The 72089-nt window shown below is 29.0% G+C and overlaps 2 protein-coding genes, 1 long non-coding RNA gene and 1 other non-coding gene across 4 annotated transcripts in view; 2 read left to right on the top strand and 2 right to left on the bottom strand.

Annotated features, from left to right (window-relative positions):
• Positions 1 to 1682, bottom strand: part of LOC124846825 (oxalate--CoA ligase) — a 3482-nt gene extending 1800 nt beyond the window's left edge. The window contains exons 1-2 of the mRNA XM_047324188.2: positions 1380 to 1682; positions 152 to 1214 (exon numbers count right to left, since the gene is read on the bottom strand). Coding sequence (XP_047180144.2) covers positions 152 to 1214; positions 1380 to 1583 — 1267 coding nt within the window. The 5' untranslated portion in view covers positions 1584 to 1682. The remainder of the gene's footprint in view (positions 1 to 151; positions 1215 to 1379) is intronic.
• Positions 1683 to 37264: 35582 nt separating this feature from the next.
• Positions 37265 to 37336, top strand: TRNAT-UGU (transfer RNA threonine (anticodon UGU)). Its single transcript has one exon. It is a non-coding gene; the product is annotated as a tRNA-Thr (tRNA).
• A 5419-nt stretch (positions 37337 to 42755) lies between these two features.
• LOC148199659 (uncharacterized) lies at positions 42756 to 44261 on the top strand. Its single transcript, XM_088113907.1, has 3 exons — positions 42756 to 42921; positions 43433 to 43759; positions 43847 to 44261. The coding sequence occupies exons 1-3, from the start codon at positions 42846 to 42848 to the stop codon at positions 44029 to 44031; spliced, it is 588 nt and encodes a 195-aa protein (XP_087970033.1). The 5' UTR covers positions 42756 to 42845; the 3' UTR covers positions 44032 to 44261.
• Positions 44262 to 61031: 16770 nt separating this feature from the next.
• LOC148199658 (uncharacterized) lies at positions 61032 to 61906 on the bottom strand. Its single transcript, XR_015786390.1, has 2 exons — positions 61565 to 61906; positions 61032 to 61433 (listed from the first exon to the last, which is right to left on the bottom strand). It is a non-coding gene; the product is annotated as an uncharacterized LOC148199658 (long non-coding RNA).
• Between the last annotated feature and the right edge of the window lie 10183 nt (positions 61907 to 72089).

Here is a 72089-nt window from a genome sequence, read left to right as displayed (position 1 = left end):
TGCACCGAATTTTGAAAAAGCATGGTTCCCTCAATGCAGAATATTCGCAATACCTTCCAAAGAAATTTGCAGAAAATAGTATATTCGAAGGCAAAATAATATTTTGATAATTTATGAACAAAAAGATTTTGAATAATAAATATTAACATACCTCCACGGTTGATGAGTTCCTTGATGCGACCAACGAGGTGCAAATAACCATCAGAATCCAAGTAGCCAACATCACCGGTATGGAACCAACCAAATTCAAACGCCGCCGTATTGGCATCCACGTTATTTTTATACCCTTTCGTAACATTGGGGCCACGAATGCAAACTTCTCCGCTAACTTCAGCCTCTTGAACCCGACCCGTTTGGTCCAAAATAACCATTTCTTGTCCCACGGGCTTTCCAACCGACCCGGCCTTGTGCGGCCCATCTTGCGGCAAAGGGTTCGAAGCCATGAGATGCGACGCTTCCGTCATCGCATAAGCTTCCAACACCGGCGCACCGAAAGCCTCCTCGAGTTTACCCAAAATAGCCGGTGCCAGAGACGCGCTGCAGCTTCGTATGAACCGGAGCCGCGGGTAAACCGGTTCGGGGTTGTTCGCGTGGCGGTCCAGTATAATCTGGTGTATGGTGGGGACCGCAGTGTACCACGTGGCATTGTACTTCACCATGTCTTTCCAGAACGCAGAGGCGGAGAACCTTCCCGCCGCCGGCAGCGCCACCGCCGCACCGGCCGCGAGGGAACTAAGCAACCCCGCAATCAAACCGTGCACGTGAAAAAGCGGAAGCACAATCACCGTCGAGTCAGACTCGGTGAGTCGGTACACCGATTTAATGTTCTGTACCGAAGAGAGCAAGTTGTGCTGAGTGAGCGGCACTCCCTTGGGTCGGCTTGTGGTGCCGGAGGTGTGAAGGAAAAGCGCCACGTCATCAGGATCGTTAATCACTGACTGAACCGAATCGACCGAGTTAACCGAGTCGGATTGACTCAGCGAGAGACTCAGCTCGGGTTCGTTATTCTCGGCTTGGGTTACCGAAGCCGTGGCGTGAGCTATGTTGAGTTTTGAAGCTGCGGCTTGAGCTGCGTTGTTTCCTTCTGAAGATGTTAGGAGAAGCTTGGACTCGGAGTCGGATAAATAAAACTCGAACTCTTCGGCTGTGTAAGCCGAGTTTAACGGCGCGGCTGTGGCCCGAATTCGAATAACGGCAAGAAACATGATGACAAACTGAAACGTTAAAGAAAACAATGGTTCGCAATTAACGAAAAAACGATCGACATTGTTTCATTGTTCAAATATTGCGAGAAGGAAAATTTAATCAGATGATATTGTTTGTTACGTAATGTAATATAATTGACAACGGTGTAAGAGTTTACAGATTAGGGAACGGACCTCGACGGTATTGGGGAAGGTGAGGGCGACGACATCGCCGGGCTTGATTCCGGCGGTGAGCAACCGTTGGGCGGCGGATTCCACCAGTTGTTGGAGGCGGGAGTGGGTGAGGTCAAATTTGGCAGCGACGGAGAGCGCTCGGCGGGAGGGGTACTTGGCGGCGACATGGCGGAGGAAGAAGGCAAGTGTGGATGCGGTTTCCATTGTGCTTTTTGCTTAGAAAAATTATGGTTGTGTGGTGTTTGTGAATGGATTGTGAAATTGGGAATTGTGGAAAGTATTTATAGGGATTGAGAAACACGGGTGGCGGTAGTATCTGGGAAAAAGAAAAGTAGAAAAGATGTTTGTGAGACTTTGGTCAAGTCTCTCTGCGTCACAACCAGCCACCTTCTACAGTTCATATCATTAATTTCAATTTTCATTTTAATCTCTATGATAAAATCTAATCAAAAGATTTAAATTAGTAATTCGTAATATATTTTCTTTAAAGATGATTAAGTAATTCTTGATACATCAGAATTTACATAATCGTATATCAAAGTAATTATTGTTAAAATAATAAAGTAATTAATAATACAATTTCCTTTTATAGGGAAACTTACATGCAGTTCATGGATACAGTGGTGATGTTCTCTTATCAAATTATAAGTTTTTTTACCTTTGATATTTTTGTACTTGTGTTAGTTAGTGTTTCATTTTTATTCTTAAATTGTAGTCTTTCCTTTCTTGTTATTGGCTATTGAGGAGTGAGAATATGAAGTAATTTGTCAGAGGAATCATGATTCATGGGTCACGAAAAGAGACAACGAACTACATAGTTTCTTGCAAGTTGTTTAGTTGTATTCGCATCTATTTATTATCTTTTCCCATTTTTATTTTTATCTTGAAAATTATATATAGTATCTATGCACGGGTATGAATATTAAAGTTGTAAAATTAACTTTTTTTAAGATAAAATTGAACCGAATTATTTTTATAGATATGTTTTATTTGTGTTTTCAACCCCTTATACAGATAGCTAGATCAAGCTACCATTGCTCTGCATTAAAGATTTTCCATCCATCTGAAAGGTTACTAGTCAGATTGCGGTGAAAGTTAGTCGTAAAATTTCGGTAAAAACACCCCTGAATACGTAAATTTATAAATCAACTTATTTCATAAATTAATAATGTAATTTAAAAATTAAAAATAACCATCAAATTTAGCATTTATAATAAAAGAGATTATAATAGAATAAAAATGTAAAAGTGTATTACGTCTTCTCTGTGTATGGTCTTTGAAATGTATGATCAGAGAGAGATTGTCCGATCATTATCTCATGGGATTTGTTTTTCTTATTAATTAAAGGTTTAATATATTATTAAATGACTATTTATAGGAATTTGGTTCAAAGTAATTTTACCTTTTAAAAAAGTTCAGTATAACTTCATATTTCGTTAAAAAATGTTCAACCTGATCTTTTCCGCTCAATTCGTTAAAAACATAACTGTGCAAATGTCACCGTGGCATCTCATAAGCATGTGACACAAATTAATAGGTGGACTTAAATGATTTTTTAATTTAAAAAAAGAATCTCTGCCACATCATCATCACCATCTCCAGCCAAACCCTAATTTCTCTCCAAGAAACCTTAGCCGCCGCACCATCCCGTGTCATCACCGCCATCCTCTCCGGCAGTCGTCCTCTCCAACGCATCACACGCCACCACCAAAGCTATGCGACAAGAACAGGAGAAATCCTAGGTCTCCATGATTTGCTTGCAAGTATAATTGTGGTTGTAGGTGGAGGCAAGGAGCGGTGCGATTAGTGGTGGAGAAGAGTGGCGAACAGGTGGCGATTGGCTGGTGGTTAGTGGTGGACGATTCTGTGATGGAGATTGGACGGCAGTGCTGTTGGCGCGACGACGATTTGGCTGGTGCGAGGGGTGAAAATGGTGAAGATTGGTGATCGTGGCATAGCAAGGGATGGCGTTGGGTGGTGGCGCGAGAACGAAGGTGAGATGTGAAGGTGATGGAGGTGCAACATAAGGGAGAAGACGCTTTGGTGGTGGCGCGTGATGTGTTGGAGAGTACAGTTGTCGACGGGGATGGCAATGACAGCGCTGGATGGTGAGGCGACTAGGGTTTCTTGGAGAGAAATTAAGGTTTATCTGGATATGGTGATGATGACGTGGCATTTACACCGTTATGTTTTTAACGGGTGAGTGAAAAGGACCAGATTGAACATTTTTTAACAAAATATGGGATCTTACTGAACTTTTTTAAAAGATATGATTACTTTGAACCAAATCTCTAAAAATATGGACTAAATAATATATTAAACCTTTATTAAAAGAGGACGTAAACCTTAATTAGAGTATCCAAGTGCTACTTCTCATTTTAAATTTTTTAGGTTACAGAAAATTACTAGTAAATTTCATATTTTTTGAAAATTTCTATTTTCTCTGTTCTAATGTTTGAAATTAAAGATTTTAGTAATTATAATATGTTCCCACTCTGTTTCAAGGTCGTGCGGCACGGGATCCATCCGGTGTTGATAACGTTAGTAATTGGTCTTGGTTCAAGAGGAGATTGTATAGATTAATTTATCTCCTCCACCAATTTATTTTTTATTTTGTAAAATTTCATTCACCACATTATTCATCCAAAATCAAAAAATTGATATATAATTGAGAAATGTTTCAAACTGGTCCAGGTAAATCTTTACATTAACTAGTTGGATTCTATATAATCTTTCTTATGAGTTGGTTTTCAATTAGTTGCTCTTAGAAGTTTTTTTTTATAAACTGTTTCGATGGTACTTACAAAAGGTATTACAATATTAAAGGTAGTAGGTGATTAAGTGAAAAAGTATTAACTACCATTACCATGATACATGTGTAGTATATGTACATAAAAGTTATATTGTAAACTTTTATTTATAATAGTTATATTGTAAACTTTTATTTATAATAGTTATTATGGACTTTTATCTTTTAACTAACCTAACATATCTTAATTAGTAGTGAAAAGTTTATTTGTGATAATTATTCATTTAATATGACATTCATTTTGTAATCGATAGGTCTTATCATTCGGTCAAAGTGGTTGACCAAGGATGGTCGACCATAGATAATATGGCTAGAGTTTAACTAAAAGATAATCGATCAAATGGTAGTCAACCAAAGGTGATTGATCCAGAATGATCAACTCAAAATAATCAACTAAAAACGGCCAATCAAGAGTGATCGACCCAAATAAATCGGTCAAAATTGATCGATCCAAATAAATCGGCCAAATTATCAACCTAGAAGGGTCGACCAATAATAATCTATACATAAAAAAATAAAATGAAAAAAACTATAATTATCAATTATATATTTATATATATATATATATATATATATATATATATATATATATATATATATATATATATATATATATATATATATATATATATATATATATATATATATATACCTTTTAATTCTTATAATATGAATCCATATTTACATGAATTCTCTTACAACATAAGTTATTTACATAAATAACTAATTTTCTTTATCTGAGTAAAAGTACAACAATACAATATTTCGTCTAAACACCCCTAATCATAATAAAATAAAAATATCTTTATAAGAAAAACTTATATCAATTATATGTCTAATTGAATAAAAATTCATTAATAACTTTTAATATTTAAATAAATGAGTGAAGGTTAAATTTTTTAAAGAAAAGTAAAGTAACGAGAAAGTTTTTCCTTTTAGAGATACCATAGGTTTTAAAAAATAATCCTTATTTAATTAATTTCTATTTATACTAAAACTTTTAAATAAAAAAAGGCAAATGTTTAATATAAAAGCTATATCTCTCTTAAAAGATGTTCAAATCTTACAAAAACATGTCAAAACACAATAAATTCATGAAAAGAAAATTAAATATAGTGAAAGGTGAATTCATATATTCAAAAATAAAATAATTCCTCTTACCATAGTTATTTAAATATTTTTATACAAGTTTGAATAATAAACTTATTTAATTAATCAATTAAATCAGTTATAAAAGTCAAATTAAAATATCATTAAATTTAATTTATATTCAAAATTTAATGATTTTTTATTTGATTTCTAAAATTTAAAACACAATTTATAATGACAAAAAATGCAAATTTGAAACTAAAAGAAGAACAAACAAGGAAAAGGGAAGAACATTAAATTGATGCAAAAGCCAATTACACCTATTATATGATGTTGATTCCATAAATTCATTCTTAATAATTAATTATATATTCATGAGAAAAAAATCCAAATGAAAGAAAAGGAGGAAGAGACCATTTCATAGTTGGAAGGAAAGAGATGAAGGGACAATTTTTGAAATTGCAAAAGTAAACAAATATTTTCTGTCTACATGTTATAGAACATTTAAGTTATCTATAAGCGCTGAAATTTAAAATAAACATAGGCTTAGATGGGTTTTGATTAGTTATATAAATCCAATTTAAAAAAATGTATGGAATTTTTTACTTAAATTCAGTGAATTTGTTTCACCTTCTAAAAGTTATAGAAAATAACATATCTTAAACAATTAGAATTCAATGTATCTATAAAATCATCCAAAAAAATATCTAAAACAATTATGACCAAATCATTAACCAATTGTCAAATTAGCTAAAATTATAAAATTAAAATAATATATACATTGAATCTAATTCATTATTATTAAACTAAAAAAACAACCATGTGAAAAGTCTTTTCAATATACTATAAAACTATATATAAATATATGCCAAAATATGCATCATCACTCTAGCAAATGAGTCCTTAAATAGTTTATTGTTTCCTTCGTAAACATTAAAAAAAATGTTTTATAATTTCCCTCGAATAACTCTTTCATGTCAGTAAAAAAACAAAGAAACAATAATAATAATAATAAAAGTTAAAGTAGCAACACAGGTTAATTTAATCTTGTACAAACCAATATTGTAATGAAAATTAAAAATAGTAGATAAACTAATAATAATACCCGCTAAATGACACTTACAGAGTCACAAACATTTTCTCTACAATATGTAGCCAATATCCAAACAAAAATCTCAAATTCATAAAATCACCATCAAACTATTTTCCAACACAAATGACTTCAAATCTCTAACATTACCACCTATCACCACCACACTCACTCTTTTCAAAACATCTCACTTTTAATACAAAACTTCAAACAAAAAAAAATACAAAACAAACTACTTAACAAAAAAAAAAATCAAAGCATAATTTCCTCTCTTTTTCTCTCTTCATGTTTGGAAAAAAATAATAATTTTTCTTTAAGTATATTTTATATAGGCCATATTCCAAATAAAAAAAGAAGTAAATAAGATTTTAAATTTAAAAGTGATTTTATAAAGATATTTTAAGAATGACAATTTTTTTTTTAAATATAGAACAATAAAATATTCAAAAAACTACTTTATACTAATTTAAATTATTTAAATTCATCTTTTCTTATATCAAAATCCACTTTAATGATATCCATGGAGAGTATAACATTTATGTTCGATCAAATTTGTTATACGAGTTATTTAAATAAAAATTCTAGTAGTTTATTTTTGATTATTTGGAGAGCCAACATTTATAGAGTGAAATTCAATTCATTAAAACTTAAGATTGTTTATTGTTGAGTGAATAAATTCTCGTTAAGCGAGTTGTTTTAATAAAAATCCTTAATGGTATAGACGATGGGTAATACTTTGATTATTGGGTGAGTAAACTTCTCGTTGGATAAGTTGATGAGTTTAACCAAATAAATATAATGGTACTTTAACAAATTAAAACATGTTTCTCAAATTTTGTTAAACATGTTTTTAAATGATTCTAAATGATAAAATTATGTATTTTTCACTTTATTTTTATTTTTTATCAATATTATTATAATAGAATGAAAGACAATTTTTTAATTTATTCGTACATGAATTGACATTTAATGTATATGATATTATGTTATGGTTTGTCGTATAACATATATGGTGTGTTAGAAACAATTATTTTCAAAAAAAGAATACTATGTTTAGATATAAATGATGTAATGAATTAGATTTAGAAACAAAGAATTTTGACTCTATAGATACTGAACTCACTTAGAAAAAAATATCATGAGAGTCAAATAAAGCTCATATAATCTAGTTTATAGTATTAAAAAGAATTTTATGACAGGTCAAATAAATTTACTTTATTATATTGGAATGTGTTTGTGTTATATAATTTTGTTGTCATAATAATTTAGTAAAAGTACTATGATAAATGTAAATCTTTAAATTTAATTCAATGCATATATCTTAGTAAAATAAAGTCAAATATGTGTAGTGTTTGATGTAATTATAATTAAATACTTGACTTTGATGTTTAATCGATTAATATTGGAGATTTTTTCTGTAAGAGTATACGAATAAGTTCTCAATAGAAAAAGAAGTATAATATGTGTGTACGATTTTAAGATATAGATGTATGAAAGTTTTTTTTTTTTTAAAAGAAAAACTTTAGTTTACCTTGTTTTATTTGATTTTATGCTTTTTTTTTTTATCCACTGTACTATGTTATACGGCACAAACGATGTTGTAAAAGAAAAATTCTAGTAAAGTATGAAATAAGGATAGAAAAAAGGGATTAGAAATTTTGTTTACTATTTCTTTTCAAAACTTGTATATATACAAATTTTAATTTCTTATAAGGAGGAAAGTTTTAATTTAAAAAATTTAAAAGAACAAAAAATGAGATGTAAGTAGGTAATGTAAACGTTTAAATGAGATGTTACAACATCTCAATATTTCATAAATTAAACCCTTTAACAATTTTCATGAGTAAAGTTTAAAATGGATTGAGAATATTATATGGGAAAATACTTAGTGATGGATTGATCATGGCTAACAATTAGAAGTTAAAATGGAATTTTGGTTCTTAGAACATTATTGAAGAGGGCAGAAAGATTGGTAGGGTTAAAGGGCAACGATAGGTTTATGTTTTCTTTCTCTTACATTATAGAGAAAGAAACTGGGGTAGGCATTATCTCACTGTTGTGTCAGCTTTCAATTTTGAACTATACAAAAACCTTACTGGGGAAGGTGCTATCTCACATTATCACATACCCATAATCTTCACATGATTTTTTGTCTTATAAATCTCATCACATTTGAGATGCATGAATGATATTAAATGTAATAAAAATATTAAATATCATAAGAAAATATATATCTATCACTTACGCTAGTGTTTTAAAAATTGTCTCCATTATGCATAACATTAAAGCAGCAATGATTAACTTCTCCGTAATTAATTAAAAAAAAAAATCTACGCACTCGAGAAAGTGATCCCTTTATTATCTCCTTATGAAAGTAACCATGATTTATGTAATGATCTTCGTGTGAAAATTGTGAGTTATTTAATGTCTTATAACTTTACTACAATTTTATCATTAAAAAGGGATATTCTTTTTAATGATATAAAACTTTTAAGTATAAGGAAGAATAGTGGTAGATTCGATATAATTTTATTTCAAAACTTACATTCATCTTAATTTATTATCATTAAATACACACAATGAGATGTTTAAGCTAAGAGTGATAATATTTAAAAATTATCTTATCTAAGAGATATGAAACTCTAAGATAATTCTTATGTTCATATATAGTTCTTTTAAGGAAATATTATTCTGTTTTATCTATTATTTTTAGAATAATTGTTTTTTCAGTAATATTTTTATTTTTATTTTTATTACGTGTTGATGTCTTTTTTTAGAAAGAACAGAACAAAATATAGTAGCTAATATCTTTAAATGTTTATCTATATTTCTTTTTCATTTTAAAAAATAAAAACTTACAAAAAAAATATGACGCGGTTAATTTTACGCCACGTTTTTAAAGGTGAATTTTAATGTTTCTACCTGCAAGAATAAAAGCAAATAGATTAGATAGGAAACATAGAAAACTGCTCCCCTAGTATATTTTTACTTAAGCTAAAATATTTTGGTTCAAGCTAAAATGTTTTCACTCAATTAAACATACATAACTTGTTTATTACACCCTCCTCTCATCATTACAAATTTAAATTAGTAATAAATTGTAAATTTTTACTAACTTTTCTTATCTAAAAGTAACTTTCCACAACACTAACATTTCACGGATAAAAAAACATTGCTACACATAATAGAGACTTAAAGTAAAGTATCCAAGTAAGATAAAAATTCAATATATAGTAAATAATTGAGACTTAAAGTAAAGTATTCAAATAAGATAAAATTTAATATATAATAGAATAAGCTGAGAGAAATTTATAATATATACAAAACATATATAATAAATACGTCATTATTTTATAATATAGGAAAGCCGTCAAGAGAAATTTTAAGGATTACAGTCATCCTTAGAATAGCATGGAATTGAAAACTAGAGTATTAGAGTTTCTCCCTAGAATTTACAGAGAATTTAAAACTTTAAATGCACAAATGTTCTTCAAAGCTAGCAAATAAAAGCTAGCGAATCTAAGCTGCAGCATTGTCGTCCCCATCAAGTACTGTTTCCAAAGTATCCTCCTTGCCATCTGCTCCCACCCAAGTAGGTGATCATCGCACATACCCAAACACAAACAAGTAGGGGTGAGCTAGACATAAAAAGCATGTTATTCAACCTCACACGACATGCAAAAAAATCACTCAAACATGGTAAGATGACATCACACGACTCGTTGCTTTATAGACGGACTCGTCCGGACTAGAATGATAGTCGAGCTATGGCGGGTCTTGCACTCGTGGTGGCTTATGAAACTTGGGCTACCCACCCTACCACACTCAAGAGGTTAGTCCGTTATCACTGACCTTGGATCATACTGGAAGCACCCAAGACTAGGACCTCTTGCTACTCCTCACCACATGGTTCAATCCTCTCTACATGAGAAGAAAGACCATTGGAGTTTCAGGATGACACCCAAGACTGAGCTCCTACTTTCATTCTAAACACTACTAGGGCACCACCATGTATCCTCTCCTTGAGGATCATGGAATTACGTCCATGAACCATACTGTCACTTTGAAACTTAACCTAAGACATAAATAACCGAATACAATCATATTATCACAGTGAATCCAACATATCTCATACATTCACATACTTCCCACATAAATCACATCATTATAGTTCACAACCATGTTCAGATGTATAATTCAAATGCAATAAAATCCAATCATTTTAGAAATCATACAAACTGAATATATCACAAAATAAATTAACAGTGCATAATCTGTTCAATAGGATTTAAGTTAAAAACTTGTCGAGTAGACTTCCAGGAAAGAGAGGTGTGTCCAACTTAAGTACCAAGTCTTTCCTTAGCCAAAGTGTTCCTCAACTAGTTTTTAACAAATTTCTTATTTACAGATTCAAAACAACAACATATAATATTTACACCGTATTTCAACATATACAGTAAGCATTAACAATATTCACACAGAATTTCAAGATATGAATAGTAATAAAACAATACTAAATCATAATATAAAAGCATAGAAAGGTTAGCTCCCCTACCTTTATTCCAGACTTCTCTTGCTCCGAATTTGTTTTCCCGAAAACTCTTCAGAACCTCTACTCTTCTTGCAACTAAAAATTTCTCCCTAACTCTTTCTTCTCTATTTCTCAAGCTCTCACTTGATTCCTCTTCTCTTGGTGCAGAATACCCTTCCCTCCCATGGCTATTTATAGGTAAAAAAATTTTACTATTCATTAATTTTTTAATATTATTTATTATTTTAATATTATTTAAAAATAATATTTTAATCATCCACTTGATTAAATCTGATCCTATTTTCTTCCATGCTAAGGAATTCTTATCCCAATTTCTTCCATGCTAAGGAATTCGTATCCTTTTTTTTTTACTATTCACTATTCTATTCAATTTTCTTAAAAAAATCCTAAATAAGTTATCAAAAATTTGAACCTCTCCTTCTAGAATTACTATAATTTTATATCCAAAATTTACATTTTTCTATCCATTAAAATTATTATTACTTAATACAATGTTAAAATTTACTATTATAAATATTTTTCATGAGTCTTACAATGACTAAAACTTAAAACAAAAAGATGAAATATTATATAAAGTAAATAGAAACTTTTAAATAAATAGAACTTATACTGTTTTGAAATCTAATTGGTCCAAAACACATTTTAGCTCTTCTTTTACTCTATGGTATAATCAGAATCTAAAATAGATGGCGATACAAGAAAAATTTGATAGAAATTGGATGAGGAAGGATGACTTGGTGAAAGAGAGGCATGAGAAGAAGATAAGCACGAGGGATGCAATTTTTTATATGTTTTCAATCTAATCTCTTTGCTTTTATTATTTTAATATACTTTACAGTACATATAATCAAATTTAGTTTTTAATATATCACATATTTGTACTAGTTTCGGTTATCGTATTTTTTTAAGTAACTCCTATGATCTTTTATTAATATCATGGCATATATTTTAACATGATTTTTACTATTTATAATTTTGTCCCATTAGGATCATCAATTTATATTTACCTTTTTTAGATACAATATGTTTTAACTTTCCATCTTTTTACAAAATTCACTTTCAATTTTTTTTATATTTTTTTGAATTGATTTTACTTTTTTTTTTAATAATTTAGTTTCTCTTTAACTTTTGTATATACCTCTTTTAGTCTTTTCCTTTAAATATAATGATAATTATTGACTAATATCTTTTTTTATCATCAATAGATATTTTATAATTATAACATAATATGTAAGACCCATGAAAAATATTTATGGGTAGAAAATATAAAAGGTGGAAAGTTAAATAAGAAATTTTGGTAGCTTAATTGGTAGAAAATTTTGGTGATGGGTTCAAACTCTTTTCTACCATATTATTGTAAAATAAAAAACGAAAAAGTATATTAAAATTTAAAATATTGATAATGGAGAAAACATTCAGATTTGAAGACATTATTAAGGAATCCATTATGAATCCATTATGTAAGTGATGATTAAGAAATTAATATAATAGAATAATAATAAATAATATTAAAAAAATTGATGAATAGTAAAATTTTTGGACTATAAATAGCCATGAGGGGATGCTATTTTGCACAAAGAGAGGAAGAATCAAGTGAGAAACCTTGAGAAATAGAGAAGAAAAAGTTAGGAAGAAAGTTTTAGTTGCAAGAAGAGTAAAGGCTCTAGAGGGTTTTCGGAGAAAACGAATTCGGAGCAAGAGAAGTCTGGAATAGAGGTAAGGGAGCTAACCTTTCTAAGCTTTTATATTGTGATTTAGTATTGTTTTATTACTATTCATGTCTTGAAATTTTGTTTGAATATTGTTAATGATTACTGTATATCTATCTATATTGAATTTCGGTGTTAATATTATACGTTGTTGTTTTGAATCTGTAAATAAGAAATTTGTTAAAAACTAGTTGAGGAACACTTTGGCTAAGGAAAGACTTGGTACTTAAGTTGTACATTGTGACACACCTCTCTTTCCTGGAAGTCTACTCGATATGTTTTTAACTTAAATCTTGTTGTACAAATTGAGTATTGTTAAACTATTGTGCAATATATCTCGTTGGAATGAAAATGTCTGATTAATTCATGTTATTGTGATAGATACAGAATTATGAATTATAATTGTGATGGTAGGACAGAGGGATCTTAAAAATCGGAGTTGGTACATCCCTGATCATAGAGCCGCCCTGGTCCAATCCAGTAAGTTGTGACTAGTCATATGTACTGGCGTTTATGGTGAGTTTGATTCGTCAAACATTTGATTATTCTCCGGTGACCATTTATGGTGATATTTTAGTATTGTTAATTTATTTTGTGATATATTCAGTTTGTATGATTTCTGTGATGATTGTAATTTATTATATTGGATTTGAATTTATGTATCTGAACATGATATGAGTATTATGAGGAGATTTCGTAATGGTATAATATGAGTTGAGGAATGTGAGCATAGTATGAGTCTCGCGGAGAGATTCTGTAATGCCATGGTATGTGTGTATATGTTGATGTTGAGGGTCATGAAGTTGGAGGTTATCCTTATACTCTAATAATCATTCAGTCTCAAGTTGAGAAGGATGAATTATGTGGTGAGAGGGGCAGGAGGTCCTGGTCTATGTGCCGGTTTTGGACATAGTGAGGGGACTAACCTTGTGGATGGTATGGAGGGTAGGATGTCCTGGTCTATGTGCCGGTTTTGGACATAGTGAGGGGACTAACCTTGTGGATGGTATGGAGGGTAGGATGTCCTGGTCTATGTGCCGGTTTTGGACATAGTGTTGAGGACTAAGAATGGACATCGTCGGGATAAGTGTCTATTGGGTATTGTGGAATGAGTGTTTATTGGGTATTGTGGAATGAGTGTATATTGAGTGTATCAAAGTAATGGTTGAGTATCTATGATGCGATTGTTGTATGATGGTATAAGTGTGGCTGACATAATTATTATATGAGGTTTGTTGAGTGCATCAAAATAAATATGCATGTTTTATAAATGATTGGTTGCATGTTAGTTCACCCTACTTGTTTGTGTTTGTGTTTGGGTATGTGCGATGATTGTATAATTCGTTATACAGGAGCAGATGAAGGAATGTCGTCTGACTCACTGCCAATGAAGAGAAGGATAGAGGAATAAAGTAGAAGAATTCAAGTTATAATTATGATTTGTTGAAAATCTGAGTTTAAAACATGTATATACACATATCAACTATGAATTTTTAAGTGTGAGATTACGGAACGTTATCGTAAATGTAATGTTACAATATATAAATTATGACTTTTCTAGTGTGAGATTATGGGATGTTACATAATACTCCATCCCATTTACATGATATGTGTACAACCCTATAGATATAATGATAATTCAAAAAGTCCTTAGTAGTCCATTGCAAGATTGTATTTCTATTCTATAAAATAAACTTTTATATCATCTTAGGATTGACCCTTATACTAGTTGTCCACATTTTATCCAAAGAAACTACATTTAAGGAGTGACTACAAAAATAACCTCATACTTTTTATTATGCAAACCTCTGTCTAGAGATTTTCTTTCAAACATATTCATTTGTATCTTCAACAAAATATGCAAATAAGTTACAAGTATAGTACTATTTTCAAGTTGAGGTCAACCACCTCCGTATCCTAGTTCTGAAGTCATGTTCATGTTTAGCTCACCACCCCTTCGAATGGGGTGTTTAAAGGACATTGTTCTTTTTTTCGCATGAGGTGTTTAAAGGACATTGCTCTTTTTTCCTATATCACAAGTCAAAGCAATTTTGCAACTATCTCTACACTATATTCTGTTCGGTCAACGAATTGATTTGATGGTTAATTTGGTAGTTAGTTAAGTTATATTTTTACCATAATAACTAAGCAGTCAAGATGATATTTTTACCAAAATGATTGAACAATCAAGGTGAAACAGAAAACCATTTTGATTAAACTCTTAAACAAGATTAGTGGAATTTGGACCGTAATTAGACCAACAATAATAAAAGTTCATTACAAAAACTATAAATAAAAGTCTAAGATAAGGTGACATGTTAGACATTAATTACACATTTATTATCCCTACATTCAAACCAACCTGATTTTATTGGAGAATCTTTGACAAGCACCCTCAATCGGTATTCATGAATAAGAAATAACTTAGAGCAAGGAGCAATGTACAACTGACCCTTAGAAAGAGTTTGACCGACCCCACTTATCAAAACAATTACTATTACAAAATTATCTAAATAATACATAATCATGATTCAGTGTAAGCATTTTATTCTAAACAATGTCCTCGTTCTTTTCCACAACCCATGAAATTTGTATAAGTAGCATTACTCCCATTACACTACATTCATTCTTTACCCAATGTTTATCATTTGTTATATGTTTTCCAACTATATCTTTATCCTATTTTAGATGTTATGCAAATTGTTGGGTTAAGACATCAATTCGAGTAAAAAAAGGTTACTCCTAGATAAATCTCTCACAGGTAACAGTTACCTACAAATTTTACCAATGACATATTACCTATATATCTTATGTACAAATAAGATTAACAGGTAATTATCTATGGATCAGATAGTAGGTGGTTATTATAATATCTCAATTTTCATAATGTTCAATTATTGTAGGATATATCACATTTTTAATATTACACAACAGTTAACTCGAGGAAAACATATAAATTGTTATTACAATTATTCATAAATAACTCATAATAGTAAGCTATAGTATGTACACCATTCTACACTACAAAAATATATACTACACTAAACCAAAAGCGTAATATAGAATTTGCAAAACAAAAGGAAATACGAAACGTCCTACTCTAAGCTTCAACTCCGTTACCAGCTGGCTCATGCCTACCAAAGACATCCCCTAAGTTCACATCATTAAGGTGATCATTGCAAAAGAGAAAACAAGCACACACACGAACAAACACATACAAAATGGTAAGCTAAAGTACCAAAAGAATATACATACATTTTAAAACATTAACATCGCATTCATAATATAAATCAAGCAATACAGAAATAATTCCATCAACCTTAAACTCCAATCGTCCAGATATTGTATTGATGTTAGACTCATGGGAGACCTGCTCCGTGTGTAGTTAAACAACTTGTCCAAACCATAATATCATGCCATTAAACTTCCACACACCAAGGTTAATCCGTCAAACATCTATAGTCAATGAATGACCATCAGACTAAAGACCTTTTGCTACTCTCCACGACATAACTATCCATCTCTATTTGAGATTGAGAGTTCTTAAGAGTGTCATAATCATCCCCAATCCCAGAGCCCTTACTTCAATACATTACATAACATATCAACCATAAGGATTTACCCATGAAATCCTTTTCACATCATACTTAATTCACACTTTCCATTTCATTTGAATACCATCAGACATATAACACATACTAAAATCCATACCAACCTCATGCATAAACCATCATAACATGCAATATTTAACACTAAACAAACATTACAGCATCAAACATACCTCTCCTCCATAAGAATAAAAGAAACGAATCAAAAAAACCTAACCCATTAACAGGGGGCTCAACACAACTACCTTGGCGCTTAACTCGAGTGCTACTAGAAAAGTGGTGCTCAGTGCCAGCGAGAGCAATTACTCTCGGGTTTAGCACCGCTTAGCATCAAAAGTGGCACTCAATGTTCTGGAACCCGTGAGCTCTTAGGTTTGATGGTGTTGAGCGTCACACAAGACTGCTCAACGCGATATTAGAAAACAACAACTTGTTGTTCTAATCCATATAAACCTTGCACCCATCCAAATGATCAAAATGACATCCTAGACAATGGAAATGATTCAAAAATAGATTTATAACTTAAATTAAATACCAATTTGGTGACTTGGTCAGGAATAAAGGTTCAACCAAACAACCTACAACCCACAACTCATGAATCATAATTCTAATGCTTTAAACCAGATTTTCCAATGCACTAACTAGCCAACTAAGTCCTAAATGGTCTCAAAGTAAACACCAAACAACAACTTTTCTCATAAGACCCTTCCTCCAAAATTTCACTTGTTAAAACCCCTTTTTCTTGGCTAAAACTGATCCCTACACCGTCCTATTGACAAACCAAAACTCGAAAAGCTCATATACTAGATTCTATACAATTCACATTATATTTTATTGAACTAAAAAGATACACAAGTCTTAAATAGCCTAAAAACCAACCCCGAACATTAGGTTTCACTCCAAAACCACTCCTCAAGAAAGTCGCCTATTAAAACCCCAAATTAGACCCAAGACTAGCCAAAACTTTAACCTTCCACTACTTAAAGGTTAAACAACAATTCTTAACCAATTACAACTTCAATTACAACAGCTCAAGTGATCAAAACAAGTAATAACAAACATTCATCGCAATCATCTTCCAATATCAAATACCACACATATAGGTATAGTCCAAGCAATTACACCACAACATAACAAAATCTCCATAAGCTAAATCTCTTTAAATCAAACTCTAGCATACTAATTCAGATTATCAAAGCATTAACATAATAGAAAAGAGGTATTTAACTTCCCTTACTGGTTAAACAAACGAACTATCCTAAAAAGAACATAAAATTGCTTCCTCAGCTTCAAAAGCTCTATCTGTACGTATAAACCACGAAATCATGATCAGGGTACGCGGTTAGAACCATTGATTAGTAGAGAACCTAAGGGAAAACTTAGATGACACATGTAGTGGAAAACAACTCACATGCATTGGAAAACGTTAAAACTAGAGAAAAAGAGTAGAAACTAACTTATTTTTTTTACAAGAACTGTTTAGTTAGGTAGTAATCACTTTGACACCCTTATGATCTTCCAACATATGACCCAACAGGTAGAACACCTAAAGAGAAAAAAGAGCTCTAGAGGAAATGATTTTAAGAAAAATGGTGTGACATGAAATAATGAAACTCATTATAAAATTTCTATTTATAATTTGAAATTTTAACATTAAAATATTCGAATCTCAATACTTATACTACACTACCAATTCGAAAAAGATAATTTTATGAGTTCTTAAGTTTATCTTCGAGCAGATAATCTTATATGGATTCATAAGTAATATTGTTCTACATTCATATGTAAGTAAAATTTTACACTTTTATAATTTTGTAATTTAATGGTATAACTTTATAATTTGATAATTCTTTTTAGTTTTTTAGTTTTATAATTTTATGATTATACTTTTATTATTTTATCATTTGATGATTTTATAATTTTATCATTTTGTAGTTTATTAATTTTTATATTTTTATATATTTGTAATTATGTAATTTTATGAATTTGTAATTTTATAAACATGTTTTTTTAGTAGTCTTGAACAACAACAGAAAATAATCTTGAGAACAATCCACTTGCACAACTAGCATTAACCATATTTCCTCTCAATATTGGCTATAGGAAACCCTTCACCGATTCAAGCTGCAGACAAATTAAGTAGAAATTGTTATTATCTGTTAAAACACATCACAAACAAATTAACCAGAAGGCATGATTAACCGTTAAAGCACATCAAAATAAAGCATAAATGAGAACATTATAGTGAAATCCAATCACTTGTAAGGTAATACATACCTTCTAATCTTCCAATATCAAACTAACCAACAACACTTCCAGTAGTAGTAACAGCAGCCAATCCCCTTCTCATAAGGCTTGCCAATTCACCCAAACAATATCAATGGAAAATTTGAAAAGGAATTTTAAAATCTATTAAAAAGAAAAAAAAATTGTTTCAGTCCATTTACGGTTTTTTTAGTGGAAAGAAAAATTATATAAGATAATGATACGGTGACATATTTTTATATTCATTTAATATATAATATAAAGTAAAATATTATAAAAGAATAAATTTTTATATATTTATTTTTAAAAAAATAAATAAAAAATAAAAAATAAAAAAATTAAATTAAATAAATATAAAAAATTTATGTACTGTATTATTTTTCTTATATAGTATTTGCCTTACCTGCATAAAGGACCATACATTCTCATCGAGAGTTGACAACAACAGCACAAATTCTTAAATTGGTCAGCTACAACTCTACTCATATTTTTGTGCATCATGGGTTTTGGGTTACTTGTTTTTATAGTGGAATACAAAGTTCTCCCATGTTTAAATATGTGATAAAAGGAACTATATAAACAGTTTTATACAAGGTATGGAAATATTCTTCAACTTTATTATAATTATGGGCTTCAAATCCATACAGAAAATAATAATAGATTATTGAATATAATAATGTAAAATTCTTGATACAATGATGTAAGGTTATTTAAATAATTGTTTAAAAGAAATCTTATTGAAATTTAAAAAATAAAAATTATTCAACTGTATTCTTAAATATTTATAAATACCTGCGAGAATACAAAAGTTTGTGTCAATATGTTTAAATAGATAAAGTTTTGTTTGAAGACTGAGTAAAAGTAATTTAAGTTTTAATACAATATAATTTGAATTCATTTTAACCATTCTACCCGAAAACCATATTAAATAAATATTTAATGAAGTAAAATTTGTATAAAAAGAAATATGATTGAAAACCTAAAACCAGTAAAATGAACTAAAATTAGTTAATAAATCATGAAGAGATTAAAAATGAATTATGTTAAAAAATAATAAACTGAAAGTAAAATTTACTAATATATATACATGAGTCTCACTTTTAATTCAAAATTCACATTACAAGCCAAGTAATCTTAAATATAACTGACACTTCATCACCTAAAGACTAAATTCATTATAAAAAATTTAGAAACTAGGAAAAATATTTATTTAAGAAAGAAAATAAAAATTTGAAAGTTGAGCGATTAAAACCATAATTTATTTATATATTTATATTAACTAAAAATAGTTGTAAAATATCAAATTACTTGTTTCAATTATTATTTGCAAATTGCAACACAATATTATTGCAACACAATATTGGAGCAACAATCAATTGTTTTAAAGATGATAACAATGTGGAAGGGATTTGTTAGTATCGAATACATTATGGAGTTTCTCTTTGGATACTAAATGCATTTAACTTTTATATTATTTTTTAGGTGCAACTATTCTTTATCTTTTTGGAAATATCGAATTAGAACACTAAAATTGAACAAACAAGATCTAGTTTCTTTACAATTAATAATGGACTTAGAAAGCTAAAACTATTTATAATTGATTATAACTCTAAGGAAATACAAGTTATTATATCTTTGAATTATTATTATTACTTTAATTGTTTTTCATGTTGATACTTTTATAAATAATGATTCATATATTTGGCTGGTTTATTTTAGGTTTAATAGCCAATTTAGTCCCCACTTTGGTTGAAAAATCTCAATTTAGTCCCTCGTTATAAAAGTGTTTTACATTAGTCCTAACTTTTAAAATAGTGGGTCAGATTAGTCCCTTTCGTTAAATATAAGTTAACGAAATTAATGGATGATGATGTGACACAGCTTAAAGCTGATGTGTTAGATTAGTCCCTCGTTAGCTTTAAGTTGTGTCACATCATCATCCATTAATTTTGTTAACTTATATTTAACAGAAAGGACCAATCTGACCCACTATTTTAAAAGTTAGGACTAATTCAAAACACTTTTATAACGAGGGACTAAATTGAGAATTTTCAACCAAAATGAGGACTAAATTGGCTATTAAACCTTTATTTTACGTTAATTATAAAACTCATTATTTAATGGTTTATTATATATGTATAATTTCTCATCAATAATTAAAAGTTTTAGTTTTAAAAGGCGACCATTTACATTTACTTAATCTAATAAAATCCCATATAAATAAAAGTCAAATCTGAAACTCTTATGCAGTTAAACTTTATATATTAGTCTTTCGTAATTTCAGCACGCCACGTATGTAATACCTTTTGCGTGTTTTACTTTTGTTTTTCCTTCTCTCTGACGAAGTGACATCTGTATTCTTTGCCACCTTTTTTAAAACAATAAAAATAGTAAAAACATAAAGAAAATAAAGTTGTTTCCACAAGCAACACAAATTACGCTTAATTTCACCTTTTAAAATTGTGAGGCTAGGAATGAGAAATTGTTTACAAAATAAAACTAATTAAAAAATCTACAAATTCATCTCCAATTTAATTACAACAATAAACCTATTTATTATGTAGGAACATCAATCATACCACACGATAAGTAAATTTTTGTGTAGAGTTCCCAAATTTTGTATATTTAATAAATTTAATTTAATAATATAAAAACAAATTTATATTTATTTAAGTTAGGATTTATTAGATTAATATTAATATAATATATATTTATTATTTATTTAAGTTATGGTTATAGAATATATATATATATATATATATATATATATATATATATATATATATATATAAAAGTATTGGTGAAGTAGAAAGTGAACTATAAATTATTTTTAATCTAAAATTTTAACTTTAAAGATAAAGAAAATGTTAGCAATTTGTGTGAGATTTATCCTGATCTGGATTCACTAAGCATTTGTTAAGGAAATAAGAGGTATCATCTTTTTTCTAAAAGTCTGAGATATCGTGTTAACTGATTGCACAACCTTTAGACGTCTCTTTCTGGTCAAAGATGAAGATTAACTTCCAGTGAATCCTTCAAATTAGTATTGATTTTTTTCCCTTAAAGAGGTATAACATCAAAACATTTCTCCTCATGTTGAGCTTGTTCTTCTTTTTTCTTTCCTTTTCTCTATCCCTCTGACCTTATCTTTTGTCATCGTATCTTCGATAATTGGCTCGTGACCTTCTTATCGTCAAGTTTCATAAACACTTTAAGGTAACCAGCTTGGATAAACTCTTCAACCTTGTCTTTGAGCGTAGTGCAATCGTCTGTTATATGGTTATAGTTGTAATGGTACTTGTAGTATTTCTCATATTGACGTTTGATGGAGTTTAAGATTTTTTGGGTGGCAATATGGGATCCGCCTGTAGTGCTTCTTCCAGCATACGAGACTTGAGAGTATTTAGGGGTGTGTAACATAAGAATCGGATAGGCTTGGGTTCTCTTTGGCGGAATCTACTTCTCTAAGAGACATCCTTATCAGTTTCTTTCTTTTCTACCAACATGGTCTCGACTTAAATCTTGTTTTCTATATTCTCTCATCTCTTCCAACTGGATAAACTTGGCAGCTTGTTGCCTCAACTCTTCTATACTCACAGACAATGTCATGCACAAACTGTCAACAAAGGGTTTTGACCTTAGTGTTGTTGTCATGTAGTGCAACACTACTTTAGGGTTTAGGTTCCTAATCTTCAAGGCAACCTAACTGAACTTGTTAGTGAAGGTTCACAGAGATTCTCGTTTCTCTTTCCTAACATTGAGGAGTGCTAAGGAGGTGAGATGATGGTGTTGATTGGTGGCGAATTGTGTCATGAATTATAATGTCAGGGTACCAAAGTAGTCAATGGAGTAGGGGGGATAGGAGGGTGAATCATTACAAAGTGGGTCTTTTCAAGGTCGTAGGAAAGGCCTTGCACATGACAATATCATTAGTCAAGTAGAGACTAACTTAGGTGACATATATGACAACATGCTCATTGGGGTCAGTGTTGGTTGTAGTAGTCCAAGGTAAGGGCTTTCAACTTCTTAAGGAGCAGGGTATCCATAATGCCATCTATAGGGTGCTGACGAGCTTCTCCTACCACCAAAGAGGCATTAGTTACTCCTCCAGTCTTGGTATTATAGCCTCTTTTCCCTTTGTTTTCATTGGTTGTTCGCATGTATAGTGAAATCTTATGAATCGAGACAACATTCTTGTTAACCCCCTTCTCCTTTACCTTATCCAAGCTTCAACCCTTCTCTTTAGTCGAGCATTCTTTTATCTTAGGTCATCCATCTCATTCGCGCTCTTCTTTTTAGACTCGGCGAACTTCTGCTGAATTTTCACTTGGGCTCTATGATGGGTAATATGTTGGTCGAGGAGGGTCTTACTTATTTTACTGTAGCCATCTTGCTTGTCATTAACACTAGAAACTCTTCTCTTACAGAATATAAGCGGTCTCCTCGGTCAATGCCAATTGTTCTTACAAAGCCAACTATATCCTACAAAGAATCCTACCTCCAAGCACTTTCAGCTTTACGCACTAGGAAGTCGTCCTCTTTAAGGGGTACACATCCTCTCAAAGTAGTACATGTCCTCTCCAATTCAAGCAGGGATTATGCTTGTAGAAGAAATTTCAACGCTAAGTTAATCAAGTGAATAAGAAGGCAATTAATGCGATAATGATGGAACATAATTAATGTACCTAACAAAATGTGTTACTTATACTAATATTCATAAGCCCTTACCTAGATGAATATGGGTCACGCAGCCTAATTACTTGTTAGTCTTGGATTGTCGTAATTAATTGTGGATCTCCTAAATTAAGTTGTAGATTATTGTGACTAAAAGTAAAACACGATCTTTACCTTAGTCGAGTAAGTGCAAGTCAAGTACACGTTGACTCAATAGTTTAACATGTACTTGACCATAATAAAATCATATATTGTCATTATCTAAGAAGTATTTGAACATATATAATCCAACTTATATAATAAAATATGAAAATGTATTGATATTAATTATATTAAAAAATTTGAATTATAAAAGAAATTTAGTGATGGAAATAATATGAATTATTTGTTTTAACATATTAATCCAGTTACTCACTTTAACACTTTATAATTGTACGTTATATGCTATACAAGACAAATTAATTGGAAAGGTAAAGAGAACAAACAAAATGGAAAACAATGTAGTTCTATTATAAAAAAAAACAAAGAATACCAGGATTATCCGTAAACCTTTAAATATGGAAATAAGATGAATGGATGAAACACCCAATCTTTTAGGGTTACATCCCTTTATATCTCCTATCCAATTTCACAAACCTACCCACACTATCACCGTAATAAGATTTGTAAGAAAGTTGTTTATTCTTAAATCTCATATTTTTTCACGATCATTTTTCTGTTGATTTTGAAATAGAATTTTTGAAAAAAACTCTGAAAATTTAATTTTTTTTGAAATAAATGAAACTTACAATTTTTAACAATAATTATAGGTAGCATGAGGATATACTTGTAAATAACGCCCACGAACAAGCAAACAATTCGACTGATAGCATTAAAGAGATATTGTCTTGTCATTTTCTTTCTAGTTTCCATGATTGCAAGCCACAGTATCTACATTTATTTACACTCTAAAAATTTGGAAAATCAACCATCAAATTAGAAAACCAAACACGTTTTGACCCTACCTCTCACATTATCAAGTCTAATAAAACCAACCTCCAATTATTGTCTAATTATATTTATTTAAAATATAATGATACTTTTATATATCAAATTACATGTATACAAATATTGCCTTAAATATTTCAACTCTACCACTTGTTCATGAAATCACTTGTAATACTAAGTAAATTACTCCACCGTTTTTTTATTAATAGCTAAATATGAACTCATTATGTATGATTTTGAATTGAGAAGTAGACAAAATGAAAATAAAAAATTACGTTGAGAAAAAAAAAAGGTAGAAAAATAGTAGTGTTTAATTATTCGGTGGAGTAAAATGAGTAACAAAGTGATTCCTTTTTAATTCTGTAAAAATTCATTGATTTAACAGGAGATAATATTTGTATATATAGTGTGATACTACGTTGTTTTTTTTTTTTATTATTTACCTGTAACCTTATTAAAAATTCAAACATATGAAAATAAAATTATAATCTTTTAAGTCATAAGTGTTAAGTGTCCAATATATATATTTTTAAAAATTAAGTACTTAATAAATTAACATTTTTGTTTAGGTTCCTTTTGTTTATCTGCGCTAATTCTACTATTTACGTGTAAGTTGAAACTTGTATCATATAATTTAAAGTGCTAAACATTAATATACATTTAGTTATTATGTACTAATAGTATATATCATCTAAAAGAACATATTACTTATTGTGATAAAATAAAATAGAGATGTGCTAATTGTATTTTTTTTCATGAGATATTAGGCCAAAAGTTTAGAAAATTAATTTATTGTATACTAAAAAAAACCTAAATCTTTAAATAAATTTTTGTTATTGTTTTTTCTCATGTGTCTACACAAAACTCGGTACTAGTACTAATATAAATTTATCTATAATTAGTTTTGAAACACATATACATGTTTGTGAAAACACTACCATTAGCTTTTCTAAAACTAATTCTAACTAATTATGTCAATTTTAATTTATTGAAAAACACTTTTTTAAACAACAACAAAATAGAAATTTATTGAAATAATTAGAAATAAAAATTACTTTTGTTTTAGAAAAGTTACAAAATTATTCTATTTATGTAATTAATTTCATTTTTTTCGAAATAAAATTATACCGAATAAACTTGTATATTGTGTATTTTAATAAGCATTACTATGAACTCGTCGTTATGGGAGTGTCAAAAGTCACAAATATTTTAAAAAAGGTTTTTGTAAATAGTTTTTAGTTTGTATAATTTAAAAGTTATTTTTTCATAAAAAATAATTTAAAATATAATATTAATTTAGTTAGTACATACTTCAAAAGTTAAAATTTATTTTTAAATTACTGTTCTGAATTGCTTAATCTGATATACCTTTTTTAGTTGTAAATTGTATAATTAAGGAGGTTTTGAGATTATACAATATGCAGGCAACTTTAAACCGAAAGGCAAAGTGGGGATTTTATTAATTTATAGGAGTGCAGAAGAAAAGGTACGGGGTACAAAACGAAATCATCCTAAAACCATAGATGGCCCAGATAAACCAACTAGCCCAACTAAAGCAAATGATCCAACATAACTAATAATAGCATGAGGTTTTTCAGTAACGGGTGAGTTGGTTTGTGTTTACTCTTTAAAAAAGTACTTTTGTTTTCGTATTTTTTGGTGTTTATCTAGTCTGCCTGTTTTAAAAATGATTAATTTTCTACTTATTTAAGTAAACAAATTGTATCTATTTCTTAAATAAGTAGTTATTTTAAAAGTTATTTATTTTAAAGGTTTAATAGGTTCGGAGGTCCCTATATTTGCGGGTTCGTTTCACTTGGGTCCTCCAATTTTAGAAGTGATCAATTAGGTCCCTAATTTAATAAAATTGAGTCAATAATACCCTTTCCGTTAAATGCAAGGGAATCTGAATGCAAATTAAACAGGTGGCATGCTGAGGCATCATTTTATTTGCAGGTGGCAGAGTTTGAGCTTAATACGTGGCAATTTCTGTAATTTTTAATTTGCATTCAGATTCCCTTGCATTTAACGGAAAGGATATTATTGATTCAATTTTGTTAAATTAGGGACCTAATTGATCACTTTTAAAATTGGAGGACTCAAGTGAAACGAACCCGCAAATATAGGGACCTCCGAACCTATTAAACCTATTTTAAACATACTTGTTTTAAGCTAAACCAACTTTTCCACATATTTAATATGATTTTTTTATTAATTAAAATTTTTTATAAGTGACAAAAATTTGTGCATTTCATTTTTCGTTTTATGAATCTCGTAGTTTTGTAACTTTTACTGAATATTAACAACTAAAAATATACATTAAAAAGAATATGATACAAAACTATGTTCTAGTGAATAAAAGAAGAAATTAATTAGCTGACAGGGGAATTATAATAGAGAGCTTCACTTTTATTTATAGAGACTTAAAAGTTTATATATGATCTCATAAATACCGTCCTATTAATTATATCTTATTTGTCTTACACACTTGTGTGGTTGAGGCTTCTAATTTTTCCATGATTTCCTACATTCTTGTACTTTGTATTGCCTTATTATCAGAGAACTGATCATTGTTCCATATGTATAAAGGAACATACTTTACATATTGGTGGTTATCAGATGATGCCACTCACTTTAAAACTACACCTATTCTCTTGTTCCTCATCATAAAGTTTTCCCTGTACAGAATTAACACTCCCATTTATTGTTTTGTTATATAGTTTATCTTGTAAATTGATTTTGGTTATAAAGTGGATTATGTTCATTTAGGACAAAAACATAACCTTTAATTATGATTATGTTTATCTTAATTATTTTTTATCATCTTAAAAAATTAACTTTAAATAAAATAGATAATTTAATTATTTATTATAAATTAGTAAAACAATAATAATTAAAAATTAAATAATTTGTGGAGGTTCTAAAGCTTTATTATAAGTCTTAAATGATAATAAAATCTAATATATTTTGTAGAGGTTTTTAATTATTACAATATGATCAAATATTATAAAAAAAATTGTGACGATTTATAATTTTTTTTTCTAATAAAAATATCAGTAGTTAAGATATTTTTATCACAAAATGTTTTTACATATATAAGTTTGACTGTTATATTAATGATAATGATTATCATTATCTAAACATCATTTTAGTAACAAAATCAACTCCTTTCTAACTTATAACTTGCTTAAGCTTCTTCTTTTGTCTTGTTTTCGTTTACATTGGTGTATCTTCATCACTAATCCCATTATTTTGTAGCTAAAACTATGCTGGGAAGAATCTCCAGCAATGTAAAAACTGAACCAGCCACAAAAGTAAGCAAATATGCGAAAAAACCAGAAAAAGAAGCAGTGCTGCTGAAGCTAGCTGGGGCACCCCTGGCTCAAGGGCGCTGGAGCGCCACTGCATCATGATTGTCGCGCGCTGGGGTGCCCTCCACACAGGGGTGTTGGAGCACCATTTTTTGCTGACATGGCAGATTTGTCTATTTGACTCAGAAACGCGAAGGGCTTTGGGTCTTTGGTTCTTTGGAGGTACTTCACTGCTGGAGCTCATGGAGGCCGTGAGGAGCTTGTGGGATCATCTCCTCCTCTTCCTTTGGGTCTCCTTCTTCTTCCATCTTCCATTTTGTAAGCTTTAGGGTTCTCCATGGAAGTGGAGAACCAGATTCATCTTGTTAGGGATTGTTGTAGCCTATGAATTCTTGTGTAATGGATGATTGATTTGATTATATATGTCTTTTCTATCAATTGCTAGTATTCTTATTTTCAATCTTAAAGCTTGTATGTAATAGGAATGCTCATGACTTGAATTTGGGGTTTCATGGATTATGAGGACATGAGATGGAACCTTGAACTGAAACAAAAGTCCTTGTGGTCATTGATTCTAGGGATGGAAGATGACTCACATGTTGTCTTAAGATCCTAGCTCTTTAATGCGAGTTTGCTTGTTAGATTTTCCAAGGGATTGGAGTTTAATAGGGAAAACCTAGGCGCTTCCACCTAAGGGATTAGGGTTAGAGTGTTCTTGTGGATTACACCATGTTTGCATGTTTGTGTTTTGTTGCATTTTTGTGACTTTTGAGTTGTAATGTTGTTTTTGTGGTTTGTATAAGTGTATTATGTTAGTTTTAGCTTGTTTGGTGTGTGAGTGCATTAAATGAAGGTTTGGAACCAAAAATCACATGGTGAGTAACCAATTTTGCAAAAATCTGCATTATGCAGAAATCTGATATAGCGCTCGAGCCCCTTTGCTATGGGGGCCCAAGCGCGCGCAGCACATTGGCTCTCCTGGTTGAATGGCGCTCAAGCCCCCATTGCACAGGGGGGCCGAAACCCCAAAAACTGGTTCTGCACCTAATTTTTGTTTTTTGATTCTGAACTTTCCCTTGCTTTGTAGTCTTTCACACACTTCTTTTGATGTGTTTTTAAACCTTTTTGTGTTGTTGTATCTTTGGGAAGCTTAATTCTAAGACTTCCCTCTATGTTCATGTACTTTTGTCTTTGTTTGTTTTAGTTTTGATTGTTTTTCTTCTTTGCTTTCTTTTGCACATTTCTTTTAGTATGTTTGTGGACCTTTCTCTTCAATGGTTGACTATGAGATACTAATTTTACTTTGAGCTTTCTTGTTACAGGATAATATCTTCCTTAGGAATTAAAGAGTTCAAAACCACCATTGGTGAACCTTTGAGGCATGCGTGAGCTGAGCAACCATATGACTTGAAGATTTTGCTGCTCGTGTAGCATGGTTTGGGGGTCAGGCCCTTACTAATGGGGGGAGGTGGAGCAGTTACGGAGCATAAGCTACTGGGAGGAGGAAGATGTTTCAGATGAAAATGAAGCTAGTGTTCTATAGTTGTGAAGCTGCAAAGTGTCCAACTTGATCGATTTTTCAGTTTTAATTTCAAGTTTTATTTGCTTTTAGTTTTTAAATTTGGATTTCTTTTTTACTTGCCTAGTGGATAGTTCTTGTGCAATTGGTTTGGTGATTTGAGTGAATCATATGTTATGCTTAAATTGAATGCAAATCTCTTGTGCTTGCTCTTTATCCATGATAATTGTTTTGAAAATCTGATTGAGATTATGTGGTTGAGCTTGGTGAACAAAGATTGTGGTTGCTTGTATATGTTTAGATAAATGCTTGGTCTTAATTGTGATAAATATTCTTGGCATGATGTTTATCAAACTTTGGAACCCTCAGTAAACCTGTGAGATGTTGTGCCTCAGAGTTTATTGCTGAATGCTATTACTTTGAAATCATAGTTGATTTTTCCTGAGTTTCTCTATTTGAACTATTTACTTGCATTTTACAAATGATCAAGGCCATCTTATTTTTCAACCTCTTATACATTTTTTAGCCTAAAAGCCAATGCTAAACCTTTGAACCTCAAAATGAAAACTTTCTCATTCTTGAAACCTTAAGCTTATTGAAAAATCCTTAACCTCCTTACCTTGAGTTGAGATGAACATATATGTTAGGATGAGGAGAATGATTTAAGTTTGGGGGAGTTCTTATTATCAAAAGGGAGCATTGAGAAAACAATAAGTTGAGTTAAAAAGAAAGAAAAAGAAGAAAGGAGAAGAAGAAAAACCAAAAATTAATTTAATGAAAAAGAGTTAGGAAATAAGTTGAGAGTGGTTTATTCAATTTTGGAGCAAAAGAGAGACTATGCTACATCATGAATTAAATTCTTTGGTCTCTTATCTCAAGGTACTTTGTTGTCCAGAAAAACCAATTTTTCTTCTTAGCCCAGCCACATTACAAGCCCTCAAAAAGTTCTTGTGATGATAACTTGCTTGTGAATGTGTTTAATATTGTTGAAACGAAAGGCAAAGTTGATTTGTGTAACACTGTGATAGTTGAAAGTAAGACACACATCTTTATACACCATTGTGCTTGAGTGAAACACTTTCCTTGGTGAGGAATGGTTCCATGAATTCAATGAAAACGTCTTACCATGTTTGTTGATCTATCTTTTGCATCTATCTTCTGCTTTTTGAATTGTGAGCACCATGGTTGAAGTTTAGCTTGCTAAGGCCATATTATCTCTTGAATGTAATTTCTAAGTTGAGCAAGCACGATTGATTTTGTTTATTTGATTGAAACTATGCTTGAGTTGCTAGACCATTGTGATTGAATTGTTTGCTAGGTGAAGTACTTTTGCTCGAGGAGAAGCAAAGTTGTAAGTTTGGGGGGTTTGATAATGCTAATTCTTACCATTATCTAAGTATTATTTTAGTAGCAAAATCAACTCCTTTCTAACTTGTAACTTGCTTAATCCTCTTCTTTTGTCTTGTTTTCTAAATAAATGTGTTTTAGGCTACATGGGTGTAACTTCATCATTAATCCCATTATTTTGTAGCTAAAACTATGCTTGGAAGAATCTCTAACAATCTAGAGAACTAAACCAGCCACAAAAGCAAGCAAATATGCAGAAAAACCAAAAAAAGAAGAAGTGTTGTTGAACCTAGCTGGGGCACCCCTGGCTCAAGGGCGTTGGAGTGCCACTGCATCATGATTGTCGCGCGCTGGGGCGCCTCCACATAGGGGCGTTGGAGCGCCATTTTTTGCTGACATGACATATTTGTCTATTTAACTCAGAAACACGAAGGGCTTTGGGTCTTTGGTTCTTTGGAGGTGCGATTTCCCTACTGGAGCTCATGGAGGCCGTGAGGAGCTTGTGGGAACATCTCCTCCTCTTCCTTTGGGTCTCCTTCTTCTTTCATCTTCCATTTTGTAAGCTTTAGGGTTCTCCATGGAAGTGGAGAACCAGATTCATCTTGTTAGGGATTGTTGTAGCCTATGAATTCTTATGTAATGGATGATTGATTTGATTATATATATGCCTTTTCTATCAATTGCTAGTATTCTTGTTTCCAATCTTAAAGCTTGCATGTAATAGGAATGTTCATGACTTGAATTTGGGGTTTCATGGATTAGGGGACGTGAGATGAAACCTTGAACTGAAACAAAAGTCCTTGTGGTCATTGATTCTAGGGATGGAAGATGACTCACATGTTGTCTTAAGATCCTAGCTCTTTAATGCGGGTTTGCTTGTTAGATTTTCCAAGGGATTGGAGTTTAAAAGGGAAAACCTAGGCGCTTCCAACTAAGGGATTAGGGTTAGAGTGTTCTTGTGGATTGACTTTAGTAAATTGATGGAGAGGAGATGAAATTGGGTCAGCATAAGAGTGAAATAGGTGAAAACTAACCTTAGCAATGTCATTTCATACCATTTCTAGTCTTGTCCAATCTAAGTGCCTTTAATGACCAAAGTCCAACCATTGTATATTTGTGAATTTATCTCTTTGCACATGCTTGTAAATGAATGTTGTTCTATTGAGTCTAGATGAGTTGTTAATCGCACAATTCTCTAGTATTACGAGTATCTTGGGAAAATGATACCTGATCTTACCATATTTATTACTTGAAACGATTTGGTGCACTTGTCGAAATCATCCAACAATTAATTACAAAATTTTTTATTTCTTGCTGTTTTTAATCGCTAAAATTTATAATTTTAACTATTATAATTGTCATATATTTTTTCAATGTTTGGAAATGGTTGGAATGGGATAGATAGATACCGTATATTGAGTATAACGGCAGGGATAACTCTTATAATGTCAAAAAAAGTATGGCTATGGCTCTTAGCAAAATAATTAGTAAATTAGCATAATTTTATACTTGACTTTATCAACATATGTGTTTTGGAATTAGACTTTAATATCATAAAATGGAAATTAAAAATTGCGACTTGAGTTAACGGAATATTACAAAATGTATAATATTATTTGTAAAGTAATGAAAAAATGAATGTAATTTGATATTGATCTTATCCATACAAGTTTTGGAATTTGATTTTAATATAAAAAGGCGCAAATTAATGATTTTTATTTGAGTGGACGGAATATTATAAATGTAATTTTAGTTTGGAGAAATGTAGATGTACAGTATATGATATTAGAGTTGTAGTATTAGAATAATTTTATGGAGAGTGTGTGTTTCGGGGATAGGATACATGCAAACCTCACCTTTAACTTTTATATATAGTTTTTAAAATAGATTTGAGATTAGTTAAATCTTAATTTCGGTCTCAATATTAATAATCAATACTTACCTTAATTTTTGCTTTGAGAAGACTGATTATTAAGTTAGGTCGTCTGATCCTGCTCATGTCCGACCGACTTAATATGTCGCGGTTTTCCTTTACTTCTAGTATCTTAAATCTGTAAGATTTAAGGCCACCCAACTGTTTCATATCCTCTAAGGCTGTCCAGCCCTATGGTACCGTGTGTATGCTATTATGGTTCGACAAGAATAAGTACAAATGTGATACATTGCATGTGTGGGTGTGCAAAAAGAAATTAGTGAATTGAAGTTATAAAAGCTCATATAGATGTTTGTGAGTAGGGTGTTTCATCCTACACCTCTAAGAATTTTATCCTATACATCCAAATTTTTCAAAAATCACAGTTATGCCCTCAATTACACCCAATTAAAATATAATTAATTTTTAATAAAACAAAAAATATCTTTGACCACTTTTAAGAGTGTTCTCTTTCTTCATAACTTTTTCTCTTTGGAATCTTCATATCTTCTTCTCTCTCTCTCTCTCTCTCTCTCTCTCTCTATATATATATATATATATATATATATATATATATATAAAATTTGGTTTAATTAATTATTATTTATATTTTGATAAATATTATTGTTTTGAATTATTTTATGTTTTATTATTTTATAATTTTTTATTTTTATTTTAATTAATTTTTTTATTTTAGTTAATTAATTATTTATATAAATACTTGAATTAATTATATTTATTTTGAAATAAATAATTTAGTTTGTAAATATTTAATATTTATTTTAAATTTTTTAATTTTATAGAATTTAGAGTTTTTTATTTGTAATAATATATTAATGAATTATGAATGTAAAAAAATAAAACTTAATAAATCATTTAAAAAATCAATTAAAAAAATTTATAATTTGAAATGCTTAATAAATCATAAAATTTCTTAAATATTAAATTAAAAAATTCAAAAGCCAGCCTTTATAATTGATTGCCTTTAAAATTTAATAAATATTGAATTAAAAATTTGGAAAACCATGTCAATCATTTTTGTATAAAAAGATTCAAAAACTAATAATATCAATTCAATTAAAAAATTATAAATTCAAAGACTTAATTAAAAAAAATTATAAATTCAAAGACTTAATAAATCATTAAAATTTAATTGGTTTTTCATATATTATGTATAAGACATTGTGGTATTTGTGATATTCTATTTGTCAGTACCATTAAGATATTCTATTTGTGATATTGTTATTTATCATATATTATGCATAAGACATTGTGGTATTGACATGTTTAGAGTTCTATAACACATAATTGGTTGCTAAGGTCGAAAGGGTACCTGGTATTAATGACAAAACATAATTATTAATCTCATTGACTATTTTTTATTTCTTGGCCTGAATTGCTCTAAACTACAAAGAGTTTAATCAGAGTAGTTTTCACCATATTTGAGTATGTGCTTCTCACAATAGTTTCTATAGGATCATTAAAGTCTAAGATAAAAAAACACTCTTATGGGATTTTGATTTCTACTATTCCATTATTTGGTTCACATCACGGTAAATTGGCTTAATAAATAGTCAATATTAATAAAATTTTAATTATAATGTATAAGGCCTGATGGGATGACTAAGGATACAAAATATGGGTTACTTAAAAAAGTGAAATTTACTTGGTATATGTCATAAGAATAAAAAAGCCAAATAGTTCTAGAGTGGTGGTGTTTTCTCTTTTGTATATCAAACATTACAGGCTGGATTTATGCGTGAAGCCTTTAAAATGCTTGCAATTAAATGATAGTGGTTTGATACATTTATGCCAAATTAAGGTGTACAATACCTGCATTTAAAGAAGGCCCGCTCTGTCGCTTGCAATTAGAAATGGAAAATATGCACAACAATATGAGAACGTTGTTTTGAATAAAAATGCAACAACAAAAAAAGGCCGAACAAAAGGGAATATGATAAAATACAAGAAAACTCTTATGGGATTTGAATTTCTAGTATTCCATTATTTGTTTCACGTACTGTTCCAAATTTAAAACTTTCATTATCTAGTTAGAGAACTCCTTAATCTCCAACATAAGAGTGCAATTATTACTCAGAAGAGGAGTCAAACACACTTTAGATGTTCATTTTTAATATGATATCTTTTCATTTGCTTGATTATAATGGTAATGATAGTCACTTTGGTTATGGTAAGATGAAACTTACTAGATAACTTTATTATGACCAAAGAAGAGAATAATTTTAAATTGTAGTGAACTAAAGTTTTGGTTGCTAGAGACACTATGAATGATATGTATATGGAGCCATGTTTATGATACTAAAAGCTTGATCATATCTCTGACAGACTCAAACGAGTATAGTATGATCCTTGTATTGAAAGTCTTTCTAACAAGGATTTCAAGCAAACATGTCTCGTTAAGATGAACAATGATATAAAATGAATACTTGTGGTTGAGAATACTTTTACTTGAAAGGAGTGTACCAATGTGGAAGAGACTCATCTTGAGATAAGATTGTTGGAAATCTAAGTTTGAATTTAAATCTCACATTGGATAAGAAAAAAAACTAAGTAACATGTAAAAAAGGCTAGATCACTCAAATAATTTATAAATTTTTACAAATTTCACCTCAAATCCACTTACTTTTTATATGAAAGGTCATTTGCACAAACACTCAAATCTAAAATTATTTTCTATCCATGCATTTCCAGTTTATTAAAATGATAGAAACAAATCACTAATTACTTATAACGATTAATGGTAAAATTAATTTCCATGCACGCCTTTCCAATCTCTCAAAATGATGGAAACAAATCATTAATTAATACTAACTATTAATGCTAAAATCATTTTCCAGGCACTCCTTTCCAATTTACAAAAATGATGGAAACAAAACATTAATTATTATAACAATTAGTGAGGCCTAACCATTTAAAGAAAACAATTAATTGTTTTTTCTTTCTTTCTACAAAGTGTGAATGATGGGGAAGAGTAGGAGGGTGGAGCCAAGAGCATGAAGGATTAGTCAAATTGAAGTGAAAGAATGGAGATTACTTGCAAAGACTTAAAGTAAGATAGAAAAAAGTTAGGTGTATATCACATTCTTGTTTCCAAAAAATGGGAAGTAATGCTTCAAGAAAACGTGATTAGTTAATGAAAAAATTCCCAAGTTTGAGTCGCTAATCATGGAGGTAAATGGTTGATTTTCAGATTAAGTGTTGACTTCACTCTCCAAGCTGATCATGCCATCAATTTTATATCATCTACAATATTTCATCATCAATACTAAGATATTTTACTTCAATTCTAAGATAAATATAAGTGTAAATATTCAAAGATTAACAGCTTATAAGACTCCTTAAATTAGAACATTTGTTTTAGTATATCGTCTTTCTAATTAAGCTCAAGTCTTCTTTATTTATAGTGATGTTTTTCTTTTCGAAATTGTAATTAGATCTATCGTATCTTATTTCTCTCTTATTTTCTTAATTATGTACTTCAATTCTTTATTATTTTAATGTTATTGTTTTAATAAGATATTCTTTTTGTAATTAAGATATTGAGTTAAATTATGGTTTAAATAAACATTTATTATTAGTTATAGCATTCATTTTATCTAAAATATGTGATCTAAATCAATGATATTAAAGTAGAAAACTAAGATTGTCAAAATGGAACCGATTTTTTTTTCTTATTTTCATTACATATATTATCGGTGTGGAAAGCATTATTAGAATTGTTTTAAGTATATTTACACAAAGATGTATAATTTTTTTTTTAAAATAACAATCTTAAAATCTTCAATTTAGATGAATGAAAATACATTAATTTAATTTAGATGAATGAAAATACATTAGTTTACTCGAATGTTTAATCTGTCATTCTTAAAATATTTTAAAAAAATATATTTATTTAAAAATCGAGACGGTGAACCAATAAAGGATAGTTTTAAAAAATATCAACAAAATTAGCATTAGTTACTAGATTAATCTTTTCTTAGACAAAAATAAGTGAATTACTTAAAAGAACGTTAAATGCAAGAACGGATTACAGTTTCAAAACTGTAAACAATTTTGAAGAATAAAAATACACAAAATTAATTATTATTTTTTCTTTATTTCTCTCTAATTTTCTTATTGAAGAATGTAGAATTTAAAAATCATAAAAATTAAACTCATTTTATGAGAAGAAAGGATTTATGAAAATTTAGTATTATATTTTGTTAGAAGAGTAGAGTTACTTATTCAAAGACATGTGCAAGAACAAAAACCTAAAAAACAGGAACAGATAGCAAATACTAACTAACTCCACTGTGCTTAGTCCCTGTTTTGATAATAACCAGGTAGACTATGTATGATTTGCTCCGCACACAAAAGAGGAAATTAAGGTTCATGCAATTGCAATTTTTCTTATATTAATTAGGAGAATAATGTTGACACTGCAAAAGCATGTAAAGTTCATTTGACATCGCTTAGATGATAAGAAAATATTATTTTATGTTCCAGCGAATCTCAATGTTAAAGAGAATGCAGAAGTAAATACATAATATTTAATTCAAAATTTGAGACGCACTATGGAAAACCTAAATATATAATCATTATTAATTGAATTAAAAGTAAAATATATAAATATTCATAAATATCAATAAATGAAAAAAAATTAGTTCCGTTTATTTTTACGGATGCTTGATAGATAATAGGATGGATAAAAGAACACATTTTTTAGACTAAACAAGTAATGGATATATATTATTTATATTCAACTCAATCGTCCCTAATCATACTAACATGAAGAAAAAGAAAAAGAAAATAAATAACTTTGATAAACTAGGAATATATATATATATATATATATATATATATATATATATATAATGATAATTATAAGGTAAATAACATTATTTGAAGATACCTTCTACCTAAATAACATATAAATAATATGGGAATGGGAAAAAGTATAAAATGAAAAACGTTTTAATAAATAAACTAATTTGGTTACAATTAGCATCCTGTGCCCCTATAGCTCAGTGGTAGAGCGTCAGTCTTGTAAACTGAAGGTCTGTAGTTCGATCCTGCATGGGGGCAATGATTTTTAGAATTCTTTTTTAAACCTTATACTAGTATGTAATTTGAATTATTTTAAACTTTTACCATTTCAAAAAACTACTCTATTTTTTATACTGTGTTTAAGTTTCTTTTCACATTAAATCTGACTATTTATACTCTTAATTGAATTTCTTTTAATATTTCAAATTTAATTTGTTCCTTAACTTTATTTAAAATTGCTTCTTTTTAACTCTTATTAAAAATAAAGTATCTTTTAAATATTCTTTAATGTTCTTCCTAATTTATTCCTTATTCATGTAAAAGTATATATATCACTGTCACATGATTTTTAAGTTGCATATTTTTTGTTTTTTATGTTAAATAAAATTTATGTAGGTGACGGAAGTTTGTGTCTAACAAAAATTTGTAAAAACTTCACATTTATGTTAGACTTATAAGCACCAATAGGGGAAAAAAAGTCTAAAGTTTACATTGAACCTAAGTAAATTTGACGCAAATTTGTGGTGCAACGTAAAATTTGGATAATTTTAAATTTATTTTATTTTCAAACCAAAACCTAAATACAAAAAATTATCAATATAACGTAATTAATTTTCAATTATTTCAATAAACAAAAAAGTTTAATCTAGTCTATAAACATGTCATCATGCTAGACGAGAAAGAACATCCATTATTCTTTTATTTGGAAGATGTCCTGCAGTGACACAGGAGATTGATCACTAAAAATCTAAAAACACTTAACTTATGTTAGTATGTAGAAATTATAAAAATGAAATACACTCAAGTATATGTTAGAAGGTGTAATTTCTGTTTAACGGAAATAATAATTCTCATCATGATATAATAGTCACAATTAAATGAATCAACTTATTTATTGCACTAAAACGAGAAAGAATTAAAACAAATTAATTTGTGAAAAACGTTTGTGTGAGTCATAACTTTAATTAACGTGAAGACATATGTTGGTCATATTGTTTTATACTTGCCCTAGTAAAAAATATTACCTTTATGATAATTTTTTCATTTCTTAGTTGATTTTTTTATAGAAGAACAAAGCCACATTGTAATATAATCTCTAGGTATAATTAGAATCAACCATTAATGTAACGTACAATAAATGATAAATAATTAGTTGAATAATTATTATTATTTAAAAATATACTTAATCATTAAAATTAACTTTTAATGTATAAGGTCAAGTAAATATTTCTTTAGGAGTCATTCATCTATCTTTGTAAATATTGTTTTATCTGGTCTTTTGTATTTTTCATATTTTTGTATGAATTAAGCTCAACAAATCTATATATTTCATATTTGTCTTAATCAAAACTCAGTTTGTCTATCCGTGTACTTAAAATAATGAACTATAAGTTAAACGAAATCATCTATTTATTGTAAATATACAACATATAGTACATTTGATGTTCCAAGGTTGAATGATTGAAATGTTTTACTAGGATGTTTCTTCAACAACCTACAAAGCATCATGTAATAAAATGTATAATGGGACATCAATGTTATTGACTCTAAATACTGAGAAGTCTCATCGTAGTTGCTCGAGTTTTTTCCTTAACTTAGGCAATACAATTATAAGCTTTGATATGGAATCATCATGTGCTTTGGCCAATTATCATCACTAATATGTTGTCCAAAACTTTCTTATCATGATAGAAAAAATTCTAAACAAAGCAAAAACATTAAATTATGACAATAAAAACAAAAAATAATGTAATACTTGTGCCAGTGCTAAGACTGACACTAAGCCAAAAATGTGTTTAAAGCCTCCCTAATTGAATGAACCTTTGTGTTGGGCAAAGACACTTGAGTAATAACATCTTGAGCTTCATTAATCATTACCTATGTCTAGTCAAATTATAGAGAGACACCATGGATGGTCAATTGTCCTTCTATTTATTGTCCAATTGCAACTAGATGTGGGGGATTATCTTCATCATATAACTCACATTGGTTTGGTATATTAGTGTGAGTGTAATCAATTAAGGGATCTACAACAATACATGACCCTTTAGTGCTCACTCTAGCAACCTTAAGAATCGTATAAAGTTGTTCCTTGAGTTTACTACTAAGAATAAGCAAGGGATTCTAACTCCTTATCAAACTCTTGTTGCAAGGACTAGTGAATTTGATTCAATTTTTCCTCAAACTACACCTCCATATTATGCAAGGCATTATGACTGCAAGAGTAGACATTTTTCGGTGGTGGTGAACTAAAGTAATCTTTAAGTCCTCATGCCTCACTAGTACCGTGCACACATCTAAGGTACTCTAGTCTTCTTATGGTCATCATCAAAATATCTTCTTATGGTCAACATATGATTAATAGTTAAGCTTAAACCTACCTATGATTCATAGGAAAATTAGAAAAATAACAATGGTAATATGTATATTCATACTTATAATTTTTTCCTCAACTATAATATGTGTAGACTATGAAGTTATCTTCCTTCTAATTTGGTGCAAATAACCTTCCACATCTCATAGTGGGGAGTTAGAGATACAAGGTCAACAGACTCTAGCACGACGCCTCTTCTCAAGCCTTCAAGAGGTGTTGCTCCAACAATACATACCTTCTAGCGACAATAGGTGGGATGCATCATTCGAATTTTGTCATTCCTTAACAACTAATCATTTTCCTACAACACATAAAAAAACGAGAAAACAAAATATAGTAAATACAAAATTTTGTCATTATAAGAATTGCTATAAATTAATATATCAATAATTATCCAACCGATTGTCACAAATCTGCATTCAGTGCTTCTTATTGATACGGTACTTGACATAAGAAATATCATTTTTATTCTTTTTGAACACATTTTCGTGTTAAGAAAGCTTTAAAGTCCCTTGATAACTAATTATTTGTACACACTTTTATAGCTTTATTGTATATTCATTACACCTTACAAATGCCATATTTTTTTTGTATTTTGACTCATTCTCATATTTAAGTAATAAATTGGGTTCTTTTGACAATTTTATTTTAATTTTACATTTTTAACTTGTTTGACCTTCATTTAGTTTTTAAGTCACAATTTTCCTTTCATATTTAATTTTGGATTGATTCTAGTTGCACTATTCATTTAGGTTACATGATTTATTGAATTTGGAGTCGTATGCTATTTTTTATAATTTTTAGATATTGAAATAGATTTGTTTAAAAAATTGCAAAGAAGATCCTACAAATTTGTTTCTTTTCTTGTATTAGCTTACTTTTGTAATTGGGATTAAAGCTCAAATTAGGTCTAGATTAGCTTTCCACTTTTAGACTATATAAGACTTTTCATGTACTAAAAATAAGAGATAAATCATTGGTAAGATTTTCATAAATTTAGTTTATTTTCTTTTCTCTCCTTTCTTGTTTTTTATATCTTTTTATCTTCCTTTAGTGTTGTGTTGTGTTTTCTATTTTCTATTACCTGCCACATTTTATGTTCTTAAAGTGTGAAGATCGATTCACAAACCGAAGATCAATTCAATTCAAGATTAGAAGATTTTCATATTGGTTTTATTCTCGAAATTGTGGTTTATTTGTTTACAATTTTTTTTCCTATTCTTGTTGTTCTTTAGTTTTTTTTTAATTTAATTCTATGCTCTTTAGTTTTTTGCACTTAATTTTCTATAATTTACATTCTTTCCATTTTCCAGCAATTTCAGTCTTTTGTTTTGATATCTTGATTTCAATTTCATTCCAAATTGCTTGTTTTTAATTTTTCTTTACTGTTTTTAAAAATCTAAATTTCCAAATTAATTTGTAAAGAATAATACTAATTATTAAATAAAATTAAATATATTTCTTCTAATATGAACTAAGTTTGCGTTCTATATTACAAATTCTAAAAAAATGTAATTTTGTTTAAAATCACAAAGAACGATTCTCATCTTTTCATCTTGGCAATAACAGATAATTTTTAAAATTTACAGTAGACCAATATATAGTCTGACATAAATTTGGATATTTATGAGACCCTAATACGTTAGAAGTAAATATTGTTGATTTTTAATAAAAATCCAACACTAAACAGTGATGCAAATAACTCTTTTTAGACTACATACTTAAACCAATATTTTATTTTTAAGTAACACATCACACATATATATTACTTGTAACATCATTAAATGTGTTATAATTAAATATTTTTAAAACATAAACTATTATATACTACTAGAAAAACGTAGCTTCACTAAGCATTATTGTTAATTATAAGGATAATTCTACTACGCAACATCGTCAAACGTATTTTTCAGCAAGAGAATGTATATGGTGGCCCATCATGAACAATCTTTTGTATGGTTCCAAATCTAAAGTGACACGTGGGTTTCGTGCGTAGTTTGGACCAACATGTTCTCCGCTGATAGCGGACACTACTTGACTAGTAGTCACAGGTTGTTTTGAAGAACATTTTCAAAATTATATTTGCATGATAAAATTAAGAAAATAAATTAAAATTAACAATTTTTAACAATTATATTCTTATATGGCTTCCTATCATTTATTATGAAGTTTTCCGTTGGCAACAGTTTCAAAATACATAAATGAAGATATGGATCTAATTAATGGATAAGAAACACACTCATATTTAGGAAAATTTTGAGTTAATGAGTCATTCTGGACGTGTGAATTTTGTTGATGAATATACATATTCTTTGAATATTAAATCCTATTCTAATATTAAAAAAAAGCGTTTTATGTGATGTTTATATGTATGTTAGTATACATTGAGTTTTGAAGTCTGTCTTATTCTTAATAATCTCTCGAAATTCAACTTATCAAAGCTTTTGAATATTTAAATAAAACGTTAGAGATATGATTTTTATCATCAAACATGTTAATCTTAATTAAGCTTGAGTCATAAACATGAAGTTGTATTAAATATTTAAAAAAATACTATTTATAAAACAAACTTGTGATAAATAAAATATTATATGTATCTCTAAAATAAGAGCTTGATTTTTTTTAACGTATGTAATCTTATTATTAATTCACCAGAAAGTATCTTATAAAGCTAATGTTTTTTTATGCATCACAGTCTAATAGGACGATTCTATAAAAGTATTTACATTTTTACATTGCAAATAAATTCTAATGAAATAAGTAAATATTATAAAAAGTAATTAATTTTAATTATTTAAGAATTGTTGATCAGATATATTTTGATTCTTCTTTCTAAATTTCTCATATTTCTTCTATTTTTTGGACCTATTGAAACGTGTTTTGTAATAATAAAATTTGAAAGCAACTTCCTATCATGCGTAAGGTAATCAAACTTCTGTAAACAACTAAATTACTATTCTTTCTTCTCCCATATTGATTCGTATCGAAAGGTCCACTTTCTATATAAAATATCATTTTTTAACCTAAAGAAAGAAATAACGTTCTCCTACAAGGAACCACTATAAATACATTCATCAAATAACCAAAGAAACATCACAACAATTCCAAAACCAAACTTTCCAAACTCTCAAGTTTAGTTTTGGCCATTCCCCAAAATCATCTCCTGCTTCGGCCATGGCCCTTAACATTAGCTTGAGATGTTTGGCAATGGTTGCCATTGCATTTTTCTTCACAGTGCAAGGAACTCTTGGTAAGTCTCTAAAACATGAAAATTTCTTAACTAAATAGTTATTTTCCGAATTTAATTTATGTGGGTATTTTGTTTTTCTTTAATGGCGAGTGACTAAATTTTCATTATCAAAAACGAATTTGATTTTCATCCCCATTTGATCATTTTAATCTATTAGAAAAAAGATTTATTCATTGAAAAGTCAGGATGTAATTAACTCCCATAAATTTTGAAAATTTATAAGCTAAAAAAATAGGAACATAAAAGATTGACTAAAAGGGAGGAGAAAAATTGTTTAAAAAAGATTAAAAAAAAAGTAAATTGTGATTTTAATTGTACGAAATTAAAGAAGGACGATGTAGCATAAATTCTCCTTGGAATGTTTTCCGAAAAAGACAACATTTCTCTTAGTTTAAATCGTTTGACGAATTTTCCCATTCTTATATTCTTTTACACGTTTCTTTCTCGAATGAACTTGAAAAAAGATAGTTTTAGCATCTCTAACACACTCGTGCGAACGGTGAAAATTCAGGGGAGGTAGAATGCGAGCGTTTGAGCGAGGACACGTGTGCATTTGCGGTGTCGTGGGAGGGAAAACGGTGCGTGCTGGAGAAGCGTGTGAAGAGGAGCGGGGAAGAGGCTTACACGTGCCGGACTTCGGAGATTCAAACGGAAACACAAAAGGGACTCATTGAAACGGAGGACTGCGTAAAGGGTTGTGGTTTGGACAGAAAATCCTTTGGAATCTCTTCGGATTCTCTTCTTGAAGTTGGGTTCACCAAAAACCTATGCTCCCCTCACTGCTACCAAAACTGCCCCAACATTGTTGACCTCTATTTCAACCTTGCTGCCGGTGAAGGTAACAATATCACTCCCTGTGTCACCCGCCCTATTAATTTCGATGATGTTAAAATTCGTGAAAGTTTTTTCCTTAATGGATATGCAGGTGTGTTTCTTCCCGAATTGTGTGCATCAGCAAATGCTCGTCGACAAACGGCTGAGATCAGAGGCTCTGGTGTGGTGGCATCAGGACCACTGAACTCTCTGCAATTCACTGCGACTTCTCCACAACCGTTTGATGCTGTGGAACTCACAAATGAACCCGCAGTTGCTCCATTCCCGCAGTACTAAATGGTGTTTTTCATAATGCAAGCAAGACATGAAAGATAATTAGTGTGTTTCATACTTAATGCGTGTTTAGTTTGTAATAAGGATGTTGCCAGCACACCAATATAGCTATGTAGAGGGTTTTGAATGTGTAATTAGTTATTAATGATTTCTTGTCTGCAAATTTTTAATGTACTTTTCAATATTTTTGGTTGATTTATTGTTCATTATAAGTGAAATCCGTGATTGGCTCAGTTGTATTGGACTCCAGATTTTTAATTAAATGGTTAATGATTTGAATTCCAATTCTTGCACATATGAAGAAAGTATTTAGAAGATATAACATATACGACTGTTTTCTTCAAAAAGAGGTTAGTCTAATGAATAATTAGATATGTTTTTACAGTTATATATGAATAAACATAAACATAATGTATCATTATACTTATTATTGTTATCAAGAGATTAAAAATTAAAAGTTAAAAAATTATATTATTGAATTTTATTTAAATGGTTAAGATTGAAAGCATATAAATTTTAAAGGGTAAATAATTTTTTATTTTTTTGATAACTTTTGTTATATTTTTAATTAAGTAGTTATTTGATGTGGAAAGATAAACGAAAATTACAAGAAGGCCAATAGATGATATTCTCGTGGTAGAAAATAATTATCCATGATGGAAATCAACACTAGATAATTACTAGTGTATATTAAATATTATTTAGTAAAAAGTAATGTAAAATGTAAAGGATATTGCTTAATTCATTCTCTAAAGGGTATAGTTTAATTCATTCTCTAAAATGACATAATTGTAAGTTTCTCTTTATTTTTTGTCTAATTATTCTTTTTCGTCCCAATTTTGATTAAAAAAGTTGTAAATAGGTTTTCTTTTTATTTTTATTCAATCAAGGTTCAATATTTTAAAAATCCACTCAATTAGTTTTTTTTTACCGTACAAGCAATGTTATCCACATACCACATTTCAATTTATAGTTTTTTTTTAATATTTTAAAACAAATATTATATCTTTTTTTTCAAAACTTTTGTTGAGCATGTGTCAGTTGTGTGACACGTGACACAGTTAATGTCACAGGTAAGACAGTATCATGGGTAAGACATTATCACGGGTAAGACATTATCACGTATCAATATTAAGTGTTATTGTTTTGTGTTTAGTTCGGTGTCTATATATGTTTTTTTTTAGTTCAATTTTATCCCAATTTTTGTTAAATGGAGCAATGTTGTCCTCCAAATTAGAACCAAATTGAATATTTATATAAATTATATATTTATAATTTAATTAAAATTGACTTTTTAACATATTAAATTTAAATAATTTAAATAATTACGTATTAAATTACGTTATTGCTATAAAACTAATAACTAAAATTAAAATTTAATTTATGGATATTAATTGTTTAAATTATTTTATATTTTTATTTTCTTAATTATATAATGAAAAAATATTTTTAAATTATAATTTATTTTAAATTTTAATATTTTTAAGTCAAACAAATATTTATTCTATATTTTATTTTAAGTTAGAAAATATTTTGTTATTTACATGTACCCAATTAATTCAAAAGCATCAACATTCTTTTGTTTAAACAAATCAGATTGAATTGAATAAAAAAGATATATATAATGACATAATTGAATTCAAGGTAATAATATGGGTTAAATATGTTTTTAGTCTCTCAACTATCAAGTGATTTTTTTTCCGTCCCTCTTTCAAACTTTGGTACACTTTGATCCCTCTCCTTAAGGAAACCATAATTTTTTGTCCTCCAAAACAAACAGCCTTAAAAATCAGGTGAGGTGGCTAACGTCTGGCCACGTGGGATGACATGTATCCTTTCTAACGTTTGCCACGTGTGTTTACATTTTAAATGACATGTGTTCGGTGATTAAATCAGATGATGGAGATTAGGGTTTTTATACTTAGTAAGTATTGGGATCTTGTTACGTGAATCAAAATTGGGATTGGTAACTGTGTTTTATCTTGAAGCTAAGTCGCAATTAGGGTTGGTGTTTCATCAATTTGGTTTGGCGATTGTTGTGGCTCCAGTATTTGTTGTGCAATGTGTGTGAAAGAAAGGCGATTCAAAGAAGGTAATTTTATTCTTTTCGTTTTGGTTTAGTGTGGCTCCATTGCTTGTTGTGCATTGTGTATGTAAAATTTTCACTTTACAATGTAGGATTAGCAATGGTTTTTGACGTTTCTCTGCGTCACATGGGGAAGTTCATGAACAATAAAGGAATAAAATATGTGGGAGGAGAAATACATGTTATAAAAGGAATTGATCTGGACAGGAGGTCTTACTTTGAAACAATGAGATTTGTTAGAGAATTCAAGTATGATGCAGAGTTCAAGCTATGGTGGAAGGGGTGAAACAAAAGGCAATGAACAACTTGAGAATACTCAGTGATGGCAGGGAAGCAATGTTCTTGGCTAACTATGCAGAGGCAAATAATGATGAGGTTGAAATCTATGCCCAACATGTGCAACCTAGTCAGCCAGTTGAAGTTAAGTTTCTTAGTTTTGGTGAAGAGGCAGTACACATACAGGAGATGGAGGAAGAGGTTATTGTGGATGAACAACATGCGTATGTTGTTGAAGAAGATGCTATTGTGGATGAAGAAGTTGGTTATGTTGGTGAAGCACATGGTTATGTGGATGAAGAAGATGACGCAGTGGATGAAGAAGATGACGCAGTGGATGAAGAGGAGAAGGAAGACAGGGGGAAGGTCAGGCCGAACGGTGGGGAAGAGAGGGCGAACAATAGCTAATCGAAGAGGAGAAGAAAGGCCGAGGAACACTAGATCGAACGGTATCACTAGACAGAACGATATCACTAGGTCGAACGGTTCTTTCAGTATGAAGGAGCGCGGGAGTGAGATATTATATTGCGACACTATAAATAGTCTTCTTTGTTTTCTATTCGGGGGGATTTTTTCATTTCGGGTATAGACTGACCATATTTGCTAGTGGAGGAGGTTAGGCTTCTTTGGGGGAGATTATACTTGTAATTTTCTTCACTTTACAGAATCAATAATACATACATACATACTTTCATTTGTATTGTTTGAGTATTTGAGTGAGAAGAGAGCATAGATTTAGGTTACTCACATAAAGTAACCTAACAAGTAATCTTGGATGATTGATGTTATAAGTGAAAAACCTTATCAGGTTCAGTAGTGGTGCTTGCTGCTATCACATTTTATTTATACTTATCAGGTTCAGTATAATTGATTGTTCCAACTTATATAAAGCATCCACATCGAATGAGACTTGGTCATTCTCTCTAGTTGAAATAAAGACTTCATTCACATGTCCAAATTACGCATAACAATATAATGCTTTTACTGGTTGAGATTTTGGGTGTAACTGATTTTTATAAACTATGCAGCATCGACAGACTTACATTAGGTTGTCAACTGTGAGTATGTTGTCAATTTATTTAACTTACAACCACTACGAATGCACATAATGATAGTACCCACTTATGTGTTCAAACTCTTTGATTTAAAATGACAGTTATAATAACATAACACAAATGCACATAACACAAACATCAGGGAAGAATTGATCTGGGCATAATTGAATTGAACTTCCACATTTTATTGAATTTAAAACTTCAAAGTACATCCACAACACAACATTACCAATCTAATTATAATTTATCTTCAACACAAACATAATAGAAAACATCATTGTTAATGCCCATGACAATACAAACAAGACCAACATTATTTTGAAATTTTTTCTCTCTTACTCTGATTTCCTCTTCAACTTGTCCTTCTTCTTCCTTAGATCTAGCACAACATTTTCAATACAAACTTCAACTTCTTCACTCTTCCTTTGTAAGCTTCCTTCAATTTCAGAATCTCCTTCATCAACCCATTCAAAGTAGTTACAACTTGAATTACTCTGCAAAAGAAATTACAAATCACGAATACAAACTTCATCACAATAAGTAAAACATTTTTTCTCACTTACTGCCCAATTTCTATATCTATAAAATAGTTTCCATTTGTTCTTCAATGTAGTTGCCTTCAACAGCAACAATCTTTCCCCACAACCACAATTTTTTGAAGCTAAGTGAGAGGAGGATCCACATGTTTGTGACATTCCAGAACCAATGCTCCTTCGCGTGCAACCATTTCATCCTCTGTCAGCTTTCATTTCCCTTCAACAGTGATTTCGAAAGTAAATCAAGTTCGACTAGTCCCAACAAAACCCTATATCCCAAATCCATCGATCTATTAACACGAAACAAAAGAGGAAAATGAACTTACGTAACCAACTACACCAATGCTCAAGAAGATGAAATCCAACCTTTTGTGATTCACCTTCAACCTTCTTTCCAACTGAAATGGTGATCTCGTCTTTGCTCTTCAACCTTCAGACCACATTTTCAACCAAACTTTACCAATGAACCTAATAAAGCAAAGTTCTCAGTTTGCATTTAAAATGTAAACACACGTGGCAAACGTTAGAAAGGATACATGTCATCCCACGTGGCCAGACGTTAGCCACCTCACCTGATTTTTAACGCCGTTTGTTTTGGAAGACCAAAAATTATGGTTTCCTTAAGGAGAGGGATCAAAGTGTACAAAAGTTTGAAAGAGGGACGAAAAACAAAATCGCTTGATAGTTGAGGGACTAAAAGCATATTTAACCCTAATAATATTTGTCATTGACATGTGTAACTAGAGTTGTCAACTTGATCCATGGCTCATGGGTCAACTCTAACCCACTCTTGAAAAAACTTTCTTTAAGGAGACCCTCAAGTGGGAACAAAAAAATCAACATTCTTTTATTTAAAAAAATTAGATTGAATTGAATAAAAGATATATATATATATATATATATATATATATATATAATGACATAATTGAATACAAGATAATAATATTTGTCATTGACATGTGTAACTAGAGTTGTCAACTTGATCAAGGGCTCATGGGTCAACTTTAACACACTCTTGAAAAAAAGTTTCTTTTAGGAGACACCTCAAGTGAAAACAAAAAAAGTCTCAATCTCCAAAATCCATTTTCAAGTGAGTTAGAGTAAGGGTTAATGTATGTTTGATCTTACTACAAGACTTTAATTTATTCTTAGAAACAATATCATTTATGTACCGCTATAAAATTATAAAATTTATTAGATAGTCTAATATGTTGTAGTTTTATATTATTTAAATCAATATTTTTATATCATAATTATTATTATATTATTAAATAAAATATATAACATATAATTTAATATAGTTATTGATTATAATTTATTTATTAATTTTATCAATATCTTAGAAGAAAACTTATTTAATAAAGCACTTAGTACATTGTGATAAAGTCCTAGAAGAAACATGGAGTTTAGTAAAAATATGAGAATATTAGATTAATTTTAATAAAATTCACACTAATTTTTTTATAATTACTAAATATATATTTATTATGTAGCGATTATTAAAGAGAACTAAATAATTAGTAGAATTTAAATATAAAAACATATAATAAAAAACAACCATAAACTTATTATTCATAATTTTATTGTTGTAAACTTTCAAATTGATATCTTTTATTTAGTTTTGATTCAAATCTAGATGATTTTTTTGTACAAAAAAATTGGTTTAATATTTCGGTAGCTCCCTTTTTTCGTCAAGAATCTCAAATAGGTCCCCTAGTTATTCTGTGTCTCAATTGGGTCTTTATTTTTGAAAAATTGAAACAAATAAAGGCTTGCCGTCAAATTGGACAAATGTCGTTTAGAAGACCCTTACGTGGCATGCTGACAGTATTTTCGCTTAAGCTAAACCTTCTTGTCTGAGCGAGATATGGAGAAAACTAAAACACAAGTTTTTCTGATATATTCGTTTTGTTAGGATGCAATAGATGATGTTAAAGTGAGTTTGTGAATGAAAACTCAAATAGCAATGTATTTGACTATCTTGAATGAATAAATTTGTGTTATATTTAGTCTACTGTTTGGCTCTCTTGGTAGATGTTTCAGGGTCGAATTTCATCAAAGTATACTCTGTTGTGTAATCCATGAAAATGAACTACCTTACCTCAATACACTAGTGCAAAACTCGCATACAACGTCGAATATTTTGGGCTTTTAACGGCTAATTCGCGAACAACGTCATATTAGGAGACGTTAAATTAACGTCAAATTTTTTAAATTCGACGTTAAATTAACGTCGAATTTTGTAAATATACGACGTTAACTTAACGTCGAATTTTATTAATATACAACGTTAATAATTTTTTTTGTTTTTTTTAATTAATTGTGATCCTTTTTTACAACTTTATGAGACCTGAAAAGCAGAAAAACAACAAATTTCAGTTTTTGGTATTTTATAAAGCAAGAACTATGAACGTAGTATCAACAACAAACAACAATAACCAACAACAAACAACAATAAACAACAACAAACAAGTTCAACAAATAAGTTCTTCAAAACGAAAACTAACTTTCAAAAGGTGGGTTTGTCGGAATAAAGTGTCGTCACCAGTGACCGAGAAAGCAAAATGCGCTTATGAAGAACAAAAGCATGAAGATAATCGGTCAAAACAAACAAAAATCATAAAAAAAATGCATTTGTATCAAATGAAAGAAAGATTACATGTAATGATCGTCAAACTTCGTTTGAGAAAAGTTTGAGAAGAGAAGAGGGTATTGCGCGCTAAGATAAAGTGAATGAAATTTCAATCTCCCGCTCAAATTTTTATTGAATTCACTAACCTTTTGACGTCTAACACTGGGGCATTTGACGTTTTATATCCTTTTTACGTCGAATTACATTTCTAAACGATGTTTAATAATTGTATTTATTTACAAAAATGCCACCGGTTATTTTAAAGTTGGCTATTAAGTGGTTAGACGTTAAACGTGTGACGTTATACACTGTTTTTGTACTAGTGATACCAGCAATGATGTTAATGGTATATCAAAAAGTATGAATCCTAATCAAGAAGGGATCATATTCCTATAAAAGCAAAACCACTTTTCTTTCTGTGATAAAGTACCAGTATTTTATCTCTTCATACCTCGCGTCCTATAATTTGAGGAAAGAAAGCACTGTGTTGAAAAGAAAGTGGTTATGAATAAGTCCTTTCTTTTCTGAGTTTTAACACAGGGTCGCGTGGTCTCGCTTAAGCTAAAAAGTTTTGCTTAAGCCAGATTGACGAGGCAACAATTTTAAAAGAATTCGTCTAGGCGACCCAAGTTTCGCCTAAGCGAAAAAGTTCCAGTGGCTCAACCTTAGTTGTAGGACATTGTCACTCAGGCGAGCAAAGTTCGCGTAAGCGAAAATGTTCCAATGGACACCCCAAGTTTTAGCCTAAATCTTGCCAAACAACTTAGTTTTAGCTTAAGTGAAAATGTTACAGTGCATATCTCGCCCAGACGAGAAGGTTTAGCTTAGGCGAAAATACTGTCAACATGTCACGTAAGGGCCTCTTAAACGGCGTTTGTCGAATTTGACAGAAAACCTCTGTTTATTTCAATTTTTCAAAAATAAAGATCCAATTGAGACAGTGAATAAGTAGGGGACCTATTTAAGATTTTTGACGAAAAAAGGGACCTAATGAAACATCAAACCTTATTATTCATAAATTCATAAAGTTATTATTCATAAGTTCATTGTTGTAAACTTTCAAATTGATATGTCTTATTTAGTTTTGATTCAAATCTAGATGAATTTTTTGTACTAAAAAATTAAATAATTAGTTTATATACTTTAAAAATATGTTTAGTCAATGAAAGAAAAGTAAATATGTTTAGCCAGTCAAGGATTTCAACGTCCTATGTTACTATGTAATTTTTCTATAAGCAAGAAATAAAGTTTATTAAAACCTCTTACAAAGTCTATGTTATAGTTTGATTAAAATGTTTGTATGTAATTCTTTGCCAAATTAAAGACACTTATATTTGCGACAGATTAAGAGTTAATTTGTATTTTTTTTCTTGCATTCAAAATGAATAATTTTTTTTTTTCTAAAATGAAGGTCCAGGAGTTCGCCTTAGTCCATAGAGTTTTTGTGGATATTTTGACTCCGTGAACTTTTTCAATAGAAAACTTTTTGACTCTATGAATTTTTCTGACCTAGTAAAAGAGAATGAATTGAGAGAAAAAGAAATGAAAGATAAGGAATTAAGAAAAAAAAAATGAAAGAGAGAAAGTTAAGAAAAAAAAGAAATAAAAGAAAAGAAATTTACAAAACAAAATAACTTTTCCTAAATTTACCCTACTAATATGCCTAGATATATGAATGAAACAGGCATTTTGCTGCAATTAAGTATAACAGGAGTTTTTCTAATGTGTATTAGTCTATCCCAACTCCCCCGTTTAGTTTTGTAAAAGTTAACCTTTAGTCCTAATGTTATTTCAAAGAAACAAAGGATACTCTTAAAAGTCAATATACGAAACCTAAACAAAAACAAATTATCATAAATGAATTGTAATATATTTACCTTTATTTCATTCTTTCCAACCTTTAACTCTTTCATTTTTTTTCACGACTTGCATGACTAATATAATTAAACCTTTTGTCAAATATAAAAATAGAAGTAGTTAATGGATCTCTTTGTCTTAACTAGCACAAAGATTGAAGCAAATTCCATCAGTCCTTTTATCCACCTAATTATTGGTAATTAAAGTCTAATATTTTCATAATATACAAATTTTCTGTTTACTCAAATATTTGCTTCCTCAAAATCTAATTTTAAAATGACCACACGCTGTTTTTCTTTCTAATCTCATCCACCACTTTATTGATTTTTAAATAAATATGAACTTAGTATTGGATATGACTCTACACTGCACTTAAAACAAAGCCAATAAACGACACCTAGATCTTTTGTTAAGAAATTTAGGGACATGAAAGGTGCATAGATTTTCTAAGTAGTGTCAGAGACCTATTGTACAGATTCCACTTTTTCAGAATGATTGATCCAATAACACCACATATATTGTTTTTGGTTCTAAACCTCTTTAGGACATGTTCCTCCATGAACAGTGGTATTTGGCCAAAAAGTGTTGGGTAGGTACATTAAAAAGACAATTTCACAGCACCAAAGTTGGGAAATGTTACATGCCTGGATCTGAGTCAATTGAGGTTTATACATAACAAGTTTAAACTCAGGTCAGTCTCCACTTAGTATAATAAGACTACACTTCCATTCTATGTAATTTTCAACAGTGAATCTCTTCATGTCAAAATATTTGAAAAATTAAAAACAATTAATGTGATCCATAATGCTGTAAAACTTTATAAAGGGTGATCTGCAATTGCATCATAAAAAATGTTTATATTGAACCCTCTTTAGGTCAAAATAACTTAGATTAATTTTCTGACACCGTGGATTCCAATTACTTTACGACATTTTACAAGGACAAGAATCACTCAAGAAAAGTTTATTATAAAGGTAACATTTTTTCGTTTTTTAAAATATATAATTAGCAACAAATTATATAATTAAAATAAAAGTTTATTTCTATTTTATTGAAATCTTACTTACTAATATATTTTATTGAAAAGAAAAAAGCCTAAACTAAAAGACGATCTCAAACCTTTCTGATATTGACCATTCTCTCTCACGCTATGTATCTTTTTTAATAATTATACTATCATTTGTTTCTATTAAAAATATCATCACAAATGAAAACTACCAAATAGAACGAATGAGTTAACGTAAACAAATATCAAAACATGAATACACATCAATCATAATATAACAATCCACCAAGCTTTACATAGTCATGTGTCTCAAGACAATACAATTACACCTATTGTTTCACACAATAGTACAACCATTAGTGATCTATGTGCTACAAAACTGAGATGTATCTCTCGCACGTAGCTTACCAATACAAGTGTCACCTCCCATTACTCTCCTCAGAAGCCCGACAAAGTACACCTTCTTTACAACTACGCGAAGTTATCCCTCACTACCTTTCATCTAGTCACCACACGCAAACATACAATTACATTTCATCACAATCATTCTAAATAACATCTACTTCACAATTTAGACTCTTATAAAATAATATATCACATACAAACAAGAAGGCAAGATAAAAACATATAAGAATGTAAGTTCCCTTACCTCTTTGTATTCACCTCTTCCTTCACCCTCTTCGAAACTCAACCTTTAAAACATTTTCTTCTATGTTTGAATCTTACTCTTACTTTTCCTTCAAAACTACTCAATTGCATTATTTTTCACACAAATGTAACACTCACCCACTCGTTTAGTATATATTTATGGGTCTCAATCTCACATTTAAACTCCCTTCATACTCTTAAGAGATTTTAGGTGATCCTTATGATAACCATAAAAATATCATATTATCTTTTCTTACCTTTTTATTTTTTTTCTTAAAAAATTTCTTAACGAAAATCACACACATAATAAATCTTATATCTTTTTAATAATTCTTAAAAAACATAACTTGCATATATTATAATAACTACTTTATATATTTTTCAAGAAACTTATATTATAATAATCACTTTGTATATTTTTTAAATAAAATAAATCTCTTCAATAATTAGTAAATCATAAATTTTTATAAATAAAAATAATAGTAAACTATCTTGAATATATATTTCTTAATTATTATAGTGTTTCAAGTTCTTACGTTTAATGCATTCAATAATAATGATAAGGGAAGATACATGAACCTCATAGTCCAACAAAACAAAACGAGTATATATAAAATAAATAAAAACTAGATACAAATGTATGTTTATTTATATTTATTATTTATATTTTCTATAGATAAAAAGTATTGAGTAAGTATTTATATTTTTTTTCTTAGGTATATATATTTTCTTTAGAAGTAGAAGCAAAGATAATTTAAATATATCTTTTGTTTTTTCTAATCTTTTGAGACTATGAAACTACGAGGGAGTTTTAGGCTCCAAAAAAGTTAATATCTCAAATAAAGTGATTATTATAATGATATCTAATGGACTTGAGATTGAAATATTGATGTCTTTTGTAAAAACAAAAACAAGATTCCAAAGACAAATTCTTCTTCTTAAATCTTGAGTGATGACTTGTTGTAATACATCAAATAGTCTTATATCGTTTAAAATTAATGCTAAAGACAACTTAAATATGCATTTTTTTTACTCATTTCTCTAGAAAGCTTCTTAGAAACAAAACTATAACGAAATTATAAATTTCAAAACGGATCATACCTCAGAATGTTATTATTGTGATTATTAACGTTGTCAATACTATTTTAACCTACTTAAGATCAAAACAAAAAAAAAAAATTATTGCAATAACCCAGTACAATATTTATGTAAAAGTTTTACGATATAAAATCACAACAAACCATTTTTTTTCTTCTAATAATAATGACTTATAATTTAAAACCTTGGAATGGATCTATTAAATTCCTTTTCGAGGGTTTGAATGTACATTTGAGCCTTGTCTAATCTTCTAATAATACAATATTATATTTTTTTTTGGTATTTAATTAGTCCCTTTCATTTTCAAATGTCTGGATTTCAAATTTGTCACAATATTCACGAATATAAAGTGATGTGAGTTATGACTTATGAAATGTGAACCAGCTATTTTTTTTTGTGGTCGTGCAAAGATCTGATACAGTTGCTGATGTGTGCAATTGTAACCACCACCATGATTGCTATCAACCAGTCTATTCTTAAATTAAGGCTTTTCTGTCTTTCATCACTCATTAGTTCACTCAATGTATACTTTTTCCTGCAGTTTATGTAACCAAGTTTAATTTTAAAGTAAAGTTTTATTCACTATAGCTTCTCATCCAATATATCTATTCATTTTTATAACAATTCTTTCATTGATTGTGTTAATTTTGTTCACCCTAACAATGCATAAATCTTTTAATAACATTTTTTCCTCATGTAGATCAGCTCATCTCAAAAACTCAATTTTTGAAAAAAAAAATAGTAAAAAAAACATCTCTTTTAAACTAAATGTATGACACTAGGAAACAATAAGATCAACTTTTGGTAATCATTTCATGATGTTTGCATAATGGAAAAGTGAACAATAATTGGTTATGGTAAAAATGAAAATTTTAATATTGTGGGGACATGATGGTTTATCTTTCTCTTGAAAAGCAACTACACTATGATAAAGAGGATCTAAATTTTTTTCAGAAAGATGAAAACCATGTTCGATGTTGGAATCATGGTTAGAGTATCGTGCAAGTAATTTGTTATTTCCAAGTTGATGTTTCTTGTTCAAGAAAAATTATAGCAATACACAAAGCACAATTAGTTACTAAGGTATAATTACTCTCCATACAATTAGGTTAAAGTTTCTTTTGTTAAGTAAATGATTTAAGTAGTAATTTAGTTTTTATATTTAGATTTATAATTTATTTTTATTTATATATATTTTTTTACTTAATTAAATTTTATTTTTTTTTAAATAGAGTCAATTTAGTCTTATTTATTAAATTGATGTTAAAATTATTTGGAATTTTTTATACGTCAAAATTTGATGACACATGTCAAACTAGAGAGGTCTCAAGATAAAATAAAAAACCCAAATTTTAACCCGTGGTAAACGTTGTTAATGCTAATTTAATATAAGAGATTAAATTAACTTTATTTAAAAAATATTAACACTCAATTAAGTAAATATATATGTTAGAATTAGAGAAAAACAATGAAAAAATATATGGTGATATTTTTATAAATAATAAAAACTTTTTTAAGTCAAGTGGTTAGGAATTTGAAGTGTTTAACTTAAGATTCTCAAGTATTTTTTTCTTACTATATGTTTTTTTTTCATTGTTGTTTGTATTTTGAGACAGCAGAACTGGTGAACGTTTAAGATATCATTTTTGTAACCAGAATAATACTTGTGGGTGTTTCATGATAATAGTGTTTAAAATTATTGCATAGAAGTTTTGTGGGCTTAAATATGTCACTGAAGTAGGTAATTATATCTTTCCTTAGTATTAGAATTAAACGGTAATTAATTTTTTGGAATTCAATCACCATAACGTATAAAAATTTCGGATTATGGTATGTTAACAACTTTTTTTAACAATATTTTTATAATAGATCACGTGTCACTATTTTATTGGATCGTATATTTGAAATGGACCAATCACAGGCTACAATATAGTCTATTGTAAAAAGTTGTTAAAAAAACTTTTTTTCAAAAATCTCCATCAATTGAGAATGGTCATAACCTCTGCCATAAATGAAATGATTCGGGTACTTCAACAAGAAAATCCATTAAACTTCGTGATAAAAAGCATTATTAACAAAATTAGTAGATATATTGCAGTAATGGAAGAAGCATGTAATTAGTTTTATTTCTTTATGTTGTATATAATCAAATTTTCAAAGTTGTTATATGATATATAAGAAAGGTTGATTTCTTGTAACATGTTTGACTAAAATCAAAATTTATCAAAACATGGTAAGTAATATAGGTATTATTGTTTTGTTATATAATTTTTACAGTGTTAATATGCATCGTAGTAAATATATTACATATTATTAAATTAAAAATTTATATAGATTGAAAATATCTATAATAATACATGTAAGTTTTCTTCTAATAACTTTAAGTAAAATACTAAAATATGTTTCTTTACACGTGACTTTATTTTAATAAGAATATTTTTAATTTAATATTATATTACCTTTTTGACAAATAATCCATAATGTCATTTCACTTTTCACCTTCTTTTTAACATTAATTCACTTTCTTTTTCTCAAATAATCATACATCCTAGTATTTGGTGATTTTTAAAAAAGTATATATTTTTAAAGAAAAGAATAAAAGATGTGAGAAGAAAGAAAGCATAATATTTATGGTAAAAATAATTTAATAAAATATAAGAATATAAAAGAAAATTTATTGAAATGGATAAGCAAGAAACCAACCCTAATGAATAGGGTGTGATGGTTAGTGGAAGTAGAGAATGGAGACACATGAGATGATGGAAGGAACAAAAATTTATGTGAGTGTTATGAACCGACATGTTAGATTGATGGGCTTGTCCATTGGGCCACTTGTGTTGGGGTTGATGTGATCAAAATCTAGCTCACACATGGACCCCTCCCAACACACATTTTGTTTTTTCTCACTCTAACGGGAATCTCACGTCAATTCACTTCACATATTAAATGCCTCTTTCCTTCCACATTTTCCATCTCTATTCATCCATAAATTATATTACTTCAACTAATTTTATTTTTCTTTTCCTTGCATTCACTTCTTATTTCATAAATAACTTTTATTCTTGTTCTAGTTTAACACGACATAAAATCAAAATCAAACACAATTGAAATATTCACTAGTGCAAAAATCATAAACGCATTTTATTTAAGTCTCTCTCATGTATTATAACAGTTGTTCATAACTTCATTATAATATGCTTTGAACTTATTTACAAATTTGTCACATGTTTCATATTATGACTGATGTCAATAACTCCGTCATAATACGTTTTGAAATTATTTACAAGTTTGTCACTGCGTTATATATTAAGATTGATTTCCATAACTATATGTCTTAAGTTTATTATAATTCTATCACCGGTCAACCTATTATGATTGATGATTTTCACTCATTATGATAAATCGTCATAAAATGTTATTTTTTCACTAGTAATTCTTTTCATTATCTAAAACATCTTTTAAAAAAAATTATAATATATTATAAAACGAACAATACCTCATATATATATATATATATATATATATATATATATATATATATATAATATTTGAAACAGTAATATATTATAAAATTAACAATATTTTATATATATAATTATTGATCTTCATTTAAGGAACTTATAATCCAAACAACTTTAATTTATAATAAAAAATTAAATAAACATGAATTATATGATCACGCTCGTTATAAGATATTTTGGATAAAATATATAATTTATCTATTTTTATTGATTTTTTAAAATTTGTTTACTACTTGTTTTTTTATCCCTATTAATTGATACGGATAAGAAATATCTGTGCATTGTGAACAATAAATGAACTAACAGAATATGAATTTATATTAGTGAGATTGAAAAGTAGAGTTTTTTTTATCAATAAAAATAATCTATAAATGTAAATATATACTTGGAGTACATCAATCCATACACATGAAATGAATAAAAGAAAAAAAAAAAAAATATATATATATATATATATATATATATATATATATATATATATATATAATATTGTGCTTTGACTTTTCTTGTTACATTACAATTATAAGGACAATATATAATTATAATTACACATATACATAATATTGGTGCAAGTTAAAATGTTTGTGGAGACACCATATCACTTGGATTTGTTCCTGGCTGGTAGTCTATAGATTTTGGAATTATTTTTTTTTTAAGTGAATGAAAAACTACAATAAATAAATATGAGTATAAATAACAAATTCCTTTTAAAAATAAGATAATATTGCCCCGTTATTTAAAATAGTAAAATGATTGGACAATTGACAATTCCTAAGGAGACTGAAACCTGCGGCAAACAACTGAGGCAAACCACGAGAACGTGATAACTTTAACCTAAAAATATAATTGCCAATGAATTAATTAGGAATCTTATGCAATGTGTGGAGCAGTAGTAAGATGTTTTGTGAATTTTCTTTTCACAATAAATCCATTACAATTTCTTTTTAAATTAATATGTGTTGATATTATTTTCCAAACTAATTTTATTCATAATTTGTGTTGAAAACTTAATTTGTCATCGGAAAATTAGTTTGGAAAGCCCAGTACTTCAAAATTCAATTTTTTTAAAGATTAAATTATAACTATTGATAACTTTTCAGATATTAAATATTAACTAGTTTTAATGTTATTTCATATTGTAAATTTGATTATTATGAATAATTAAGATGTATTTTAGTAAATAATGATAACAAAAATTGTAGAATCCCTTTTGCTAAATTTCTTTAAAAAAGTTTATAATAGACCTAATTGTCATTATATGAAAAATTTATTAAAAAATAAAATAAAAAACATGAACAACTCCACAAAAATCATAATAAATTTAAATTATATATATAAATAAGAAAAAATTACTTATTATAAAAAACTTAAGTAAATAATATATTGATGAAAAACAACTCAGTAATCAAATTATCAAATTAAGTAACTCTCTCATAATAAAAAAAAATTAAACTCATTATTTTTTCTTAGAAATTGTTAAATTTCACAACTATAAAGTTTCATGGTTATTATCTCATGTAAAATTTATTGTTCAGTACAAAATGAATATATAAGACATGTTCCTTCATGTGAACGTTAAAGTTCCAAAGTTAAAGAGAAAAGGAAAGAAATTTATGAAGAAAGTCCAAACAAGGGTCCCCAACACGGCCATCATCGCTTTATTTTCCTTAATAATTCACTCTACACAAAATACTTTACGTCTCTTTTCAATAATATTGATTTAGCTTAAATAAGACACTACTGAATATGAGTTTTACCAATATTGTTTAAGAACAAACAACACATGCCTATTTAAAGTCTTTTTTTTACACTGTTGTTATACAATTGTAAATAATCATATGATAAAACTTTATTAATTTAAAATAATTATCATAAAACTGTTACTAATGAAAAACTTTTTACTGATCAATAATATACACAATTTTGTATTGAAACTCATGGTATATATATGCAAATTAAATTCCTAAACGAATTATGTTTGCTAAGATATTAGTAACACAACATTTACCAAACAAATATTTGTTTTGTTTTTTCTTGTGAATGTAATGATTTTAAGTGGAAAAAAAAATAGTCCTAAAATGGGGCTTTATTTATTTTAATTATGGAAATAAATGAGTGCAACATATATATAATGATATTACTTTTTTTTTGGTAAGTATAGAAGTACGGGAAATATGGTTTTTTAGCACCATTTATTTAATTATGTTTGCTACTGCTAGTAATTCTTGTGTGTATTTGCCTTTGTATATGGAATTGTTCTAGGTGCCAAAAAATTGAAAGATAATATATAGTATTTAATGAGATTCTTTTTATTTTCTTCCAAGGATGTGACATATTCTCTTTAATATATGCTCCGAATACACATTTCTCGACTAAAACTTATAAAAATTATAGAAATATATAAACTTCACTCACGATTCAATAAACTTCACTTGTACTTTTAGATTTAAAATTTTAAATAGAATAGGTATGATTCTACCTGTAAAACCTTCTTAAATCCTAGATATGAATATTCGTTGCTGCTGCTTCTTCCCAGGAATGAAAAGTTAATTTTTTATTGAAAAAGAGAGTAAATATTGCTCCGAAATGATATATTTTATTACTCATGCCATGCACAGAACATAAAAAAGAAGAAGGTGGAACATAATATGGATAGCCAGCTCTGCAAAATCAAGATCTGACAGTAGAAACTGCAGAAAGCTGTTAGTTAGCTGTGATGAAAAATCAGTCAATGATTTAAGAAAGAACTTATTAAGAACATCATGAATATCATCATCTGCAAAACAAGGACTAAGAAAAAAGCTAAGGCATCGATGTTTACCGGATGAAATGGATGAAGAAAAGACAGAGTTAGAGTGGATGGAAAGTTCCGAAGGGATGGCATGATCCAATAAGAAGGAAAATTCTGCAGAATCGAACCAAAAGAATCAGATCAATGCGATCCCTTTGGAACTGTCCACCCACAATAAGGTATGATGTTTTTGGTGAGAAATTTGGAGGGTGAGAGAGAGGTGGTTGTGGTGTATGTGTGTGTGGGGTGGTCCAAAAAGTGGTTGTGGGTTGGTTTGTGATTTATAGAGTGAGAAGAGAAAGGTGAATGTGAAGTTTGTTTGGATTCACATTCACTTGGTGTGAGATGAATGTGTGTGTTTCTGAAATTACGCTTTCAGTGGTATTTATGTGAACGTCAAACATTCTTCTACTGCCTGCTTTATCTTGTCTCTTCATCCTTTGCTTAAATACCAATCATCTAACACGTACCACCTACTTTATCATATTATCTTCAAATTAAACTTACTTTCATCTTTTTTTATATTCATTAATTAATTACCTCAACATAATCATTTTTCTTTTCTTTCCTTATACACATATAAGTTTTTTTCATATTTTCTACTTCTATTCTTTTAAAGACGTACACAATATATACTCTTATTCTTTTAAAAAGAATTAAATGTAATTTTAGTTTTTAAATTCTAACAAAATTGAAATTCATTTTTATTTCACACTTTTATATAATTTTTTTTTCAAATTTAAAAAATAAATAAATATAATATTTTTAATCTAATTATAGGAAACTAGAATCATATGTATTCCTAAAAATAAATAAAAAATTAGCCATATAGTTACATTTTTTGAGTGAAGTAGAAATAATGCCAAACTATATCATATTAATCATATAAGTGAGGTTTAGTTTTTATAAATGAGTTCTATGATTTTGAATTATGTAAACATGTATTTTTAATTATTGTATCTTTATTAAATTTTTTAATATACTAAATATTAAAAAGATATTTTTTATTTGAATATATATTGTTTAATTTTTTTTTCATTAATGAGTGATGTAATTAATTCCTCTTACACAAATATCTGATTTCTCATTTATATTCACTATTTACCAATATATTCAATTTCTGGTATAAGTATATATAAGCTAAAAACAGGCGTAGAATATTCATTCTTTTGAAAAGCTTCGAGAAAACTTATATTAAAGGCATTGATTGAACAACCTTTTATTTGTGTGGTGGATTCTTATGAGCCGTTGTGGAGGCATCAATCATGACATCCAACTGATTAAATTCTAAAGGTCTATTCAGCTTATACTTCAACGAATAATCTTCGATTTCCAGAATAAACGACAAGAACACAATTATAGTCTTTTATTTAGGAAAATTAAGCTATTAATATTCTGTCTAAATTATGATAAATATTTTACACAATGATCTAGTAGGGCTGTGTATTAAAAATTTCATATTAATTAAATATAAGAAAACTTTATAATATGCAGATTTTATTTTATAAATTAATTTTATGAGACTGAATTAGATTTAAAATTGACTTTTTAATATCATGTTTAAAATTATGATATTTAAAACGAAAATTTATGATTGATACAAGCTTATATATTAACACTCATTAATTCTTACTTTAACTTTTCTATTTATGACATAATTTCAAACAAAATTATAAGTTTAATAATCGAATAGTTCTATCAAATTTTACATAGATAATCTAATTCATTTAATTCATTCATCAATCTTAATATATATATATATATATATATATATATAGTGTCGGTCTTAAAAATTTACGATCTTTACTTTCGGAAATACCGGTATCTAACTGTCACTGTGCATGTATTTGTAAAGAATGTAGATATCAATTTCTTCCATTTAGAAAATAATTCAAGATATGAATATTGAAATATTGTCTTAAACTTGTAATATTTTAATTTTTTGGATGATTTAATCTCTAGCTATATAAAGATTTAACTAATTTAATAATTAAAATGAAAAAGGCATACGAGTGAGGAAAAAATTAGTACATTTGATTATTGAGATAGGTATAGAAAAAATAATTAATAATTAACATTTTTTATATTATTCGTTGCACTTAATATTTATTTATTTTCTCATTAAATCAGTTAAATGAATTTAATCAAACAATTACAACAAATACTTATTTTTCATTGAATTTAGTTGAACAAAAATAAAAAAGATGAAACTTGAAATAATTTCTACAATGTCAAAATTGTGTCTATATGACACAACTTCTACATATATAATTAAAATAAAACCATTTTTTAATTATTTTCTCATGAAATCATATCAAGTTAACACGATTTATTCAGAGTGACAATTTTCTTAAATTTTGCATTATTTTAACAAATTTAGAATAGAATTACACCACTCTCCCAAAAAAAAAACCAGCACTGACATATTATACATATTCAAGTTTAACATTTTCTTATAAATTGTAGAAAGATTTACAATATAATTAATATAAAGTCTACAAATTTATATGCACGAATAAGAGAAGGCATATTAGTCTTTTATGTAAGTTTAACAAAAGAGAAGATAACTAACTTTTTTATATAATAAAATATTAGAAAGGACGTGCCCTTGTACAACATAGAGAAAAAACTATAAGTCTAAGATTAAGTGTCCAATTATTAATAATAATAAAAAGAAGAAGAAATGAAATAAATAGTACACAAATAGTTGTCATATGTCACAAACTTTGAGATTTTAATATAACTAAAGTATAAACTTACTCCTTTATTGTAGGACCCAATGCACACTTAAATCTTAAAGTGAACCTTTAACTCTATTGGTGGCTATACTTGTTAATACTATACACATATATAAATATTCACACTCTTATTATAATGGATTACTTAATTATGAGAAAATATGATTATTGATTTAAAATAGAAAATAGAAAAAGAAAGACTTGGGTTGGGTCCATTAATGAGAAGGTTTAGCATTTAAGCTAATTATATCTTCCCCACCAATCCTCACATGATAGCCGACAAGAAGTTTTTGAATCTTTCGAGATTCAACCCACAATCTAAATACTATAATTTTATATAAACATAGTTCACAAATCCTTTTACTAAGGATCCCTTGGTTTAGTCAGATCATAGATCGATGAGGAAATCCCACCAAAGATTTGGTTCATGTCTTACACTTTTTTTTCTTCTTAACTTTGGGCTTTTCACATACATTTTGTAAACAACAAAGGCTTAATTTATAGTTTTATTATATTTGTTTTTCAAAAAGTGAAATATAAATGTAATTCAACGTTATCAAATATGTTTGTAAAGTTTCCATTTAGTTTAGATATTATAACTTAATCATCCTTCCAATGATACGAAATATTCAGCACAGTCCTTTAAGTTGTATCTAATTTATATATTTTTCAAATAAAAATGTTTAATTAACAGTTTTAAAATAAAATTACGTTTTTTCCTTCAAAAAATGAAATTTAAATAAAGGCAAATTTAAGTTTAATTCAATTTTATCAAATTTGTTTATAAAGTGATGTACACATTTAATTTATATATTTTTAGTTTAATTTTATTTTTAGACTACGTAAATAACTGTTCTTTATATTATAAAATATATAGGAAAGAAAAACTCGTTAGTAAAATTTTTTTATTAAGATCAATCTTTAAAAAACTTTTATACCAACTAAAAAAATAAAATTTAAGTCTAATTTAATTTTGTATATAAAGTAAAATTTAAATGTCACTTATATATTATAATTAAATTATATTTTTTATATAATATAAGATTTCTACTTTAATAGTTAACAAAACTAATGTATATTCTTACAAAATTTTAAGAAGTGAACGACTATGTGTACATTTGTTTGTTTAGGTTAAATTAAATTAGATTTTACTTATAACATTAATGTTAAGCATTTAAATCAACTTTCAATTTTTATGACCATGATGATATATTCTAATAAAACTTTCATATATGATATCAATTGATTTTATGTATTTTTGTTGTATATTTTCATGAATAAATTAACTTTTTCAATATTTTTATCTTGTTTTATTATCAAATTTAGTGTGTTTTGGTTAATATAAGCTTGCTTTATCTGTAATTTCTTTTTGAGTGTTTGAGATAAAAAAAATATATAATAATTCTAGTGGAGGAAAATAAGTTGGAACTAAAGGAAGCATGATTGGATAAATACTCACTTCAGGATCTCTAGAATTGCACTCACAGTTACAAACATGAAGAAAAGACTCACTTGTGGGTTATATTGCCATAGCCCGGAACGACCAGAAAATCACCATTAGACGCCAAATTGACTCGTTGGGTGAGTCGTTGGACAAAAAATTGGCTCACCCAACAAGTTACAAGTTAGGGAGAGCATCATTTGTAAGCCTCGCTGGGCGGGAATAAAGCCAATGGGCAAGTCTATCATCTTGATACACAAAAGTGGGTATTTGATTATGTTTTCGTTAGAGTTTTCATGATTCCTCATTCTTACACAAATAGAATCACTTAGGGTGCTTGAGAGAGACTCTTAGAAGTTGTTTGAAGTGATGGGAAGCTTTCCCTATCCTCCTTGGGTTTCCTCCTTCATCAATAGTGGTTTTCCCATTTTGAGATTGAAAAGGAAGATGGGTTGTAGATTGAAGATGGAAATGCGAAGGAGAGACGCAATTGAGGCTTGGAGTAGCTGCTAGGTGCTTTGGGAAAGAGACTTCATCTTCTTTATGGTTTAAATTGATTTTCTATCTCTTTAATTTGTAAATTCTAGGTTCTCCACCATGGAAAGCTATTTATATTTTTTGAGATTAGTTGTAAATCGTAGAATTCTTGGTAATTTTGTGCTATTAACGATATATGTCTTTCCAATTCATGTTAGTATTCAATTTCTATGCTTAATGCTTGATGTAGATTGATTTCATGCTTGATTTGTGGTCTTGATCTATTGGGGAACTTGAACCTAGAATTGAAATTAAATGCCTAATGGATGCTTGTATCTAGAAATAAAACTTGGTTTATTAGTAATTTAGACTTTTAAACTTAATGCATGGTTGCTTGTTGAGAATTCAAGGGATTGAAACTTAATAAGTTATCATAGGCTCAAAGTCATTAGGGATAAAATTTGAGTATGCTTATTAGTTGAACTTGACTTAAATTTAGAATTGAAATGTTTATGAATGCACGAGAGTGTAGTGGATGAACTCTAGCATTAACAAATTGTAAATACCTTATGCTACATTTTCTTGCACACCAACTGTTTGATGAGAATACCAAAAAATAGTTTCTTGTATTTTTGTGAACTTTGTAATCTAATTGAGTTAAAATGCTAGAGGTGTTGAGTGTTGCACAAGTCCCTTGAGAGAGAACAACATTTATCACTTGCTACACTACAACCGGTCCATTTGTCGTTGATTTTGCAGCCAACAATATGATGGTATCAAAGTGATTGACATACAATAAACATGTTCCGTTATAAATAATTGTTGGAAAAAACACATCATTCATAAAGAAAATTATCGTCTTTACCTCTAAGAATTACCCTACTAACAGAGAAATAAGATTAACTCAAGGATACACAAGAATATACGTGAAAACTCCAAATTCAGAGAAAAACCACGATTATTGTTTAATGACAACCAGATAATAAAACTATGTGAAAATTTCTACAACACATAGACTACTCACTCTCTCATGCCCATTGACCCCAAGTACAAATACAATCTCAAAAGCAAGAATGTAACCTAAACCTCACAACACTTTACTACAAGAGTATAAGAAAAATCATATACAAGCTTAAAGTGTTTTTGACTTTAGTAAGAAATACCATGGACTTAGAGTCCATTATATAGTCACCAACACCTACTCTCTGACTTATCCTAAGCGATATAGGACTTTCCAAGACATTATTTTCATCAGCACGACAAGATTCATCCTGAATAAAATAAACACATCTTCATTGCATATACCAACAATCATATTCCACCATAGAAAGTATATTCAACTGGAATCAAACCATCCCAAAAATTTTCATACACTATGCATCAATACCAATCAATGTTTGTGTAAAATCACCACACACCTTGCATGAATATTAGCCAATGCCAGTGACCATACACAGTGTATCATTGCTAATTAATGCCCATGTGTAATCCCCATACACCTAACCAGGATTGCCATATGTCACAATCCTCTAATATAAGATTTGACCAACCAGGAGCTACCACATCATCTCCTTCTTCCTCAAGCAAATCAACAACATAACCAATGTCTTCATCGCACAGTCACAGCCAGAACAACACTAGACCCTACACCAACAGCCTTCACTAGAGAGCTAGCCACCACCGCACCGCTAAGGCATGACGATGCAACACTTGTTGACAATGCAACACTCCATCACATCAACCACACAAAACGTCATCATCACATCAGACCTCTACCACACATATCAAGTGTCATTAGAGCAGCAGAACCTTGCTGCCATTATGTCGTAGCCTATGACATAAATTGGAGCAGCAGGTCGTACATCGGCTCTACCACCTTCGTTCAACACTTGTAGACTTCGCGCTCTCCACCGCATGAACATGCATCACTATCGACATAGATCTAAAATTTCACAGTAGATACTTCACCTCCTACAACAAATCGAGCTTCCACTATCATTAGACGCGCGTCATTGGGGGAAGCCACTTCACCTAACAACCTTCACCTGCCTTGCCAAGAACGCCATTTACAACACAAATCCACTACACGTAGATCACCGAAAAAAAACCCAAGCTCTACCGTATGCAGGTCCATGGATGCAACAACCATCAAACCTCCAAGAGCACACCACGTAAGCCTAGATCCACAAGCTACACCACACGAAAAATCCAGAGTACGTGTGTAAGCCATAGAGCAATTCCTCTATGCATATGCCGCAAACCATGAGTCAGACATATCATATCTCTATCATGCATCACTCACTCAGCCACACGAGCACCAACAACTACCTCATTTGCATATCTAGGAGCACACTCGTCAAAAAACACCAACTCCACTACATATCCTGCACAACTTACAATCCTTGCACCTCCGTGAACCCGACTACAAATTCATTGTGCTAACACAATGCCGACAATGATCCTTCTATCAAATCTCTCATTGAAACTTCAACAAATAAGGATAATTCTCCAACAAAGGAATTCATCTTTTCTAATGTGGAAGATCAAACCAAGTTGCAATCACCAAGCATATTAAGAAACATTATGCTAAATAATAGCTCTTATACCACTTGTTGGAAAAAATACATCATCAATGAAGAAAATTATTATCTTTACCCTCGAGAATCACTCTACTAATAGAGAAATAAGATTAACATAAGGATATACAAGAATATACGTGTGGAAAATCCAAATCTAAAGAAAAACCACCGTCATTGTCTAACACTATGTGAAAATTTGTATAACACTATGTGAAAATCCAACCAGAGAATAACACTATGTGAAAATTTGTATAACACAAACACTACTCTCCCATGTCCTTTGACCCCAATTACACCCAAACTCGAAAGCAAGAATTTCATCAAAATCTCACAACACTCTATTACAATAGTGTCAACACCCAATTTCGTTCGGGTAAGTAAATAAATAAAAATAAAGAATAAAAGAATAATAATTAATGGTGGGTAAAAAGGATAAAATAATACATGACACAATATTTTTGAAATATATGGTAATAATTCGAATCAATATTATGCTAATAATTATAAGCAATAATTAAAATAATATATTGATATAATTTGCTCCATCAGTTTCTTTTTAAAGAGAAAAGTATGATTTTAAAAGAATGGACAAAATTTTCTAACAATAATGATAATCAATGTCTTGAATTTAATTTGTTTTCTAGCAACCAAGAGCATTTCTTTCCCTATTTTGTTTATTGTCAATTAATTCACAATTAAGGCAAGATTACCATAATATTACAATGTGTGTATATAAATACGCACCCTGTCATAGAAAGAAAAAGAAAGATGAGAGAGACTGAAATAATAAAGATAGAAAGAGTACGGGAAAGTATAGAGAAAAGTAAGTTCTCATGCTAAAGGGACTCTGCCAACCGAAACTATCAAGGAAGAACTAGGGGAGTATTGAAAGCTGAAAAGGCATGTCATCTATGCACCTTTCTTTTTCTCTTTTCGTTGAAGGTCTTTCTAAAGGTATTATTATTTTTACTACACACCAATAATGTTTTTCATAAAAAGAATATCTTCTCTCGTTTCTTTTGGTATTGGTTATATCTCCTGCATCACGTGATATTTATTTATTTTATTTAAAAATAAATTATAAATAAACAACTTCAAAATAAATAAAAATAAGTATTTCTTATCACGTATTTTCCTATAAAAAATAATAATAAGTCATAAGATAATTTCTATAAGTACTCGTCGGCCTATGGCCGGTTTCATTCATTTTTTTCCCCACCATTTTTAAAATAAAAGAATTTCTTCCAAATAAAAAAAACGATGTCAATTCTAATCGAGTTCACTTTTCAAAAATCCAAAATAATCCATAATAATTTTCAAACAAACTCACAAACCTTTTTCTAGATAAAGAACTATGTGATCTCTCGTTGTCCATCATAAATTGATATACGTACGAGCAGATCAATCCTTGTCGGGTTCATAAAACAAAAAATATTTTTTGTTTCTTAATAGTTTCTTTATATTATTTTTTTAGGGAAAATTAAACATTTTGAGAAACCACGTCAATTTTATAAATTTAATTAAAGGTACTGCTTTTGGGCAGGCGCGGTAAGGTGCTAATACCTTCCTTATGCGTAATTGATTCCCGAACCTAAAATCTAGTTTTGTAGACCACACTTTTCTTTTACGGTTTTTCGTAGTTTTTTCATAATAAATTATGGTGGCGACTCCCAAAATCTTTTCTTAAACCCGTTTGTTTTCGGCTCGTCGTCCCGTCGCAATCTCGATTGCGACAAATAGCATAAGAAAATCAAATACAAGTTTAAAGTGTTTTTGACTCGAATAAAAAATAACATAAACTTATAGCCTATTATATATTCACCAACACTCACTCTATAGCTATATAATAATCAATGTTAAATATTTTCATTGTCTTCTAGAAAACCAGAAAAAAAAGGTGTTAAGATAGTTAGAATTTATGTCTAAGTTAAAGGTTGATGAGAAAAACAATAATTTATTTAACCTTTTTTCTCAATAACTTCTCAAATGCACAGGCCCAATAAAAAAAATCCTTTTTTTTATGATAATTATACCCTTCTCCATAAAATGTGGGAGCACCACATAGGAAATTGGTATTTTATATGTTTGTACTCAAGATTCATATTCTCATATTAATTATTAACCAAATGGTAAGTAAAGCTTAAGAGATAAGTGAATCAGTCAAGAAAAATTCAGAACACATGGTAAATCATTAATAAATGTTCTGTATGCCTTTTTTTTGGGGAACATTAAATCCAATTATGACACTACTATGAACATCAGTTATGCTAGTTTTAGTTAAGTTTCAAAAAGTGGTGCTTTTAGTTTGAGTTTCAAAGTTATTATCTTCATTTTTAATTTTTTTAAAGTTTGGAAGGTTTTAATTGAAGAATAATCTAAATAGAAGTTTATAGTTGCTTCATAATATAAAAGAAAATTTAAAGATTTTGGAAGTTACTATTTAGCTTAGACCCTTATCATGAAATAAAAAGAATGAAAACTTTTTCTAAACACAAATAATCTATTTTTGGACAACTTAAGTATTACATACCCATAATTTTTGGAACACTATTAGAAACCCTATTCTTATATTTTTGAAGATATTAAAGTTGTAAAAAAAATAACTTTACGACGACTATGCTTAGAGATTCTTCTTCCATTAAATTTATCCTTGAATCATCGAATTATTGAATAAGTAAAATTTTACTTATTACTTTATTCCATATATGATTTAATATTTTCTTAAACGGTAGATAAACTTTATTAAAGTAGAACAGTATATGATATTCATAAATAAATAATTGTTTGAATATATAGTATACAAGCTATACAACTTAGGGAAAATATTTTACAAAACCAAATAAATCAACAATTTTTCCATTTTATAACACCAATATTGATCGATCATTATTGTAAGTTTTTCAAAATAGATTCCCTTATCCACGTCTGTATTGATATTATGGAAGAAATTAAAAGGGTCAGAATATCACGGAGAAAGAATAGAACACATTGAGAGTTACACTATTTAATGAGAGGCATGAAGAAAGGGTCCTTAATATGCAGTGGAGATTGTTATTAATTATGGGGACCAACAAGATAAATAAAGATTATTTGTGTTGGAGGGAAGATGAAGGTTACAATCAAACATAAAATGGTGTTGGGGAGAAGCTAGACATCCTCTATTTCTGATTATGACATGTTATGTTCCTTATCATTAACATTTTCATTCATTATATGTTTTTGCTTTTAACATCACATTTAAACCCCAATAACGTTATAATTTATTTCGTAGATAAAATAACGATAAGTGATTCGGGTATAGAGTTGAAGTCCTTACCCAA

Source organism: Vigna umbellata, chromosome 4 (assembly GCF_029865625.1).
Source record: "Vigna umbellata cultivar VRB3 chromosome 4, Vumbellata_1.0, whole genome shotgun sequence".
Classification (NCBI taxonomy): Eukaryota; Viridiplantae; Streptophyta; class Magnoliopsida; order Fabales; family Fabaceae; genus Vigna; species Vigna umbellata.
Note: the sequence above shows the minus strand (reverse complement) of the source record. Positions and strands in the feature narration are given on the sequence as shown.

What these genes read in the sequence shown, in the direction of transcription:
- LOC148199659 (XM_088113907.1), top strand. Translation starts at nt 42,846, where the DNA reads ATGGCCCTTAACATTAGCTTGAGATGTTTGGCAATGGTTGCCATTGCA. An exon ending in CACAGTGCAAGGAACTCTTG is followed by an intron (nt 42,922 to 43,432) that starts GTAAGTCTCTAA and finishes GTGAAAATTCAG; the next exon opens with GGGAGGTAGAATGCGAGCGT. An exon ending in CAACCTTGCTGCCGGTGAAG is followed by an intron (nt 43,760 to 43,846) that starts GTAACAATATCA and finishes ATGGATATGCAG; the next exon opens with GTGTGTTTCTTCCCGAATTG.